Source organism: Nicotiana tabacum, chromosome 12, assembly GCF_000715075.1.
Source record: "Nicotiana tabacum cultivar K326 chromosome 12, ASM71507v2, whole genome shotgun sequence".
Lineage (NCBI taxonomy): Eukaryota > Viridiplantae > Streptophyta > Magnoliopsida > Solanales > Solanaceae > Nicotiana > Nicotiana tabacum.
The window spans coordinates 109,886,530-109,958,618 of NC_134091.1; the positions used below are offsets into that span (position 1 = coordinate 109,886,530).

Below are 72,089 nucleotides of genomic sequence, written 5' to 3' on the forward strand. Positions count from 1 at the left end.
TTGAAACTGAATTGCAGCTTGCACAACTATTTGATAAATTGGAATTTTTATTGAAATTGAATGATTTAATTAATAGATTGAAAATTGTTGCATTTGAAGGATTTTATTATTTCTGCTAAATAAATAAAATTATTGTTAATTCTGTGAATCATGCTGATTTGAATAATTATAATTTATTTCATTTATTATTGTTGACCCATAGTGAGTGTCAAAGTCGATCATCTCGTTTCTACCACTTCGGTATTAAGCTTGATACTTACTGGGTACACGTTGTTTACGTACTTATGCTACACTTGCTGCACTTTTTGTGCAGTATCTGAGACAGATACTAGTGGAGGACCTATCATAGCACATCCTCATTATCCGGGGGCGTAGTGGTGAGCTGCCTTTCTAAGCCGTCCTGTAGATACCAGTGCCTCTTCTTGTATTTTTTATTCTGTCTATTTTCATTATAGACAGTATTTGGATTTATGTATAATCTACTAGATGCTCATACACTTGTGACACCAGGTCTTGGCACACACATTGGTAGAATTTGGTGTCTTATTATTTTTTTTGGATTTAAATATTATTGATATATGTTTAATTTATTAGTTGGCTTGCCTAGCTATAGTGTTGGGCGCCATCATGACCTATAGGTGAAATTGGGTCTTGACAACATGGTATCAAAGCACTAGGTTCACGTAGGTTTCACAAGTTATGAGCAGACCTAATAGGGTCCTGCGGATCGGTACGGAGACGTCTGTACTTATCTTCGAGAGGCTATGGGGTGTTAGGAAACTACCTTTCTTCATATTCCATCATGCAATTAATGTAGTACTAAATATCCTTCTCTTATTCTCTCACATATGGTGAGAACGCGCTCTAATGAGATTCTAGACTAGGGAAGAGCTACTCCCCAGTTGCTAGAGGCCGAGGTAGAGGCCGAGGGAGGGCTCCAGCTCGTGGTAGAGGGCGAGGACATTCCAGGATTGTTCCAGTTATGCCGCTAGTAGGTCCAGCAGAGAATCCCATTATTGATGAGCAGGTTGAGGTGCTTGTGGCAAAGCCAACTCCGGTGGATTTCACATCTGCATCGGGATTTCAGGATGTCATGGGTCGTATGCTGCAGTTCATGGATAATATGACTCAGGCCGGTTTATTCCCGACAGACCCAACCATATCTCAGGCGGGCGGGGAGCACAGACCCCTACCACGCCCGCTCACGAACAGGTAGCTGTTGTATATCAGACCTTGAGCCCAGCCAGTGGCAACAGCTACACTTGAGCCCAGGCCAACTGTAGCCACCGATCCTCAGAAACTATTGCACAGATGGACTAGACTACATCCTTCTATCTTTGGGGGTGAGCGACATGAGGATCCCCAGGATTTCATTGATCGGTGCAAGGATAGACTGTACAACATGAGGATATTGGAGTCTCATGGGGTATACTTTTCTACGTTTTAGCTAGAGGGCAGAGCCCGTAGATAGTGGCAGTCTTATGTTTTGGCAGACCAGCAGATTCTCCTCCCATAACTTGGGACAAGTTCACCTGTATCTTCCTAGACAGGTATATTCCACCCTCCCAGCTGGAAGAGTTGAGGTTTTAGTTTGAGCAGCTCCAGCAGGGTAGAATGTTAGTGACCGATTATGAGGCGAGGTTTTCTGAGTTATCTCGCCATGCACTTATGATACTCCCTACTGAGGCAGAGAGAGTGCGGAGGTTTGTTGCGGGTTTACATACTGGCATTCAGGCTACTATGGCTCGAGAGGTTGAGATGGGTACTTCTTATGAGCTAGTCGTGGAGATAGCCCGGATGATTGAGGGTGTACGCTAGCGTAGCCGAAGTGAATGTTACGAGAGATAAGCGGTTCGGGTATTCTGGAGAGTTCAGAGGTTCTCCGTATATGGACAGAGGTCAGTTCGTGAGAGGGCAGTCCAGCAGGCCCCCATATCCAGCACCACCGCCTCCTCTAGGTGCTATAGTGCGACCCTATCTCAGCGTTATACCAGAGAGTTCTTATCGCCCACCAGCTATTCAGGATTCTTTTAGTGGGTATTCAGGTCACCAGGGCCAGACTTCTAGTCAGCATCTTATCGCACCGAAAGGTTGTTACGAGTGCGGGGATCCCAGTCACATGCGAAGATTCTACCCTAGTCTGTGGGGTAGACCAGTGCAGCAGGGTTAGCAGCCTATGATTACCGCACCAGTTTCTCCACCAGTAGTTCGACCACCAAGAGGTGGAGGACAGGTAGGTAGGAGTCGTCCTAGAGGTGGAGATCAGCCAGTTGGTGCTCTAGCTCGGTTCTATGCTTTTCCGGCCAGACCAGATGCAAAGGCCTCAGATGTCGTGATTACAGGTATTATTTCTATTTGCGGCAAAGATGCCTCAGTATTATTTGATCCAGGATCTACGTATTCATATGTGTCAACTATATTCGCTCTATTCCTGGGTGTTTCTCGTGAGTCCTTGAATATTCCTGTTTATGTGTCCACTCCTATAGGTGATTCTATTATTGTGAACCAGATCTACCAGTCCTATATTATTATATTCTGTGGTTATGAAAGTAGAGGAGATTTCCTATTGCTTGAGATGACCGATTTTGAAATTATTCTAGGCATGGACAGGTTATCTCCATATCATGATATTCTAGATTGTCATGCCAAGATTGGTATCTTGGCTATTCCATCATTGCCTAAGCTGGAGTGGAAGGGTTCGCCTGTTAGTTCATTTAATCGAGTTATTTCTTTTATAAAGGCTGAACACATGGTTGAGAAGGGTTGTTTGGCTAATCTAGCCTAATTTATTCCATTTATTATTGTTGACCCATAGTGAGTGTTAAAGTCGGTCATCTCGTCTCTACCACTTCGAGATTAAACTTTATACTTACTAGGTACACGTTGTTTACGTACTCATGCTATACTTGCTACACGTTTTGTGCAGGATCTAAGACAGATACTAGTGGAGGACCTATCATAGCACATCCTCGTTATCCAAAGGCGTAGTGGTGAGCTGCCTTTCTGAGCCGTCCTGCAACTACCAGTGCCTCTTCTTATATTATTAATTCTATCTATTTTCATTATAGACAGTATTTAAATTTTTGTATAATCTACTAAATGCTCATACACTTGTGACACCAGGTCTTGGCACACACATTGGTTGAATTTGGTGTCTTATTATTTTTTTTGGATTTAAATTTTATCGATATATGTTTAATTTATTAGTTAGCTTGCCTAGCTATAGTGTTGGGCGCCATCATGACCTATAGGTGAAATTGGGTCTTGACAGAGATACTCCGTATGAAACATCTATGGAGAACTTTGTTACGTATGTCTGGGATTTTGTTTCAAAGCCACAAATTATGTATCGCAGTGATGGTTACTATGTGATTCGATTCCTTACAATTGAGGATAGAGATCTAGTTATGCAAGCAGGCCCATATACGTACCACAATAAGATGTTTACCTTACAGAACTGGGAAAGAGACTTCCACTTTTATCCTAAATGCATCATAACCATCCCTCTTTGGGTGAATTTCCTAGACTTGCCTATTGGTTATTGGACTGCAGATGCACTTAGCAAAGTGGTAAGTGCTATTGGATCTCCTATGTACACCGATAAATATACAGCTAATCTCAACAAAATTTCCTATGCTCAAGTTCTAGTAAAGGTTTATATCACAAAAATCACTACTAGAGAGTTTAGACATTGACAAGGCCGACTCCATAGTAATGAGGGGTAAGGAGTGTGCCTTAGGCCCCCAAAATTTGGGGGCCCCATTTTTTAAAAATAATAAGTTTATAAGTATTTAAAAAAATAATATTTAGTATTTTTAATACAAAAATATAGTTTTTAATATAAAAGAAAGAAAACTTACTTAAAAATGGGTAGATGAATACTTTTCCCAATGTTTCAGTTTTCCACTTTTTACTCCGTCATTAGAATTTTTTCTTTCTCTTCCTTAATTTGTCCAAGTCAATCTTTATTTTTTCTAATCTCTTCATATCTCAGAAAATCGTATATATTTTTTTGTCTTTTTCTTTGATATTCTTACTCACTTTCTTTCTCCAAAATTTCATTAGTCGCCTTTTTTCTCAAAGATTTCATTATTTCAAGTGTTCAACAATATTTTTAAGTTTTCAATAGTTCTATACTTCTATTGCTTTGTAAAAGCTTATCTAGGATCAACAATATATCAAGAAAGATTAAATGAGTTAGTTATATTGTCAAATGAACATGAACTATTAGAGAAAATCAATTATAAAAAGAATTATTAACAATTTTGTATCTCAGAAAATTAGAAGAATAAACTTCAAATAAAAATATATCTTATAACTTTCTTAAAAAGATATAGGCCCCATATTAAACTATGGCTTTAGGCCCCGTATGTTCTTGAGCTGCCCCTGGACATTGACACGCCTTCAAAAACTATTCAGCAACAAATTGGTTATGACTGGAAGTCAAAGTTCTGCATAGATTGCAATCACTTTGGCCATGATAAGTTTGAATGCTGGAGGAATACCCAAAAGAACACCGACGAGGCAGAGTTTGAGGCACCATAAAGAAGGAAAATGGCAAGGAATAATGCAGGAATGGAAACCAAAAGAACCTTGCATGAAAATGAAGTTGATGCAACAAAGGTTGGAGCTCCACAGGAAGAAGCTGGAAATGGTAAACAAAAATCAGTTGTTGCAGACTATCCTAGACAAATACTCAGGAGGGATGGTGAGTATAGAATTGACCAAATACAACCTACTGAATTAGGACAGCAGCCTCAATAAAATGAAGGAGTCATCAGTGCAAATCGATTTATGATCCTAGTAGAATGTATGCCAAGCACTTCTAGACTAGAACAGGCTGGAAAGGATCCTGCATTCAAACCCCCATGATAGTGTGTACTTGGAATATTAGAGGGGTGAACAAGCCCTATAAACAGAAGGAGCTGAGGCTTTTTCTGAAAAATAATAAAATAGATATCATTGGATGTCTAAAAACTAGAGTAAAGGAAAGGAAGGCAAAAAAGATCTTGAACATATTAGCCAAAGACTGGGATATTGCTGTAAGTATGTCTAGAAAGTAAATTATAGGATATGGTTATCTTGGAGATCCCACCTAATAGTTAAGGTCCTCAAAACCCATGAGCAATTTATACACTGCTCTGTGGAGGATTCAACAACAAATTTTCAGACACTTTTGAAAGTAGTTTATGCGAGGAATAAACCTCATAAAAGAGATTTCTTATGGCATGACCTACAATTGCAAGGCACTCAGATACAAACTCCGTGGATTATTAGTGGTGACTTCAATAATGTCTTGTGCACTGATGATAGAATAGGACAACCAGTCACACAAGGTGAAGTACAAAATTCCAAGCAATGCATTGACTCTTTAAAGTTAACACCTCTTAGAACAAAGGGATGCTTCTTTACCTGGTGTAATAAACAACCAACAAGCAGTACATTATACAATAAAATTGACTAGGCTTTGGGGAATTTTAGTTGGACTCAGGTATATGGGCATGTAGAAGCTGATTACCTCGCTTCTGGGGTATCTGATCACTCACCAGTCCCGATCCAGTTATGGAAAGGTATATTCACTCATCCCAAGCCTTTCAAGCTCTACATGGTGACAATGGAACATCAAGATTTCTCACCCCTTGTGAATAGAGTATGTCCAATACAGGTGAGAGGGGATCCAATGATAAAAATTTGGCAAAAGCTTAAAAGACGAAAAGATGAAATAAAGGGACTGAACAATTCCCTGGCAGCCTATGCACAGAAGTTAAATCATGCCAGACAAATCTTAAAATGTATACAAGCAACACTTTCCATTACCCCCTTGGATCAAATACTGATTGAACAGGAGAAGCAAAGTATTTGTGAACTGGAAAAGTGGAGCACAATAGAAGAGAAAATACTGAGGCAGAAATTTAGAGCAAGCTGGATTACACATGGGATTCCAATTCAAAGTACTTCTATGCACAGATGAAGATCAGGGCTAGCAAAAATGCCATCACATCTATCTATAATGATGTGGGAATAAAGATCAGTGACCCAAAGGCTGTGGAAAAAGAATTCCTTACATTCTTTACAAAGTTTATGGGTGAAGCAAATGGATTGATGCCCTGTCCAAACTCAAGCATCATCAAAAGTGGAAAATGCCTCACCTTAAGTCACAAGTAGGAACTAATACAAGACATATCACTGCAGGAGGTCGATGCAGCCATCAAAGACATGCCAAATAATAAAGCTCCTGGATTGGATGGGTTCCCTATAAAATATTTCACTAAGCATTGGGAGACTGTGAAGTAGGATGTCTATGTAGCAGTGAAGCATTTCTTTCACATAGGGAAACTGATGAAAGCTTGGAACTTTCTACTATTACTTTATACCTAAGGTCCCAGCACCAACTCAGATGAAAGATTACAGACCAATAGCATGCTGCATTACAATGTACAAGATCATTGTTAAGATACTGACCAACAGACTCAAGAAAGTGATAGAGGTGAATATTGGGAGATCACAATCAGCCTTCATAGAAGGGAGAAGTATTATTGACAACATCCTATTTAGCCATGAATTATTTAAAGGCTATAATAAGAAACGTATATCTCCTAGATGTGTATTGAAAGTGGATATTAGAAAGGCATATGACTCGTTGGATTGGCATTTCCTCAGTTGCATGTTAGCAGACCTTGGATTTCCTCAAAAGTTCAATTGGGTCATGGAATGTGTAACCACAATCTCTTATTCTTTGGTATTTAGTGGTGGTTTTACTAAACCATTCTAGGCTAAGAGAGGAATCAGACAAGGGAACCCAATGTCACGACCTAAAATCACACCTCAGGCGTCGTGATGGCACCTAGTCTCTAAGACTAGGTAAGCCGATTTCAATTACAGTTCAAGCCGATTATTTAAATAGGTAATCAAAACTAACAGCGGAAACAAGTATGAATACAACAACCACCCAAGACTGGTAATACGGAGTCACGAACTCTAACTGAATATATGGAATGATCACGAGGACCGAATATACAATACTGTTTGTTTAAAAATTAACATTACAATGAAATGAAAAGACTCCAAGAACTGAGACGACCAAGAAGCTCTACCTTGAATCCTTACGATCCCGCTTTAACTCTATCCAAGTCTGATATCTCCAATACCTGGCTTTGCACAAAAATATGCAGAAGTGTAGTATGAGTACACCACGGTCGATACCCAGTAAGTATCAAGACTAACCTCAGTGGAGTAGAGACGAGGTACAGTCAAGACACTCACTAGTCTAAAAACTTGTGCAATATGATATACAAAATAATAGGAAACAAATAACAATAAGGACAACACAAATCAACCAGTGAAATGCACAGCAGGACAACAAGAACACCATTAGTATTGCTCAACAAATAATAATTACAAGTACACCCAATTGAATTAAGTCCTTCAAATATAAATATTTTGAATATAATTCTTTCAATTAAAAACTCACCATGTGACATCTCATTTCATAATCATATAAATACGGGTCTCAGCCCATTTTCATATTTTTTGTAAACACGGGTCTCGGCCCACTTTCATATTTTTGCGGCACTTCGTGCCCATAATTAAATCATCCCATTTTTCCCGGCACCTCGTGCTCACTTTTCATATCACACCCGCACGGACAGTTTACATGCCAATATCATCATTATTTACTCACGGCACCTTGTGCCCACATTTCATTTCATAATCCGCCTGGATATAGCCACATGCTCCCATTTTCAGTATAGATCAGACCATTATTGAGTTTACCGAAACAGCAAGACAAATTCACAAGAAATAAGAAGAAACACAAGAAAGATCACAACATCACATAGAAATTACCAACGCAATAACTCTACATCATCATATATCCCCCCTGACAATAGCCACCCTTATCTCTCTTATAGCCGCCCTTATCACTCCTATAATAGCCTCACTTATCCCTCCGCCCTGACAATGTCAATAGCCACCCTTATCGCTCTTATTGCCACCCTTATCTCTCCTATAGCCATCCTTATCGCACCGCCCAGACAATATTCCAACAAACACAACAACAATGAAATGCCACCCTTATACCCATACAATATCAACAATGGAATGCTACCCTTATATCCTCAAAATAACAACTCACACAACACAACAATTTACATGGAAAATTATCACGACAACATAACAAAATCAATTCATATCACAATTTGCCCAATGGCCACAATCAATTCCAAGGATATAATAAAATCAATTAATTTCACAACAAATAGCCCAAGGCTCCACACAATGTATATAAAACCTCAAAATGAATCAACAGATATAGAAAACAATCAACATAGGGCAACACCTTCATTAATCCAAATTTAGATAATTATACTAACACTTCTTCTTAAGCTTACTTAATTAATTATTTGCATAGGGAAAATACATAATCAAATTAATTCCAAGAAATATCAAACCATCGAACTCACAGGATTCACATAAATATACAAGTAATAATTACATCGAATTGTCGTATAAAAACAAGTTCAATAAATGCGAATTGAGGCATGGCAAACAGATGATTAAATAAATGCCAATAAATATCTAATTTACTACACAATATGCCTAAGACTTTAACCTAATATATTTTGCACATATAAACCCGAGTACGTACTCGTCGCCTCGCATACACAGATTTTTCATATTTCACAAACGGCACATAAGACTCGATGTATAAGGGGTAATTCCCCACTCGAGGTTAGGCAAGACACTTACTTTTTTGAAGTTATGCCGATATTCTAAAAATCGCCTTCTTCCTTGAATTGACCTCCAGACAGCTCAAATCTATCCAAATTAATTGTACAACTTCGTTAAATTTCATCGTAAATAATTTCGGATAATAAAACGTCGACTTAAAACTTTATTCCAAAAAGTCAACAAAAGTCAATGCGGGGCTCGCCTCTCAGAACCCAACATAATTTTCACGAAAACCGAATACCCTTTCCGATACGAGTTCAACCATACCAATTGTATCGAATTCCAATATCAACTCGGCCTCTAAATCTTAAATTTAAGTTTTTTGGAAGATTCTACAAAAATATTGATTTCTTCCATTTAAATACGAATCAAATGATAAATATAATCATAGATTCATAAAATATAATCACTTTAGGATATAAAACACTTACCCAAACCAAGTTTGTGGAAAATCCCTCCAGAATCGCCCAAATACGAACTCCAAAAATCCAAAACGAAAATGGCGAAATGACCATTTTTGGTCCTTAACATTCTACCCAGTTTCGCACCTGCGGACAATTTTAGCGCATATGCAAGCTCGCTTTTGCGAGAAAATTCTTGCTTCTGCAACTTCCACTGGCATTGCCCTCGCACCTGCGACCTCTGATCTTTTCACTCCAGGCCGCATCTGTGACCATTTTGTAGCTTTTGCGGTCGCGCACCTGCGACCATTTCCATCGCAGGTGAGACTGCACCAGATCTGGAAAAAATCCAGAATTCTTCAAGCGCAATTTTGGTCCGTTTAACCATCTGAAACTCACCCGAGGCTCCCGGGACTTCAATCAATTATACCAACATGCACCAAAATATAATACGAGCTTAGTCGAGGCTTCAAACCACATCAAACAACGTCGAAATTATGAATCGCGCATCGAATCGAATTATAAGTTCTCAAATCTTTCAACTTCTATATTTTGCGCCGAAACCTATCAAATCAATCCGGAATGATTTCAAATTTTGCACACAGGTCATAATTGACGTAATGGAGTTATTCCCATTTCTGGAATCGAAATCCGACCACGTTATTAAAAATTCACCCTTCGGTCGGACTTTTAGAAATCTTTTATTTTTAAACTTTCGCCAAAATGCGTCGAATTGTCCTACAGACTTCCAAATCCAAATCTGAACATACGCCTAAATCCGAAATCATCATACGAAGCTATTTCCATCATTGAAATTCCATTCTGGGATCGTTTGCTCAGAAGTCAACTCTCCGGTCAACTCTTTCAATTTAAGTTTCTAAATAAGAATTATTCTTTTAATTTAATTCCGAATCTTCCAAAAATCAAACTCGACCACACACGTAGGTCATAATACTTATTACGAAGTTTCTCAAGACCTTAAGTCAATGAACGAGGCGTTAATTCTTAAAATAACAAGTCGGGTCATTACATTCTCCACCTCTTAAACATACGTTCGTCCTCGAATGTGCTAAGGAGTGTGCCAGAGTTATCCAAAATCATTGTTTAACACCTCGTGCACCTACCCGTGCTACCACACCCAATTGATCATATTAACGCAAGCTAATCTAAAAATTCTCCCCTTTATTTAGGAAAATAAACCTTAGAGCCCAATTTTAACATCCAGAATTCTCCACCATGCCTGTTTCCAACCTATGAATGTCGTATCAATGACTACACGATGCACCAATACAAGATTGCATACCTTTGTTGAATTTAGACCATGCACCGCATCATTCACATGACTATAATAACATCCTCCGATAACAATAGCCAAAATTCCACGAATCTGATGTTCACAACACACCTCATGATACATATAAGTCCTGTTCCAACTCTTGAAATGCTTCCACGATGGAAGAAATGTGTAGAAATTCATAATCAACTGCCGAGTCAACAATTATTGAGTTTCTCCTTATGACAAGAACCATTGCCTCATTATAACCAAATAATGGTATTTGTTCTTTATTACACTCCATATAATAGGATCGCACTGATCACAAATCCAATAATCTTGTCTCACCAAGTATAAGCTGCTCAGGCAATAAACCACCTCAGACATGATCAAAAAGCCTCATATGACACCACAATTAGCTAATAAGCTACGGACTCGATTGCGATACATAAGGAAAACGAACTCTGGAAAGGATTACTCAACCCACGTGACTAATTAGACAACTGAAAAGGTGTAATGAACCTTCCTTAGAAAACGGGACACAAAACACACAAAATACAATATAGGTGACTGTACTCGACATCACACTGTTACGGCGTGCAACCCGATCTACACATGATACCGTTGCGGCGTGCAACCCGATCCACACATGATACCCGTGGCGGCGTGCCACCCGATCCGCACAAAAATAATCTATAAGAAAATACTTACCGAGCTAAAATGCTCATTACTACAAAATATCCGAATATCCGACACAAGCACGCTTAGTGCATAATATCATCCCTAGAAGGACCGACAGCGTCATACGCTACAAAACTCAAGCACAACTAAGGTGCAATATATGATCTGAATCTCGAGAGCCATCATGCTCACATAACACCATCGCTATGCGGAACCTCAACACATAAGAAAATTATCAAGCCATTTCGCAACTCACACGGCACAATATAGTATTACATGAAATAACCGACGACAAAATGACATCCAACGTCTGAATACTCCTCCATAGGGAGCGGTTATGCTGAAATGAACACATCCGGCATGATATAGAACCCATATTCATATTCAAATCCATCCACAGACTTCAATCCGATTCTGATCGCATCGTACTAGGCTAATAACCTTTCAAGTATCCATAATAACCATTTTCCCCATAACATACAAGAATAGCCATCATAACCGGAACAATACTTCCACAGTCGACAAATAAACTAAGCGCCCTCCAGGCATAAATTCTCGAATCAGCGATATTACCACAATCTTCATACTTGGTTTCAATATTCATTCAATAAAGTGACTACATGTCACTCTTACATAATCTTTCCGTGAGACACGCTCCCACGATCTTCTGCACCAGGCAACAAGTCTGCACATCCATGCTACCGGTTACACAAATATTGTAAAGCATATCAAGAATCCACAAATAAATACACAAGGTCTCTTACACCTGACATCGACCTTAGATGATGCCAAAAATAATACCACTTTACTTTAAACATCTAAATCCCTTTCCTGCTCATCCGAGCTCATAACATCCTTGTCAACACCGAACCGAGATCTTAAATCCTAAACTTTCGAATCCCATGCTACTTAGTGCACTTAACCATGCCAATGCGCAGGAGTACAAGAATTCCATCATAACTCCCGAACCACTAATAGGGTAAACACTTCATCATATAGAAACCTTCTTCTTAACTCATTTCAAGAGAACCATTGCAACACGTGACTGAATTCCTATATCCGTAGAAAATACCGGCCTCAGATAGTGATCTAAACCACCATAACTCTTCTGGGATCCCTCTACACATAACATGTCATAATACTTGAATTTCTCCAAAATAAAATCAATTACGGCGGTCGTCTAGCCTCGCACGTACTGCCACAAATCAGATGCATAATTCAATGCGATGAAGGAATTGATCATTGCCACCATCGTGTTGATTCAACAATTATTAGCCGATCCATTTTTTTTTCTCAATTTACTCTCAACTTGCCTTAGAAATAATAATAGCTCCATTCATTACATCATGAACTCAAATCCGCACTCATCCCAAGTGACCTTATTTCACGAGACCACGCTATTTCAAAACCCACTTATTATCTCATATCCCTTCTTGTGCGCACTTTTTACATCTTCAACTAGTACACCCATTCTGATACTTCTTTTATGAATCCGAAGTTATTTTCTTCCGTTTTTCCAATGCTACACCACAACCTAAAGATAACGTAGAGTACTCCAAGCCCCGTTTAATAATTTGCTGCAAAAGCTCGATACTCAACCATACTATAGACTCGAGATCTTTAGACACCACACTTTAATTATTATTATTTTTTGAATCCTCTAGGACCGTTATTGAGAGTCACTTGCTCTGACTTGTTCCCATACATGATCAACTCCAAGGCCCTGCTAGCACATGGACACTTTCTCAAGGAATCACCCGACTGTCTCACTCTCCATGTGCATTATATCTACATGAAGCATAAACTCTGAGTCTTCCCACAAACCTGAATATGAATTGATAAGGCCAAATATGGCACACATTCCTCAAATCCTTTGCGCAAATTACCACCCATGTTTTCTTTCCTTAGTCGTAATGACCCACCAATACACCGATAACCAGAAACCGCACAAGTTGACACTACATAATCCAATCATAGACAGTGGGGCTCTTCCACTTAGCTTGAAGCTACAAATCACAAAATTCTAGAATCCACCGAGATTCTTTCTTCATCGTCGGCATGATCCTGCACATGAAACTTGCCAAATTTCTCGAAATTCTTCTATTAACCTTTAATAAACACTCCGAACCATTAGCCATATTTACATATTAAATCTTTTACCGGGTAGCCAGTAAAATTCTTCGCAAAAGCTTCGTCAACACCACGCGACCGCTAACCTTCTCACATGAGATAACCCACATATGGAAATTACATGCCGACATATTCTAATGCTGCTGCATTGGGTGCAATTACTTCGAAATTAGTAGATCACCCTGAGTCCGAGCTCATTCACCAGTCCGTCCACTCCTCATGGACGTCAACTAGAGGTACAACAATACATTACAATCCAAAGTCATGTTGTATCATTCTTCATATCAAGCAATTCCCTCCTGTTGTATCCAATCTTCCTCAATATAGCAGCTAATATCACAACTTAAGTCCGTAGACCTAGTCACTATCCATTTTACATCCCAAATCACTCCAAACGTTCCTCAAGACATGTAATCATCCTACCACGTAACCCATGTGCTACCTTGCCACTCTCCCACTTTGGTCAACCATCTCCTTTAAGCAACTACTCTACTTTTGTTTGCTTACACTTGGCATTTTCGGAACCTAACCACCGCAAGGCACCTTCCACATGTCCTTTCTCATCCTTCACTGCCCAGTTGTTGCCTTAACTCAAAATCCATCTCTGTAACACTTGAACCAATTGCCCATTACCAGCTTTAATCATTTTTGATGATCATCCTTCTCGAGACATCAATACTAGAAACGTTGCTTCGATTCTGAATTACTGCACACCGCGATCTCTAACGACTGCTTCCCCTATACCAATTCCTAATACCTCGGGAAGAAGGGCAAGTTGAAGAAAACAATAACACTGGCGAACCTTAATGCATTTTATAAGGCGATGACACCACATCAAAATTGAGAACTCTACCACAATCGAAAATATCAAGCTTTGTTAGTCCATCAACCCCAAACCTGAACATTCATAGTCTGATTGCCTTTTCACCGCTGGAATTAAAACATGGAACCTCTGAATCATGTACTATGAAAACCTTCTTTCAAGTCGTTTACTGCCCTAACACATAGACGGGCATTTTTTTTTCATTTCATAAACACTGTGCGATAACAACGCACAAATCATCGTAACAATCAATGCCAAATCTCAAAACCTTAGGTAGTACTGATATTTAATTTGAAATGACAGAGCGGCCTTTCTCAAGGCGATGACAATAGCCCAATTAATTATACAAGGAGAAGTATCTTGTACTACATCTGTAGTACCGTTAAAATTTTCCTCGATCCTCAATGTATAACAAGCGCTTCACGTCGCATAAGATTGAATATGAAGGAAATGTAGGCATAAGCCTCAAAGGAATCGAATCGGACGATGAGGAATCAAAAAGGGAAGTGTTCCTAACAGCCCTATAGCCTCTCGAAGATAAGCACAAACGTCTCTGTACCGATCCGCAAGACTCTACTAGACTTGCTCATGACTCGTTAGACCTACGTGAACCTAGTGATCTGATACCATGTTGTCACGGCCCAAAATCCAAAAAAAAGTCGTGATGGCGCCGGACACCACTGTCAGGCAAACCAACCATAATCAATTAACTTAATTACCCATTTTAGTAATTTTGAAATATAAAACATTCTTTAATAAAATTGTAAAGATAAAACTCATAGAGTAAGTGATAAATATTTTTGCAGCTAAATATCTAAACAATTCACAACCATTCCCAAAACCCGGTGTCACAAGTGCGAGAGCATTTACTAGGGAATTAAAATAAAATACAGCATCTGTCCAGAATACAAATCAGACAGGAAAATATAATAACTCTGAAGGAGACTCTGTTAGCTGCGGATCGTAATATAGAATGCAGCTCACCTATGTCCCCACAATTATTAACCACATCTCTGCGCCCACAAGGCCGTTATATATATATGTACCTGCACAATAAAATGTGCAGCAAGTGCAGTATCAGTACGAAAACAACATGTACCCAGTAAGTATCAAGCCTAATCTCGAAGAGGTAGAGACGAGATGGCCGACTTTGACACTCACTATGGGTCAATAATATTAAATAATCATGAAAATAAAAATATTTATATCAACATGATTCACAAAGTTTCCAATAAATTTCTGATTTATCAATTAGTCTCATTTTCAGAAACAACAATAATTCATTAACAAACAGGAATAATAATTCTTTAAATTCCAAAGATTTCCAATTTATCAATTAGTTTCGCAAGCTGAAATAAACTATTAAGGTATCGTGTAATTATTATTATTAAACACGATTTCTGCCGAGGACGTACGGCCCGATCCAGTGTGTCGTGTACACTACCGAGGGACGTGCAGCGTGATCCATATATGCATCTATCCTGCCGAGGTGTTCGGCCCGCTCCACAAGAAAGGAGGACATTTTCTTATGTGCCTCCAGAAGGAGAGTATATTTATTATAAGATAAATTCGGGAGGAAGAACAATTTCTTTTAACAAGTAATTAATTTAAACAGAAAATCAAGAATATAAGGTTTCTATCTTTTAATATCTTTATCTGAAAATTCACAATATATATATATATATATATATATATCAATTAATATTAACTAAACAAAGAATACAATTTACACAAGTAATTCATGCTTTGAGTCCTAAACTACCCGGACTTTAGCACTAACAGTAGCTACGCACGGACTCTCGTCACCTCGTGCGTACGTAGCCCCCACAATTAGCAACAATTATTTAATTTTAATCACCTATGAGGTAATTTCTCCCTCACAAGATTAGACAAGAGACTTACCTCGTCCTGCTCCAATTTAATCCACTATAAGGCCTTTTCCACGATAATCTAACTTTGTCTGGCTCAAATCTAGCAAAATAATTTGATACAATTACTAAAAATTATAGGAATCAATTCTAGAAGAAAACACTACATTTTTAATAAAAATCCCAAAATTAATTAAAATTCGTCTGTGGGGCCCACATCTCGAAATCCGGCGAAAGTTATAAAATCCGACAACCCATTCAATTATGAGTCCAACGATACCAGTTTCACTCAAATCCGACTCCGAATCGATACCGAAATCTCAAAAATTCATTTCTATGAGATTTCTAAACTTTTTCAAATCTCAATCTCAAAACACTAATTAAATGGTGAAAACAATGATATATTTATGTTTATAGACCAAATCTAAGTTAGAATCACTTACCCCAATGTCTTTTACTTGAAAATCTATCAAAAATCGCATCTCCTCAAGCTCCAATTTGTTAAAAATGGCGAATGGGACGAATGCCCTATTTTATAATTCTGCCCAGGCAGCCCTCGATTCACAACCTCGATTCACATCCTCGTTTCACATCCTCGATTCACAGCCTCGATCCACAGCCTCGATTCATAGCCTCGATCCACAACCTTGATTCACAACCTTGATTCACAGCCTCGATTCACAGCCTTGATTCACAGCCTCGATCCACAGCCTCGATTCCCAACCTCGATTCATAGCCTCGATCCCCAACCTCGATCTTGGGAGCTCAATTTTGGGCCTCGATTTTGGGCAGAAAGGAAAAAATTGCAGCAGCAGTTTTGGATCCAATATTTGATCTGTTAACCATCTGAAGCTCATCTGAGGCCCTCAGGACCTCAACCAAATATACCAACAAATCCTAAAACATCATACGAACTTATTTGAAACCTCAAATCACATAAAACGATGCTAAAACCACGAATTATGCTCCCATTCAAGCTCAATGAAACTTAAAATTTTCAACTCCTACATTCGATGTCGAAACCTATCAAATCAACTCCGGTTGACCTCAAATTTTACACACAATTCATAAATGACATAACGGAGCTAAGAAAAGTTTCTGAACTTGATTCCGACTCCGGTATCAAAAAGTCAACTCCTCGGTCAAACTTCCAAACTTAAATTCTTGTTTTTAGCCATTTCAGGCCTAATTTAACTACGGACTTCCAAATATAATTCCGAGCACGCTCCTAAGTGGAAAATCACCATACGGAGCTGTTGGAATCATCAAAATTCTTTTCCGGCATCGTTTTCACATAATTAGACATCCGGTCACTATTTGAACTTAAACATTTTAATTTTTCATCAAAATTCCATATCTCGGGTTAGGGACCTTGGAATTTGATTCCGGGTATACGCCCAAGTCCCAAATAACGATACGGACCTACCGAAACTGTCAAAACACTGATCTGAAGTTCGGGTTTCTTTTACGTCTTCCTCACTTCCGAAGTTAACAACTTTTGTCTCTTCCAAGTTAGGATTTTTCTAGCTTTCCAGCTGTTAGATCTCTTGTGGGAGATTATCTAGCATCATACTCTCGACGTATTCCTCGTAATGTGGATCTCTTTGCTCGAGGGTTTTGTTACATGTCATAATCGTGGAACGTAGGATTTTATCATTTTGTTTACTGAAAAAGAAAAACTAGGTATAAATGAAGCGATAAATAAAGGTGCAATAACTTTAAGAAAGCAATTCTTTTTATTTCATCAAAAAGAGGAACGTCTAAGCGTTCAAAGAGGCAAATGACTAAAAGGTACAGAGACGGTTCAGGCCTCCATTGACCGTGCACTTTGTTTCCAAAATTTTTACAATTCCATACCACCAAGACTCCCGGCGAATCAACGACAGGCTAGAGGTCCAATTCCATAGGTCCTCTCCTGGTTTGGCATTCCGAATGGTCGGTGTCTTGATATCAATTCCTTCATAGTATTCCTCAATCATGGTTATTAACACCCTTCCCATTCCATCGATGATGTTGTCCTCTGGTGCTTAGCTCTGGCCCGTACTCGAAATATGCTCTAGCACAAAGGCCTTATTCCCGAAGCTACCGTACAAATCTTCCCAATCGTAGGCTGTTACCCGATGCTGGATCTTCCTTTCTACCCATTTTTCTTAATCAGCTCTGTTATCCCATCTTATCAGGATCCCAGCCCGGTTTTGGGTCTGTATCCGTATTTCATCATTTCTTCATGGCCATCTTTGATCCAAATGGCAACTGCATTCCCATGTTTTGCTCAGTCTCTTCTATTTCAGTGGTCTGCATGATCTCTGTTTGCTCAAAATATTGACCAAAGTCAAACTTGGCCTTTTAAAGCCAACTTAAGGAACCAAGTGTTCCGATTTCAACCCAAACACTTCCAAATCCCGAACCAACCATCCCCACAAGTCATAAATCATTTAAAGCACATACGGGAAGTTTAATTTAGGAGAACGGGGTTCTAAAAATCAAAACGACTGGTTGGGTCGTTACATTCTCTCCCACTTAATATACGTTCATCCTCGAACGTGCTAAGGAGTGTGTCGGAGTTATCCAAAATCATTGTTTAACACCTCGTGCACCTACCCATGCTACCACAACCAATTGAGCACATTAACGCGAGCTAGTCTAAAACTTCTCCCTTTTATTTAGGCAAATAAGCCTTAGAGCCCAATTCTAACATCCAGAATTCTCCACCATTCATGTTTTCGACCTATGAATGTCGTATCAATCACTACACGATGCACCAACACAAGATTGCATACCTTTGTTGAATTTAGACCATGCACCGCATCATTCACATGACTATAATAACATCCTCCGATAACAATAGCCAAAATTCCACGAATCTGATGTTCACAGCACACCTCATGATACATATAAGTCCTGTTCCAACTCTTGAAATGCTTCCACGATGGAAGAAATGTGTAGAAATTCATAATAAACTGCCGAGTCAACAATTATTGAGTTTCTCATTCTGAAAAGAACCATTGCCTCATTATAACCAAATAATGGTATTTGATCTTTATTACACTCCATATAATCTGATCGCACTGATCCCAAATCCAATAATCTCGTCTCACCAAGTATAAGCTGCTCAGGCAATAAACCACCTCAGACATGATCAAAAAGCCTCATATGACGCCACAATTAACTAATAAGCTACGGACTCGATTACGATACATAAGAAAAACGAACTATGGAAAGGATTACTCAACCCACATAACTAATCAGACAATTGAAAAGGTGTAATGAACCTTCCTCAGAAAATAGGACACAAAACACACAAAATAGAATATAGGTGACTGTACTCGACATCACACTGTTACAGCGTGCAACCCGATCTACACATAATACCGTTGCGGCGTGCAACCCGATCCACACATGATACCCGTGGCGGCGTGCCACTCGATCCGCACAAAAAGAATCTATAAGAAAATACTTACCGAGCTAAAATGCTCATTACTACAAAATATCTGAATATCGGACACAAGCACGCTCAGTGCATAATATCATCCCTGTAAGGACCGACAGCGTCATACGCTATAAAACTCAAGCACAACTAAGGTGCAATATATGATATGAAATTCCATTTCTCGGGTTAGGGACCTCGGAATTTGATTCCGGGTATACGCCCAAGTCCCAAATCATGATACGGACCTACCGAAACTTTCAAAACACTGATCCAAATCTGTTTGCTCAAAATGTTGACCAAAGTCAAACTTGGCATTTTAAAGCCAACTTAAGGAACCAAGTGTTCCGATTTCAACCCAAATACTTCCAAATCCCGAACCAACCATCCCCACAAGTCATAAATCATTTAAAGCACATACAAAAAGTTTTATTTAGGAGAACGAGGTTCTAAAAATTAAAATGACCGATTGGGTCGTTACAGATGTCGTGCCATATTGGTTAGTGTTAATGCACGAAGGGTGATGCCGGGCCATGATATGAGAATAAAAGCATGAAGGGTGATGCCGTGCCGTTTCTATTAAATTTATGGTGAGATTGAGAGTAAATGCACGAAGAGTGATGTCGTGCATTACTTCTTACTGTATTCACTATTCCTATTAATTCATGGTATATTGACTGCTCTGATGATCATTCTGTTGTAGTTCTTTATCTTTTACTCCCCTCAGTATGTTTCTCCTCCCGATATTTCCTGTTTAGTTCTTCATTCCGGTTATTTGCGTATACACTGTTAAATTATACAAGTTGATTTGTAGGTGCCTTGACTTAACCTCGTCACTACTTCGTTGAGGTTAGGCTCGACACTTACCAGTACATGGGGTCGGTTGTACTGATGCTGCACTCTGCACTTTCTGTGCAGATTTTGATACCGGCTTTGGTTGATCGAGATTTGCCACTGGTTCGCTGTTCGGAGACTCAAGGTGGATATGTCGACTTTCACAGACCTTGAAGTCCCCGTCTATCTTTTATGTCCTACTGTTTTCTTTTATTCAGACAATTGTATTTCTTTCAGACTATTACTTGTAGTAAATTCTAGAATGCTCGTGAATTGTGACTCAAGATCCGGGTGGTAGTAATTAATACAGTTTTTATGATATTCCACACTTATTATATTTCATTTTAGTTAATTATTGTTATTTACTGAATGGAAATAAGGGATTGGTTTAATGATTCTCTAACGTTGGCTTGCCTGGCAAGTGAAATGTTAGGCGTCATCACGGTCCCGTCGGTGGAAAATTTCGGGTCGTGACAGTTGGTATCAGAGCACTAGGTTGCCTAGGTCTCACGATTCACGAGCAAGCTTAGTAGAGTTTGAAGGATCGGTACGGAGACGTCTGTGCTTATTTTCCAGAGGTTATGAAGTTTAGGAACAAGTTTCACTTCTATTCTTCCTTATCGTGCGATTTTGCTTTCTCAATACTGATTGAACTCTTCTACTCTTATTCTCTCGCAGATGGCGAGAACACGTACCGCTTCCTCAGTTGAGCAACAGCCAGAGCCTCCAGTGACAGCTTCTACACGGGGTAGAGGTCAAGGCCGAGGCAGGGGCAGGGCTCAGCCTAGGGCCCGAGCAGAAGCCCCAGCAGTGGAGCCTCAGATAGAGATTGACGAGGAGGTTCCAGCCCAGACTGTTCCTGTCAGACTAGCTCAGGTTCCAGAGAGGTTCATTGCTACCCCAGTACTTCAAGATGCTTTGGTACGTTTGGTAGGACTTATGGAGAGTGTGGCCCAGACTGGCACATTTCCCATGGCACTAGTAGTCTCTCAGGCTGGAGGAGGAGCCTAGACTCCTACCACTCCCGCTCCGGAGCAGATAGCTCCCCAGCATCAGGCTCCAGCAGCTCAGCCAATCTGATTAGTTCCGCCAGTTATTGCGGCACAGGTCGGAGATGGGCCAACTATGTCTTCTGAGACTTTATGGAGATTGGACAGGTTTACCAAGCTCTTTCTTGTTCACTTCAGTGGTGCTCCTTCAAAGGACCCCTAGGAGTATCTTGATAGTTGTCACGATGTTCTACGGAACATGGGTATAGTGGAGACCAATGGGGTCGATTTTGCTGCATTTTAGATGACTAGCTCTGTCAAGAAATGGTGGAGAGATTACTTGTTGACCAGACCAGCTGGGTCGCCTGCTCTTACTTGGGACCAGTTCTCTCAGCTCTTCATAGAGAAGTTTCTGCTTATCACATTGAGAGAGGAGCGTCGCCGTCAATTTGAGCGTCTCCAGCAGGGCAGTACGACTGTTACTTAGTATGAGACCCGTTTTGTGGATTTGGCCAGTCATGCCATTCTTCTGCTTCCCACGAGAAGGTTTATTGATGGACTTGCTCAGCCTATCAGATTGCAGATGGCTAAGGAGACTGGGAATGAGATTTCTTTTCAGGCGGCTGCTAATGTCGCCAGACAAGTCGAGATGGTTCTTACTCGGGGAGGTCAGGGGTCTGATAAGAGGCCCCGTTATTCCGATGTGTTCAGCGGTGCCTCATCTTGAGGCATGAGTACTTTTGGTAGAGCTAATCCTCCCAGGTCATTTCATTCAGCGCTCCAAGTATCCCACGGTGCCTCAGGTGGTCGTGGCCCTCAGATGTATTATTCCGACCAGCTAGCCTATAGTGCACCACCAGCTCCTATTAGTGCACCTCCCCTCCAGAGTTATCAGGGTGGTTATTCAGGCCGACAGGGTTAGTTTCAGGGTCAGCAGTCACAACAGCCGAGGTTATGTTATACTTGTGGTGATCCGAGGCACATTGCCAGATTTTGCCCTCGACGGGCAGCTCACAGCATCAGCATTCTCGTGACATGGTTCTGGCACCAGTTGCTGCACCACCTGCTCAGCCAGCAAGAGGTAGGGGTCAGGTAGCCAGAGGTAGGGGCCAGACAATTAGAGGTGGTGTCACGACCCAATTTCACCTATAAGTCGTGATGGCTCCCAACACTACAGCTAGGCAAGCCAACTAATAAATTAAGCATATATTGTTAAAATTTAAACCAGGAAAATATAATAAAACCCAAACTCTACCAATATGTGTGCCAAGACCTAGTGTCACAAGTGTATGAGCATCTAGTAGATTATACAAAACCTCAAATACTGTCTGAAATAAAAATAGACAGAATGAAAAATACAAAGAGAGACACTAGTAGCTGCAGAATGGATTAGAGAAATAATTCACCACTATGTCCCTGGATAACGTGGGTGCAATACGATAGGTCCCCACTAGTACTTGCCTCAGTTCCTGCACAAAAAAAGTGCAGCAAGTGTAGTATGAGTACGTAAACAACGTGTACCTAGTAAGTATCAAGCCTAATCACGAAGTGGTAGAGACGAGATGGCCGACTTTGATACTCACTATGGGTCAATAATAATAATTGAAATACAACTAGGATATTTAAATTAGCATGATTTACAGAGTTTAAAAATCATTTTATTTAATCAGCGGAAATAATTAAATTTCTTCATATGCAACACTTCTCAATATATTAATTAAATTCCTTCAATTCAAATAATTTCCAATTTATCAACTAAATATCATTTATAGGAATAACAATTAATTCTTTAACAAGCAAGAATAATAATTCATTAAATTCCAAGGATTTTTCAATTTATCAATTAGCTTCGCAAGCTGAAATAAATTATTAAATTATCGTGTAATTATTATTATTAAACAAAATTTCTGCCGAGGACGTACGACTCGATCCAAAGTGTCATGAATACTGCCGAGGGACGTGCGGCACGATCCAATAGATGCATCTATCCTGCCGAGGCGTTCGGCCCGCTCCACAAGAAAGGAGGACATTTTCTTATGTACCTCCGGAAGGAGAGTATATTTATTATAAGATAAATTCGGGAGGAAGAACAATTTCTTTTAACAATTAATTAATTTAAACAGAAAATCAAACATATAAATTTTTCATCCTTTAATATTTTTATCTAACAATTCACAACATATATATAAATATATCTAATAATATTATATATATATATAAATAAGAAATACAATTTACATAATTAATTTATGCTTTGAGTCCTAAACTACACGGACTTAAGCATTAATAGTAGCTACGCACGGACTCTCGTCACCTCGTGCGTACGTAGCCCCCGCAATTATCAATAATTATTTAATTTAATCTCTATGGGGTAATTTTTCCCTCACAAGATTAGACAAGAGACTTACCTCGTCTCAAAGTCCACTCTCCGATTATCGCATCGCGTAAAATTCTCGATTCAATGCCGAAAAATTCGAAACTATTCAAAAGTTATATAAAATAATTAATATATGTCCAATATTTCGAAATCCATCTATTAAATAAATTACCTTATCCAAAATGATAAAATTCATAAAATTCACCTTGGGCCCACCTTCCCGGATTCTAGATATTTTCGGATGGAAACGTTACCCATAATCTCAAGAACTCAAATATATAATTTCTACCCAATTCCATAACTATTTTCGTGGTTAAAATCTTATTATTAAAAAATCTAGATTTTTTTACCTAAATCCTTGATTTCTAAGATTTACTAGTTATAATCTACCCATAATCTATGTATTTAACTCAAAGGGTGTAGAATTAACTTACCTTCAAGTTGTTAGTTGAAAACTCCTCACAAAGAGCTCCAAAATCGCCCAAGTATGGAAGAAAATGGGCAAAAATGGTGAATTCCCGTTCTTTAAAGCTTTCTGCCAAACAGGTCTTTCGCACCTGCGGAAGTTGTAATGCATCTGCGGCTCCGCACCTGCGGAAAATTCCTCGCAGGTGCGAGTTTCACTTGCCTAGCCATTTCTCGCATTTGCGCACAAGGCTTCGCACCTGCGCGTTCGCAGGTGCGGAAATCGTCCACATCTACGGTGGATTGCCCCTTCCCTTTTCCGCTTCTACGCTCAAAATCTCGCATATGCGAGGGCCGCGCTTGCGAGCTTCTAACGCATCTGCGAATGTCGCACCTGCGGCTGGCCAAGCGCAGGTGCGATTCTGACAGTAGCTAGGAGCTTCAGTTTTGGCTCCCAACTTCCAACTTGGTCCGAGCCCCGTCCGATTGATACTCGGGGACCCCGCCCGAACATACCAACAGGCTTGAAATCATAAAACAGACTTTCTCGAACTCACGGAACGCGTAAAACAATATCAAATCTAAGAATCACACCTCAAACCAAATTAATTCAAACTTAAGAATTTCAAGTTCTTCAATTTACTTCCAATGCGCCGAAATATACTCAAACTATTCGAATGACACGAAATTTTGCGTGCAAGTCTTAAATCATTATACGGAACTATTCCCAAACTCGAAATTCCAAAAGGACTTCAATTTCTCAAAACCCTACTCCAAATCAAATTTAAAGAACTTTAAACCTTCAAATAGTTGATTTTTACTATTAAGCGCCAAAACGCTCGCGGGTTATCCAAAACCTGATTCGAACATACGCCCAAGTCCGAAATCATCATACGAACCTAATGGAACCGTCAAATCCTGATTCCGGGGTCATTTTCTCAAAATATTGACTGAAGTCAAACTTGGCCTTTTAAGGCTAACTTAAGGAACCAAGTGTTCTGATCTCAACCCACACACTTCCAAATCCTGAACCAACTATTCCCTCAAGTCATAAATTAATAAAAGCATGTTCGGGGAGTTTTATTTTAGGGAACGAGGTTCTAAAGGTTAAAATGACCGATTGGGTCATTACATTCTCCACCTCTTAAACAAACGTTCGTCCTCGAACGGGTTTAGAATAATACCTAGAGTGCTAAATAAGTGTGGAAATTTGCTACACATGTCCTCCTCGGCTTCCCAAGTCGCTTTCTCGACTGGTTGGCCCCTCCACTGGACCTTTACTGCAGAAATCTTCTTGGACCTCAACTGGCGAACTTGTTTATCAACAATGGCAAATGGCTCTTCTTCATAATCCAAACTCTAATCTAGCTGAACTGTGCTGAAATCCAACACATGTGATAGGTCAGCATTATACTTCCGGAGCATAGATATATGGAAAATCGGATGAACTCCCGATAGACTGGGAGGCAATGCAAGCTCATAAGCAACCTCCCCAACTCGTCTCAACACCACAAATGGGCCTATAAACCTTGGGCTCAGCTTGCCCTTCTTCCCGAATCTCATAATCCCCTTCATCGGCGAAAACTATAAGAGAACGTTTTCACCTACCATAAAGGATAAATCACGCGCTTTTTGATCCGCGTAACTCTTCTATCTAGACTATGCTGTACGAAGTCGCTCCTGAATCAACTTTACCTTTTCCAAGGCATCCTTTACCAAATCAGTACCATATAACTTAGCCTCACCGGGCTCAAACCATCTGATAGGTGAACGGCATCGACGACCATATAAAGCCTCAAATGGAGCCATCTCGATGTTGGATTGTTAACTGTTATTATAAGCAAACTAGGCCAAAGGCAGGAAACGATCCCACTGACCTCCAAAGTCAATCACACAAGCCCTAAGCATATCTTCCAAAATCTGAATTGTCCGCTCTGACTGCCACTCGGTCTACGGATGAAAGGCTGTGCTGAGCTCTACACGGGTCCCTAATTCATTCTGTACTACTCTCCAGAAATGTGAAGTAAACTGAGGGCCTCTATCTGATATGATGGAAATTGGCACGCCATGCAACCGAACTATCTCTTGAATATAAATCTGGGCCAACCTCTCTGAAGTATACGTAGTCACAACAGGAATAAAATGTGCCGACTTGGTTAACCTGTCAACAATCACCAAAACTGCATCAAACTTCCTCAAGGTCCGCGGCAACCAAACTACAAAGTCCATAGTAATTCGTTCCCATTTCCACTCTGGTATAGTCATTTGCTGAAGTAGGCAATCTGGCCTCTGGTGCTCATATTTAACTTGCTGGCAATATACACACCTAGATACATACTCAACTATTTCCTTATTCATTCGTCGCCACCAATAATGCTGCCTCAAGTCACGATACATCTTAGTAGCACCTGGATGAATAGAATACCGAGAACTATGTGCCTCCTCCAGGATCTTTTTCCTCAGTTCATCCATATTAGGAACAGATAGACGATCCTGGAGTCGCAGAACACCATTCACTTCAATAGCAACTTCCTTGGCACCACCTCGTAGTACCGTTTCTCAAAGAACCATTAAGTGTGGGTCATCATACTGGCGAGGCTTGATCTGCTCAAATAGTGAAGACTGAGCTACGACACATGCAAGAACTCGGCTGGGCTCTGAAATATCTAGCCGCACAAGTCTGTTAGCCAAGGACTGAATATCCGAGGCTAATGGCCTTTCCTCTGCTGAAATGAAGGCCAAACTACCCATACTCTCCGCCTTTTGGCTCAAAGCATGTGCAACCACATTTGCTTTTCCTGGATGATATAAGATAGTAATATCATAATCTTTTAGTAATTCCAGCCATCTGCACTGCCTCAAATTTAGGTCCCTCTGCTTGAGCAAATACTGCAAACTGCGATGATCAGTATAAACTTCACAGGTTACCCCATAAAGATAATGCCTCCAAATCTTAAGGGCGTGAATAATTGCAGCTAACTCTAAATCATGTACCGAATATTGCTCGTGGGGCTTCAATTGACATGAAGCATATGCAATAACTCTCCCATCATGCATTAATACACAACCCAAACCAACGCGTGAAGCATCGCAATACACTGTATACATTCCTAAACCGGAAGGTAACACTAACACTAGTGTTGTAGTCAATGCTGTCTTGAGCTTCTGAAAGCTTCCCTCACAATCATCAAACCCTCGGAACGGAACACCCTTCTGGGTTAATTTGGTCAAAGGTGCTGCAATAGATGAAAAGCCCGTCACGAACCGACGATAATAACCTGCTAAACCCAGGAAACTCCTGATCTCAGTCGCTGAAGTGGGACGATGCCAATTATGAACTGCCTCAATCTTTTTGGGATCAACTTTAATATAGCTCATATTTAGAGAACTTAGTATATAGCTTTTGTTCCCGCAATGTGTGAAGCACTACTCTCATATGCTGCTTATGTTCCTCCTTGCTCCGCGAGTAGACCAAAATGTCATCAATGAAAACAATGACAAACGAATCAATATATGGCCTGAATACCCTGTTCATCATATCTATAAACAATGTCGGTGCATTAGTTAAACCGAAAGACATTACCAGGAACTCATAATGCCCATATCTAGTACAGAAAGCAGTTTTCGGAACATCCGAGTCTCGAATCTTCAACTGATGATACCCCGATCTCAAGTCGATCTTAGAGAACACACTAGCACCCTGCAACTAGTTAAATAGGTCATCAATACGCGACAATGGGTACTTGTTCTTAATAGTGGCTTTGTTCAATTGGCGATAATCAATACACATCCGCATTGTTCCATCCTTCTTTTTCACAAATAATACTAGTGCACCCCAAGGCGATACACTCGGTCTGACCAACCCTTTGGCTAGTAACTCTTCAAGTTGTTCTTTAAATTCTTTCAATTCTTTCAGAGCCATGCGATATGGTGGGATAGATATAGGCTGGGTATCTGGAGCCAAGTCAATACAAAAATCAATATCACGATCAGGTGGCATACCTGGAAGATCTGAAGGAAATATATCGGAGAACTCCCGAACTACTATCATTGAATCAATAGCCGGAGTCTCTACAGTAATATCCCGAACATAGGCTAAATAAGCCAAACAACCCTTCTCAACCATGTGTTGAGTCTTTATAAAAGAAATAACCCGATTAAATGAACTAACCGACGAACCCTTCCACTCCAGCCTAGGCAAAGATGGAATAGCCAAGGTAACAGTTTTTGCATGACAATCTAGAATAGCATGATATGAAGATAACCAGTCCATACCCAGAATAATTTCAAAATCGATCATCTCGAGCAATAAGAGATCTGTTCTAGTTTTATAACCACAGAATGTAATGATACAGGACCGGTAGATCCGGTTCACAATAACAGAATCGCCTACAGGAGTGGACACATAAACATGAGTACTCAAGGACTCAGAAGAAACACCCAGGAATGGAGCAAATAGAGATGACACATATGAATATGTGGATCCTGGATCAAATAATAGTGAGGCATTTTTGCCGCAAATAGAAATAATACCTGTAATCACAGCATCTGAGGCCTTTGCATCTGGTCTAACCGGAAAAGCATAGAACTGAGCTGGAGCGCCAACTAGTTGGCCTCCGCCTGGCTGACCTCCACTTATAGGACGGCCCCTACCCACCTGTCCTCCTCCTCTTGGTGGTCAGACTACTGGTGGAGCAAATGGTCCTGTAAGCATAGGCTGCTGACCCTGCTGTACTGATCTACCCCGGAGCCTGGGCAAAACCTCTGCATGTGACTGGGATCCCCGCACTCGTAACAACTCTTCGGTGCGATGGGCTGCTAACTAATTGTTTGGCCATGGGGAACTGAATACCCACTGGGAGGACCCTGAATAGGTTGTGGGCTGTAGGAACTCTCTGGTATAGCAATGAGAAAAGGTCGCACTGAAGCACCTCGAGGAGGTGGTGGTGCTGGAAATGGGGGTCTGCTGGACTACCCCCTCACGAACAGACCTCTGCCCCCAGACGGAGCACCTCTGAACTCCCCTGAGTACCTGAACCGCTTATCTCTCATAATCTGCTCTCAGCTCTGCTGACACACACCCTCAATCCTCCGGGCTATCTCTACAACTCGCTCATAAGAAGTACCCATATCAACCTCTCGAGCCATAGTGGCCTGAATACCAGTGTGTAAACCTGCTACAAACCTCCGCACTTTCTCCGCCTCAGTAGGGAGTATCATAAGTCCATGACGAGATAATTCAGAAAACCTCGCCTCATAATCAGTCACTGACATCTGACCCTGCTGGAGCTACTCAAATTGAAACCGCAACTCTTCCCTCTGGGAGGGTGGAATATACCTGTCCAGGAAGATACGGGTGAACCTGTCCCAAATCATGGGAGGAGAATCTGCTGGCCTGCCAAGAGCATAAAACTGCCACCATCTACGGGCTCTGCCCTCTAGCTGAAAAGTAGCAAAGTCTACCCCATGAGACTCTAATATCCTCATGTTGTACAGTCTATCCTTGCACCGATCAATGAAATCATGTGGATCCTCATGTCACTCACCCCCGAAGACAGGAGGATGTAGTCTAGTCCATCTGTCCAATAGTTTCTGAGGATCGGCGGCTACAGCTGGCCTGGGCTCAGGTGTAGCTGCTACCACTGGATGGGCTCCACCCACGGGTAGTGCACCCTAGGTCTGAAATACAGTAGCTGCCTGTCCATGAGCCTACGCGGTAGGGGTTTGTGCTCCCCCGCTCGCCTGAGATGTGGCTGGGTCTGCCGGAAATAAACTGTCCTGAGTCATATTGTCCATGAACCGCAGCATGCGACCCATGACATCCTGAAATCCCAGTACAGATGTGAAATCCACCGGAGCTGGCTCTGGCTCTGCCACAGGCACCTCATCCTCAATAATGGGATTCTCTGCTGGACCTACTGGCGGCATAACTGGAACAGTCCTGGGACGTCCTCAGCCTCTAGCAACTGGGGGAGTAGCTCTTCCCTGGTCTGGAACTTCATTCGAGCGCGTTCTCGCCATCTTTGAGAGAATAAGAGAATGATATTTAGTACTACATTAATTGCGCGATGGAATATGAAGAAAGGTAATTTTCTAACACCCTATAGCCTCTTGAAAATAAGTACAGATGTCTCTGTATCGATCCGCATGACTCTATTAGGCCGGCTCATAACTTGTGAGACCTAAGTGAACCTAGTGCTTTGATACCATGTTGTCACGACCCAATTTCACCTATAAGTCGTGATGGCACCCAACACTACAGCTAGGCAAGCCAACTAATAAATTAAGTATATATTGTTAAAATTTAAACCAGGAAAATTTAATAAAACCCAAACTCAACCAATGTGTGTGCCAAGACCTGGTGTCACAAGTGTATGAGCATCTAGTAGATTATGCAAAACCTCAAATACTGTCTGAAATAAAAATAGACAGAATGAAAAATACAAAGAGAGACACTAGTAGCTGCAGAACGGATCAGAGAACCAGCTTACCACTATGCCCTGGATAACGTGGGTGCAAGACGATAGGTCCCCCACTAGTACTTGCCTCAGTTCCTGCACAAAAAAGTGCAGCAAATGTAGTATGAGTACGTAAACAATGTGTACCCAGTAAGTATCAAGCCTAATCTCGAAGTGGTAGAGACGAGATGGCCGACTTTGACACTCACTATGGGTCAATAATAATAATAATAATTAAAATACAACTAGGATATTTAAATCAGCATGAGTTACAGAGTTTAAAAATTATTTTATTTAATCAACGGAAATAATCAAATTTCTTCACATGCAACAATTCTCAATATATTAATTAAATTCCTTCAATTCAAATAATTTCCAATTTATCAATTAAATATCATTTACAGGAATAACAATTAATTCTTTAACAAGCAAGAATAATAATTCATTAAATTCTAAGGATTTTTCAATTTATCAATTAGCTTCGCAAGATGAAATAAATTATTAAAGTATCGTGTAATTTTTATTATTAAGCAGAATTTTTGCCGAGGACGTACGGCCCGATCCAGAGTGTCGTGTACACTGCCGAGGGACGTGCGGCGCGATCCATAGATGCATTTATCCTACCGAGGCATTCGGCCCGCTCCACAAGAAAGGAGGACATTTTCTTATGATTTTAAACAGAAAATCAAGCATTAATTAATTTAAACAGAAAATCAAGTATATGAGATTTTCATCCTTTAATATTTTTATCTAACAATTCACAATATAAGTATATATCAAATAATATTAATTAAACAAAGAATACAATTTACACAAGAAATTCATGCTTTGAGTCCTAAACTACCCGGACTTTAGCATTAATAGTAGCTACGCACGGACTCTCGTCACCTCGTGCGTATGTAGCCCCCACAATTAGGAATAATTATTCAATTTAATCCCTATGGGGTAATTTTCCTCTCACAAGATTAGACAAGAGACTTACCTCGTCTCAAAGTCCACTCTCCGATTATCGCACCGCGTAAAATTCTCGATTCAATGCCGAAAAATTTGAAACTATTCAAAAGTTATGTAAAATAATTAATATATATTCAATATTTTGAAATTCATCTATTAAATAAATTACCTTATCCAAAATGGTAAAATTTCTAAAATTCACTCCTGGCCCACGTGCCCGAATTTTGGAAATTTTTGGATGGAAACGTTACCCATAATCTCAAGAACTCAAATATATAATTTCTACCCAATTCCATAAATATTTTCGTCGTTAAAATCTTATTATTATAAAATCTAGGTTTTTCACCTAAACCCTTTATTTCTATGATTTACTAGTTATAATTTACCCATAATCTATGTATTTAACTCAAAGGGTGTAGAATTAACTTAACTTCAAGTTGTTAGTTGAAAACTCCTCTCAAAGAGCTCCAAAATCGCCCAAGTATGGACGAAAATGGGCAAAACTGGTGAATTCACGTTATTTAAAGCTTTTTGCCAAACATGTCTTTCGCACATGTGGAAGTTAGAACGCATCTGCGGCTCCGCACCTGCGGAAAATTCTTCGCAGGTGCGAGTTTCACTTGCCTGGCCATTTCTCGCATTTGCACACAACGCTTCGCACCTGCGCGTTCGCAGGTGCGGAAATCGTGTGCATCTACGGTGGATTGCCCATTCCCTTTTCTACTTATGTGTTCAAAATATCGCATATGCGAGGGCCGTGCCCGCGAGCTTATTGCCCATTCCCTTTTCTACTTATGCGTTCAAAATATCGCATATGCGAGGGCCGCGTTCGCAGGTGCGGAAATCGTGTGCATCTACGAATGTCGCACCTGCGACTGGCCAAGCGCAGGTGCGATTCTGACAGTAGCTGGGAGCTTCAGTTTTGGCTCCTAACTTCCAACTTATCCGAACCTCGTCCGATTGATACTCGGGGTCCCCGGGTCCCCATCCGAATATACCAACAGGTTTGAAATCATAAAACGGACTTGCTCGAACTCACGGAACGCGTAAAACAACATCAAATCTAAGAATCACACCTCAAACCAAATTGATTCAAACTTAAGAATTTCAAGTTCTTCAATTTACTTCCAATGCGCCGAAATATACTTCAACTACTCGGAATGACACGAAAATTTGCGTGAGAATCTTAAATCATTATACGAAACTATTCTCAAACTCGGAATTCCAAACGGACTTCAATTTCTCAAAATCCTACTCCAAACCAAATTTAACGAACTTTAAACCTTCAAATAGTTGATTCTACTATTAAGTGCCAAAACACTCCCGTGTTATCCAAAACTCGATTCGAACATATGCCCAAGTCCGAAATCATCATATGAACCTATTGGAACCGTCAAATCCCGATTACGGGGCTGTTTTCTCAAAATGTTGACCGAAGTCAAACTTGGCCTTTTAAGGCTAACTTTAGGAACCAAGTGTTCTGATCTCAACCCACACACTTTCAAATCCCGAACCAACTATTCCCGCAAGTCATAAAATAATAAAAGCATGTTTAGGGAGTTTTATTTTAGGGAACGAGTTCTAAAAGTTAAAATAATCGGTTGGGTCATTACAGGTGCAGGTCAGGTCATTAGAGGTGGAGACCAGCCAGCTAGAGGTCATCCCAGGGACGTAGTTTAGGGTGGTGGCGCCCAACCCCGGTGTTATGCTTTCCCAGCCAGGCCCGAGGCCGAGTCATCTGACGCTTTTATCACATGTACTATTTCAGTTTGCAGTAGAGATGCTTCAGTTCTATTTGATCCGGGATCTACTTACTCCTATGTGTCTTCCTATTTTGCTTCCTATTTGGTTGTGCCCCGTGAGTCTTTGAGTGATCCTGTGCATGTGTCCACACCAGTGGGAGATGCTATTGTTGTAGATCGTGTTTATCGTTCATGTGTGGTTACCATTGGGAGTCTTGAGACTCATGTAGATCTTCTACTTCTCGACATGGTTGAGTTTGATGTCATACTGGATATGGATTGGCTGTTACCTTATCATGTTATATTAGATTGTCATGCCAAGATGGTGACCTTAGCCTTGTAAGGATTGCCTCGATTAGAGTGGAGAGGGAATCTTGGCCATTCTTCCAGCAGGGTTATCTCTTATGTGAAGGCTCGGCATATGGTAGAGAAGGGGTGTCTAGCTTATTTGGCTTATGTCCGCGATTCTAGTGCGGAGGTTCCTTTCATAGATTCGATGTCGGTTGTTCGTGAATTTCCAGAGGTGTTTCCTGCAGACCTATCGGGGATGCCACCCGATAGGGATATTGATTTCTGCATTGATTTGGCCCTGGGCACTCAGTCTATTTCCATTCCGCCATATCGCATGGCCCCGCCAGATTTGAAAGAATCGAAGGAGCAGTTGCAAGATTTGCTTGATAAGGGCTTTATTAGACCTAGTGTCTCGCCGTGAGGGTGAACCTGTGTTGTTTGTGAAGAAGAAAGATGGGTCGATGAGGATGTGTATAGATTATCGGCAATTGAACAAAGTCACCACCAAGAACAAATATCCATTGCCGAGGATTGATGATTTATTTGATCAGTTTCAGGATGCCAAGGTGTTTTCAAAGATTGATTTGAGATCTGGCTACCATTAGTTGAGGATTAGGGCTCTGTATGGGCATTATGAATTTCTAGTGATGTCATTTGGGCTGACAAATGCCCCAGCAACATTCACGGATTTGATGAACCGGGTGTTAAAACCCTATTTGGATTCCTTTGTGGTTGTGTTCATTGATGATATCTTGATCTACTCCCACAGTCGAGAGGAGCATGAGCAGCACCTTCAGATCGTTCTTCAGACACTGAAAGACAGCCAGTTATATGCTAAGTTCTCAAAATGCGAGTTTTGGTTGAGTTCAGTTGCTTTATTGGGTCACGATGTATCAGCAAAGGGTATTCAGGTGGATCCCAGGAAGATTGAGGCAGTCCAGAATTGGCCTAGACCCACATCAGCTACAGAGATCTATAGTTTCCTGGGTTTGGCGGGCTATTACCGTCGATTTGTGGAGGGGTTTTCATCCTTAGTAGCCCCGTTGACTAGATTGACCCAGAAGGGTGCCCCGTTCAGGTGGTCAAACGAGTGTGAAGCGAGCTTTCAGAAGCTCAAACAGCTTTGACTACGGCACCGGTATTGGTGTTACCCATAAGTTCAGGATCTTATACAGTATATTTTGATGTATCTCGTATTAGTTTGGGTACGGTATTGATGCATGGTGGCAAGGTTATTGCATATGCGTCACGGCAGCTAAAGGTTCACGAGAAGAATTACCTTGTTCATGATCTAGAGCTGGCAGCCATTGTTCACACGCTGAAGATTTGGAGGCACTATCTTTACGGCGTGCCATGTGAGGTATTCACTGATCATCGGAGCTTACAGTATTTGTTCAAGCAGAAGGAACTCAATTTGAGGCAGAGGAGGTGGATGGAGCTATTGAAAGACTATGATATCACCATATTGTATCATCCCGGGAAGGCCAATATGGTGGCCGATGCTTTGAGTAGATTAGTCAGTCAGTATGGGTAGCCTTCCATATATTCCAGTTGGTGAGAGACCGCTTGCATTGGATGTTCAGGCCTTGGCTAACCAGTTCATGAGGGTAGCTGTTTCTGAGCCCAACCGTGTTCTACCTTGTACAGTCACTCGGTCTTCCTTGTTTGAGCGCATCAGAGATCGGCAGGATGACGATCCTCATTTACTTGTCCTTAGAGACACAGTGCATTACGGTGGTGCCAAGCAGGTTACTGTTGGAGATGACAGAGTTTTGAGGATGCAGGGTCGTATTTGTGTGCCTAATGTGGATGGACTTCGTGAGTTGATCATTGAGGAGTCCCACAGTTCCCGGTATTCTATTCATCCGGGCGCCGCCAAGATATATCAAGACTTAAGGAAACATTATTGGTGGAGGCGAATGAAGAAGGACATAGTTGCCTATGTAGCTCGGTGCCTAAATTGCCAGTAGGTAAAGTGTGAGCATCAGAGATCTAGTGGTTTACTTCAGAGGTTAGATATTCCTGAGTGGAAGTGGATATCACTATGGACTTTGTTGTTGGACTCCCACAGACTCAGAGTAAGTTCGATGCAGTTTGGGTCATTGTGGACAGGGTGACTAAGTCAGTGCATTTCATTCCTGTGGCAGTTACTTATTCCTCTGAGCGGTTGGCAGAGGTTTATATTCGTGAGATCGTCCATCTTCACGGTGTGCCCGTGTCTATCATTTTTGATCGAGGTACGCAATTTACCTCGCACTTTTGGAGGGTAGTTCAGCGTGAGTTAGGTACGCGGGTTGAGTTGAGCACAACATTTCATCCTCAGACGGACGGGCAGTCCGAGCGTACTATTCAGATCTTGGAGGATATGCTCCGCGCCTGTGTTATTGACTTTGGAGGTTCTTGGGATCAGTTTTTGCCGTTAGCGGAGTTTGCCTACAAAAACAACTACCCGTCGAGCATTCATATGGATCCCTTTGAGGCATTATATAGTAGACAGTATAGGTCGCCGGTTGGGTGGTTCGAGCCAGGGGAGGCTCGGTTATTGGGTATAGATTTAGTTCAGGAGGCCTTGGACAAGGTCAAGATTATACAGGATCGACTTCGTACAGCTCAGTCCAGGCAAAAGAGTTATGCCGACCGTAAAGTTTGTGATATTGCATTCATGGTTGGAGAAAGAATATTACTTCGGGTATCACCCATGAAGGGTGTTATGAGATTTGGGAAGAAGGGAAAGTTGAGCCCTAGGTATATCGGGCCATTTGAGATCCTCGAGAGAGTGTGGAAGGTAGCTTATAGACTTGCGTTGCCTCTAGGGTTATCCTCAGTTCATCCGGTATTCCATGTGTCTATGCTCCGAAAATATCATGGTGACCCATCCCACGTGTTAGATTTCAGCTCTGTCCAGTTGGACAAGGATTTGACTTACGAGGAGGAGCCGGTGGCCATTCTAGACCGGCAGGTTCGCCAGTTGAGGTCAAAGAGTTACCCTTCAGTTCGAGTGCAGTGGAGAGGTCAGCCTATTGAGGTAGCTACTTGGGAGTCCGAGTCAGATATGCGGAGTAGATATCCCCATCTTTTCACCAGCCTAGGTATTTTTCTATGTTCGTTCGAGGACGAACGATTGTTTTAGAGGTGGAGAATGTGATGACCCAAAAGGTTATCTTGTATTTTAGAACTCGAATATGCGCTCTTAAGCCTTAAAATCTCATTTGTACCCTTCTCAATTTGCGTGCGCAGTCCAGACAGGTTTCTGGAAAGATTTTATGTTGAAAACTAATGAAAATAAGAATTTTTGCCTTAAAAGTTTATTTTAGTTGACTTTGGTCAACATTTATGGTAAACGGGCCCGGATCCGTGTTTTTACGGTCCCGGTAGGTCCGTATCGAATTATGGGACCTGGGCGTATGCCCAGAATCGAAATTGGAGGTCCCTAGCTTGAGTTATGCATTTTTGATGAAAATTAAAAGTTTGAAAATTATTTGTTTTTAAAAATTGATTGATATTTGATATTGTTAGTATCGGGTCCGTATTTTGGTTCCGTAGCCTGGTACAGGTTCATTATGATATTTAAGACATGTCTGTGAAATTTGGTGAGAAATGGAGTTGATTTGACGTGATTCAGACGTTCAGTTGAGAAATTAGAAGTTTTATAGTGTTCTTGAGAATTTTATTTGAATTGGTGCTAAATTTAGAGTTCTAGGTGTTATTTTGGCAATTTAATCGCGCGAGCAAGTTCGTATGAAGTTTCTAGACTTGTGTGCATGTTTGGTTTGCAGCCCCGAGGGCTCAGGTGAGTTTCGGATAGGCCACAGGATGTTTTGGACTTTGGATATCTGGTTTTTCTGCAGAATCTGTGTTCTGGCATGTCCTTCTTCGCGTTCGCGAAGGTACTCTCGCAAACGCGAAGAGTAAACTGGGTAGCTGAGGATTTATTCTTCACGAACGCGAAGGTTTGGTCGCGAACGCGAAGCGATGGGGGCGTTACCTTTTGTGAACGCGACAATCCCATCGGGAACGCGTAGCGTTAGGCACTGGGGAGGGGGAGTCAGCCTTTTCTTCATCGCGAACGCGAGCAACGTCTAGCGAACGTGAAGACCAGGGAAGGGTAGCCTACGCGAACGCAAGCACCGCCTCGCGAACGCGAAGGCTTTGCAGACCATACACTTAGCGAACGTGGCAGTACTCTCGCGAACGCGATGAACACTGTCGCCCAGCACTTAACACAGAACCCAAAACGGGACTTTTGTCAAAAAACTCATTTTTCTCAAACACCAAACAGTGAGGGGCGATTTTTCAAGAGTCATTCCTTCCTCAAATTGTTGGTAAGTGATTATAAACCATTTTCTTTCAATTACCCATTACATTCCTTGAATTTTCAACCTAAAATCTAGAGTTTTCATGGTAGAATTAAGGGTTAGGGTAGAAAATAGGAATTTCGGGAATTTGGGGTTTTAGACCTCAATTTCAGGTCGGATTCCAAAACTAATTACATATTCGGGCTCGGAGGTGAATGGTTAAAAGGATTTTGGTTCGAACCTTGGGTTTTGACCAAGCGGGCCCGGGGTCAATTTTTCGACTTTTTGGAGGAAAAATTGGAAAATTTAATTTATGCAATATAATTGCTTCCTTTAGCAATAATTGATATTATTGAGTCATTTTTAAATAGATACAAGTGGTTTGGAGATGAATTCCAAAGGAAAAGTTGTGATTGAGAATTAAGTGGCCTTCGAAGCGAGGTAAGTGATGAGTCTAACCCTGACTTGAGGAAATTAGGAACATTAGATTATTTGCTAAGTGAAATTCATGTGAGCGGCGTATATGTGAGGTGATGAGTACCTATGCGCCGCCAAATTTACCTGTTTTTTTCATGTTTCTCTGTTTTTCTTATATTGTCTTTTCCTATGTCAAATCGCTACGTGTTATGCTGGTATTGTTCAATTTATCGTTCTTATCATGTTTACGGATTTTCTAGTAATAATTGAGTTTTTATTTCAAAGTTGAGATTGATATTATGGAATCAAATATTTAAGCAAGGTTTGTACTTGTTATTCTGTCTCCCTGTTGTTATTTATGCACTGCATTATGGTAAGGGATAGTGTTAATGCACGAAGGGTGATGTCGTGCCATATTGTGAGTGTTAATGCACGAAGGGTGATGTCGTGCCATATTGTGAGTGTTGATGCACGAAGGGTGATGTCGTTCCATATTGTGAGTGTTAATGCACGAAGGGTGATGTCGTGCCATATTGTGAGTGTTAATGCACGAAGGGTGATGTCGTGCCATGATATGAGAGTAAAAGCACGAAGGGTGATGCCGTGCCGTTTCTATTAAATTTATGGCGAGATTGAGAGTAAAAGCACGAAGGGTGATGTCGTGCATTTTTTCTTACTGTATTCACTATTCCTGTTGATTCATGGTATATTGACTGCTCCGATGATTATTCTGTTGTAGTTCTTTATCTTGTACTCCCCTCAGTATGTTTCTCCTCCCGATATTTTCTGTTTCGTTCTTCATTCCTGTTATTTGCGTATACACTGTTAAATTATACAGGTTGATTTGTAGGTGCCTTGCCTTAGCCTCGTCACTACTGCGTCGAGGTTAGGCTCGACACTTACCAGTACATGGGGTCGGTTGTACTGATGTTGTACTCTGCACTTTCTGTACAAATTTTGATACCGGCTCAGGTTGATCGAGATTTGCCACTGGTCCGCCGTCCGGAGACTCAAGGTAGATCTACCGGCGTTCATAGACCTTGAAATCCTCGTCTATCTTTTATGTCCTACTATTTTCTTTCATTCAAACAGTTGTATTTCTATCAGACTATTACTTGTAGTAAATTCTAGAATGCTCGTGAATTGTGACTCCAGATCTGGGTGGTAGTAATTAATATAGTTTTTATGATATTTCGCACTTATTATATTTTATTTTAGTTAATTATTGTTATTTACTGAATGGAAATAAGGGATTGGTTTAATGATTCTCTAACGCTGGCTTGCCTAACAAGTGAAATGTTAGGCACCATCACGATCCCGTCGGTGAAAAATTTAGGGTCGTGACACTTACATGGTATCTTTAAGTATTGCTCTCAAGAGAATATTGTCAAAATGAGCTAATTTAAGCTTTCAAGGATGGTAGAATCACCAAAAATATTCTAATACTACTAAAGTAGGAATTATGTGGAGTTGGTTAAGAGGGTGCATAGGCTATCAAGGTTGCTTAGAAAACCAAAGACCACCTTATCACTCTCCTTTGTCTTTTTTTGTTTGTATACCTTTAAACACCATAAAATCTCTCGTGTCAAACGTTCCAATTCTTTCCCTTTCCTATTTTAAAATGACCATTTCATATTATAGAAGAAAAATTTAATAGTGCACGAAATTATATTTTTAAAATGTCAATTTTGTTTCAATTCAAAAAATCATTTTGGCATAAGCAGACACCTTAATATAATCCTAAAAAAATAAAAAAAAGATGAGGCCTCAAACCATTTGATTGAAAAAATCTATGTCGCGATCTCTGAAATTCACAACTGGTATATCTAATCTTTATTAGAGTACAAAGATATACTTACTAAGCAAAAAACTATTTTCTCATCAAACTTTAGACCAAAAGCACCTTCTGCTTAGTTCTTACTACAAATTTATTCCAAAGATAAAGAAAAAATCTTAATGCTCCTCTTAAGTACGACGAAATTTCAGATTTGGCATCAAGCAAACGTTTCCTTCAAGAAGAAGTTTTTACGGCTAATAGTAATTCCCTCCGAGTTGTGCAAATACTTGGTTATACATTGTGTAAAGTTTATCATTATCAATCAAGCACTAATACCTTCATAGGAAAAATAAACCAGGTACAATTACCTTTTCCTTACTCATATTCTCTCTAGATATTATATCCTTATTCACCCGTGATATTTATTTGCATTATACGTTGTATAGTTAGATTTAAACGCTTATCAAGTAATGTAATATTTTCATTGACAAAGTACTCAATATTGTGGCACGAAGAGTAAAGCTCAAAAGTATACTTTAATTGTATCAAGTTCTAGCAAGGACGCTACTTGTTTGGCCGAAGCAAATAACGAAGTTGCAACTGTTAAACACGTACCTCCAATGGATCCGACTGTTCGTCTATACCTTTTTTAACTTGCTCGTTTTGAACGGCATAGTCTCCACTCTGTTATGTGTGACCATCATTTGTTTAGTTCAACATCCTATTAGAAGAAGAATACGTCATCAGATGGCCAAGACAATCACTTGGGTTAAAAAGGGAAATGAATTCCTAATAAGGAAAACAGTCTGATGCGTCAATATTATATTTGAGTGTTTTGAAAATACGATTCAACATCAAAAGAAAAGTTGGTACGCAAGAATAATACATCACAATATTTCAGGTCTGCAACATAGAGTTTAATAGAAATTATATTTTAATGTTGATATTTCTGTGACATGTGTGATTGTTTCATAATCTCTTTCAAGGCGTAACTTGTTTGAAGCATTCATGAAAGCTTATCTTTCTCCATCTTAGAAAATAGTTAAAATATTAAAATTTAAATTTAATAAAAGAAAATAATGTCAAACGTCCTGTCATGCTTTACCTACTTTTAATGGATTTTAACATCCTATATAATTTTATTGACAAAACAAATGTTAAATGTGAAATAACTCAATTAAATTAGTATATGTTAATTGTTTATGATTGTAATGAATGTTAACAGTTATAGGGAAGGTCAAAAGAAAGGTCCTTTTAACAATTTTAATGAATTTAATATTTTGAGCATCCAAACCTACTACAACCTTGTCCAAGTAAATTTGAGACCACCTATGGCAAACCGAAAACGGCCAACACTTAAGAAAAAAACAAAATAGCAAGAAAGAGCATAAATAAAAGGAAAAAGAAAGCTATGAGAAGTCCAGATATAACAATAAATCAGTCTAACCACGGAAAAACGTCTCCTTTGAAATAAGATGATTGAATTTTCAACTAAGCCTCAAAAGATTGACCAACACTTCAATCAACCCTTGCCTATTTGTATATATCTCACAAGTTCTAATTTCAATATCTAGAGAATTCGTGATATCCTCTAATTGTTCCAAAAGTAAATAGCAACAAAATTGAGTAAAAAGAGTTAAGATAATTTAAAAATAGAAGAGAAGGAACCTGCAAAGTCGCAAACTGTTCCGTGTATTTTCTCCGGAGCAGAAAGTCTCATGTCCACCACCAGTGGCTCCGATTGGCCGATGTCTTATATTTTGGGGATAGCACAATTATGAAAGATGCCACAAAATCTTGTCTCACTAACATTTTGTTTCCGGCAGGGCACAAAGAAAAAAGACTAAACTTGCTATGGTGTATTATGAGAAAGAAGAGGAACCGAGAAGGCGTAATTAAGATAAATAGTAGATGAAGGTTTAATGAGAAGGTTTAATGAGAAGGGTTAATGAAGGAGCGCGACTTTTAAGTCTTAACCGAAGGGTAAAAATTATTTTAAACAAAGAGAAGAAACAAAACAATAGAGAAAATATTAAAAAACTGTGAAGAAAGATAAGTCAAAATACTTGATTAATTAATAGAGTGTCACGTCACCGGGCATATGTCCCTCAATTTTATATATATATATATATATATATATATATATATATATATATATATATATATATATATATATATATATATTGATCCACTATCACTCTTAAGAGGAATTTTCAAACCATTCAAAGTAATACCCTAAATCTTCAAATTGTTATTCTGCTACTTAGCTATAGCATATTTTGCAAAATATTTTTGTATTTTATCGATAAACAATTCTTTATCCCCGAGCTCGAGGAGAGTTCATGAGTGAAATTTATTTGTTGAATGGAGGTGAGTTCAAGGCTTCTTTGATCGGAAAATGCATGCACTTTAAAAATTATTATTATCACCGACTCAAAATAATGCACCAATAAGCGGGCAAGCAAGATTTTGTAAAGATGGATGTCCATCCAATTGGACCGAGTAGTGATTGGCATTGATGAAAAGCCAATAAAAAATATTATCACAACATACTGCGAAAACAAAAGTTGCACCAAAATTACTTAACATCATCAAATTTATATTTTTGTCCAAATTTAAGCAAGTTCTCTTGTAATAAAAAAAAATAAATGGAATATAAAATTTAGACTCAATCCAACTACAATATAAAGGTATTTATATCCTTTTCAGATGTTATTCGCGATTAAGTCATGACCATATCGTCTGATCTCCCTCTCGGAGTCTTGCAATGTGAAAACATCACCATCTATGACCGGGCCCTTTAACATTTTCATGATAAACAGTGGTGGTGAATGAAATATTGCTTTATAATTGCATATGAAAGGCATGAATATCTCTGCATAAAGCAAATATATATATGTACATAAAGGCAAGAGTAGCAAGTCAAGACCAACAGAACGGTGCATTATTTATTTGTTACCTTTATCTTGTTAAAACGTAACGAAGAATGACGTCAATTCTACAATCCTGAGTTAATCCACAGGATATTATCCAACACCATATTTAAATATCAGGATTAATATTACGGCTTTTCTAGAGTCTCATCCCGCATCACCGGCCAAAGTCCTTGTCATTTGAGATAAAATCAATATTCACATTGAAAAAGGAAAAATATTATAGAAGCACGGGTAGATATATTTATCTACTTGGGTGCTAAAAGTTTTACATATGATTGAACTAACAGTTCTAGGTCCTAATTAAAGCATTTTTAGATAGAAGTATGTCTATTTCTCAAAATATTAACGCTAAAACACAACATTTATAAGACAACAATTGCATAAAAAATTATTAATTGAAATTTCAGGTTTAAGAAAATAAAAAAGAAAAGACAAAATACAAAAATTGTGAAAATATGGGAAGAAGTAACCATGCGATAATTAAATCTTTACTTGAGGAAACTTTCTACGGTATCGAGTACACAATCAAATAGCATAATACTCAGGAAAGAAATTGCAAAACATTGTGTCAAATGAAAAAGAATCATGTTAGAAAGAAATGCCGCCTGCCTCATTTGTATTGATGCAATTCCTAGTAGAGTTCTATCGAATTGTCAATAAAAGCATCACGTCAATTGTTATTCCCCCGGAAAGAAAAATCATCTCATAAGCTGTTGAAACAATATTTCAGCTCTTTACTTTCATGTGAGAGATCAAACTCTTAAACATCAATTAAACAATATGATTTATATGATAAATGAGAAGTAAGAAGCAAAATTGACCCAAAAAAAGAGCTTAAAACAACTTGCACGAAGAAATACCTCATGTGTGCTCTCTAAACCAAATTCAAATAGTAGATAGTATTGTCATTAGAAGAAAAGTAAAAGATGATGCATATATTTGAGGAGTAGAAGAAACATGTATCATTGGGAAATGCAAGAGACAACAGTCTCTTTAGAAGACTAATAATGAATACATATATAGTTGTCTTTTCATTTGTTTTCAGATTTAGATTAATTGAACTTAATGTAAAAATGCACGATATTTAAAAGAGTACAATAACAATTGTAATTGAAGAAAGATATATACGTGGATTATATATTTTGTACAAACATGTTATATCATAAAAAGAATGAAATCATTTAGTGAAAAGTTATTTTTCAAGGACTAAGTGTTCACTGAAACTAGAAAACGCGCCACAAAAGGGTATTCTTGGCAACGCTGTGGCGACCCCGTGGTTGTTGACTATACTAAGTGACAGATACTTATTAGCGGCGACCATTTAATGTCTCCACAAAAAGATATATATTAGTGGCGATCTTCACAGCCACCAAAATGACCCACGAAAGTTCTTCAAAAATGGGTTGCCACTGACGATGTACGTTTAGTGGCGACCAACTCGCCACCAAAGACCTACAGTAGCGATAGCAAGTCGTCACAGAAAGTGTTTAATTTTTCTTAGGTTGCCACTGAAACCTATTTTCTGTGGCAACTTGGGTCGCCACTGAAGTGTCTTTTTTATTAAAAAAAATTAATTGGAAGCTACATTTTACTGCTTTACCCAACAACATATGATATTATAAGAAACACCACCAAATGCAATTGAACAAAATGACATAGGAACTTTTCATTACCGTCTATTCTACAAAGTATACACCACTTCATAATACAATCAATTGTGCATAACACATGGAAAATAAAATCAATTGTCTATGGATTCCTCCTTGGCCAACATCATTTTCCTTTTCGACGAACCTTTGTCCTCGTAATTTAAAGAGCAAAAATGTCAATGATCATTTTGATAACTCTCATAACAGAAAGCAACTTTTTCTTTATAATATGTGAAGTACTTATCAAATCCAACTAAGGTTCATATCAACTTGTATACAAGATAGACTTATGAAATGAACAACTTCAGTAACTACTACTGCTGACACCAGTAAACCTTCATCTCTACCCTAAGCACTATTCTTTTATGGCATCCTAATTAATCCAGAACTGATCGACATTAAGGTCTTGAATACTGTATAATCTTTTTCTCAAATTTGTGACTTCTAATGAAATTGAAAACATCTCTCAGCAAACTAGCAGAACCTCCAAATAAATCATGGCATTATATATTGTTGAAAGTTCATAGAAAAATTCAAAGCATTGAGCATAATTTATCGTACAATATGTAAAGCAAAGAATAATATTAAAATGGCAAAAGGATATACCTGGACAAGCAGTTTAGATAACCTGGGACGAGCAGTGCTAGGCTGAATTTAGGAGTGACTCCTTTTGGCCGTCCCTGAAATTTCAATCAGCAAGATAAACAAAGACTTGGCATATCCTCGTTAATTTAGCAAAATGTGGAAGAAGAGTGTAAACATCAAGAAAGTTACAATGCCTTCTATAAGGCTATAACTAGAATTTTACTAATTTCTTGATAACTAACTATCCATATACACACGATTTTCTATGATAGTGGCAGGAGATAAATAGGTAGAATTATAATTCCAAGTTGCTATTGCAATTATATATATATTTTTAAAAGATATAAGTTTCTTAAGAGTAATTTTGCATATCACCTAAAAATGAATCTTATGTTGCAATCTTCTAAGAGTAGGAAATAAATAATGAGATTATCAAATTAACAGATTAATTATCAATCGTGCAATAAATATAATGCCCCACTCACATGTGCAAACTGTATTAGCAACACATTAAATGAGATTCTCAAACTTGTATTTGACCATAAAGAGCCTTGCCAGATATTGCAGCTTTATGCAGTACTAATGGTGTGCCCATCTGCACTTGAGTCAAACCTTCTTTAGATATTAACTAGTACATACTTAAATATAAAGTGTGAAGCTAATTAGTAAACACAATGATTATTAATTTGCAGCTTCTAGTAATTGATTACCTTGCCATAAAGGAGAAACTAGTTTCTGTATCTTGTCAGATAGCTTCTGGCTTCTCCTCACAGACACCTACAACATAAGCAAAAATTCACCCCTTTTTAGAGCTAGTGGTGCCAAGATCAGTTAACAATGCAAGTTCTTGCAAATTTCAATTAGAGAACTTTGCTATATGCCCAGAAATTAAAACATGAAATGCCTTAATTTACAGGATAAAGAGCCTCAAGAAATTGTATGGAGATAAAAATTAGAGTCGCTCAAACACTGAAGCAATGAGGGCAACAAAAAATCCAAAAAGCAAGTCAAGTTGAAATAACCAATACACATCGAAAAAGTACAATCACATCCACAAGGAAATAGAACTTCTCTAAATTGCATAAATTTAAGAAATTAAATTTAAAAAAATATAATTACGACTGACTATATAGCAGTCGAGCCAACGAATCTTATCCTCTATCCGCCTTATTTCTGGCTAAATCCCAGCCTTGTCATTGTAATTAAGGGGGTGGTAGTGGCATCGTGAAAGGGGTCAAGAAGACAGAAAAGATTAAAAGGAGTCGTGGGATTTGGATTAGTGATTTCTGGTCGAAGAGACAAAATCGCCGGTGAAAGTTGCTCAACTAGATGAATTTGGGGAAGGGGAATATAGGATTTTACGGGGAGGTTTGGGGGAAATGAGATTCTAGGGTTCGTTGGGGGCTAGCATGGGGTGGGGTATGGGCTTGGGAAACGTTTATGGACAGGAAATTTGGGTTTGAGTCTGACCACTTTGAGTTTCTTTTTTATTTGGTTACTTTTACTTTTTTCTTTTTTAATTATTAAAAGTAAGAAAAACATGGGTTGAGTATGATTTCATTTGTATATTTATTTTTATGACTATTTCAACTTCACCTCCTACAAATTGAAGAATGTAATAAGTTCGAACAATCACTCAACTCGACTACTAAACCTATGGGCTACCTTATTTCAAGCTTGAGTAAATGCCCCCTTGGTTATAAAGGCTACGAAGTCCAAATTCGATCAAATTGCCTAAATCCTTATGAAAACATTCATAAGGCATGAATAAAATCTTCACAAGGTAGGAAACAAAACATGAGTAAGTCGGTAAAATAAAAAGATATTTTATATACAAGATTGTTTACACGATTGATTACAACATAGAAATCAAGGGCTACGTTTCTTGGCTATCTTCGGGAGCGGTCTCTTCTCCACTCCCTCTCCCATTCTCGGACCCACTCTTACTATCATCATCATCATCATCATCATCATCATTATCATCATCATCGTCATCGGAAACAAAGGCTTCAATATCAGCTTCGAGTTCTTTGGCCCTTTTTATCTCTTCAACGAGGTCGAAACCTCGAGCATAGATCTCCTCGAGGGTCTCCCTCCGAGATCGGCACTTAGCAAGTTCAGCGACCCAATATGCTCGAGTATCGGCGGTCTCATCTGCCTCTCTTGCTTGGACCTGGGCAGCTTCAACATCTGCCCGATATACGGCCACGAGTGCATCCGCATCGGCCTTTGCCTTTTTAGCGTCAGATTCGGCCTTAGCAAGTTCGGAGGCCAATCGAGCCTCGAGCTCCTTTATTCTTCTTGCTTGAACCAAGCCTTTCTCATTCATACTCTGGAGTTGGTTTTCAGCCACTGATAATTGAGTTTGAGCAGCTTCTTTCTTTGCAGCAAAGCGGTCCATACCTTCTTTCCACTTCAAGGACTCCGCTTTTATCACGTCGACCTCCTCACGGAGTTTCCCGATCATCTCAATTTTCTGCTGCAGCCGTGAGATCGAAAAATTAGCCATCGTTCCAGTATCGAGTCCATAGGATTTTAAAAGTATCATTACCTGCTCGGATAGATCGATCTGATCTTGGTGAGCCTTGGCCAACTCAACTCGTAGATCTTTTATTTCCTATGTCCTTTGTCCTAAGAGGAGTTTAAGGGAGTTCCTCTCCTCAGTAACCCGTTGAAGATCGGCCTCATATAGACATAGCTCGGCTCAGGACCGAGAACATGCTTCTCGATAAGCTGCCACGGCCTGCAAAAAAACAAGAAGAAGAAACGAAGTTAGAAAAGAAAAGCAAACATTAAAGTAATACCAACAAAATAATTTAAGGCTTACCTGATTCAAAGCCTACTGAACCCCGTGAAAAATATCTGATACATCACTAGCACCGGCAACGTCCTCGACACCGGTAAACAGGTCATGAAAAGGATCCTCTCCATCATGAGGCCTATCTAGTTCGAGGCCCGCCAAAGCTTGGGCTTCCCGAATCACCGCTGCGGAAAAAGTAGGGAAGATGGGTGAGTCCTCGATTGCTACTGCCCCAAGTGAATCACTTGGAGTATTCTCTTCGGTTCGAAGAGATTCGAGGAGACCCCTTTCAGACATATCTCCCATCCGTTGGCTTCGATGGAAATCATCTTCGATCTCAAACAACTCGAGGACTCTGCCTGAATCCTTCTCTGATATATGCTCAGTTCGAGGCGGAGCCTTATGAACCACCATCGATCCAGCTGCCTGTGGAACGTCGGTGGTCTTCTTCGTTCGGGCCGCCAGCGCGGACCCATAGTTTTATTCTTCTTCTTCTTCGTCTTCATCCATTAGACACATAACTGATTCTTCGGTCAAAGGCATGGTATTCTTGCTCGGCTTACGAGTCGTCCTCTTCTTCGGTTTTGGATTTTCGGGAACGAAGGCTCTTTTCCTCTTATTGTCTTTCACCGGCTTTGTGACAGAGGCCGAAGCCTCTTCCTCGATGGACGAGGGACTCAAAACCGCATCTTTTCCCACACCTACATATGAACATTTTTATTAAAGTATATGGAAAGTGTCAACTACCAAAAGGTACGAGAAATGGGCTTTCCGTGATTCGTTGCCTCCCATCGGCCCTTTAACAAATCACGCCATGAGCGCTCGGAGTACGTGGATGTCGAAGCCAAAGCTCGTACCCAGTTCTTGAGGTCGGAAACTCCTTCGGGCATCCAGGGAACTGCTGCATCACATAAAGAGGAATATCGGTGAGAATAGAAATGAAAGGGTGAAATGCAAGTAACAACAAGATCACACTTACGTTTCATATTCCACTCCTCGGGAAAAGGCATCTTTTCAGTCGGAATCAAGTCTGAAGTCCTTACTCGAATGAACCTACCCATCCAGCCTCGATCTCTATCCTCGTCAATGCTCGAGAACAGAGCCTTGATAGCCCAACGCTGAAGTTTTATTAACCCTCCTCGAAAAAGACAAGGACGGTATAATCGGATGAGGTGGTCGAGGGTGAACTGCATCCCCTCGATTTTTTTCACAAAATACCGAATCAAAATAATGATCTGCCAAAAAGAAGGATGGATCTGACCTAGGGTTATTTGGTATTGACGGCAGAAGTCAATAATAATAGAATCGAGGGGACCTAACGTGAAAGGGTAAGTATACATACTTAAAACTTCTTTCACGTAAGTGGTGATATCTTCGTTAGAAGAAGGGATTATTATTTCTTTACCCTCCCAATTGAAATCGTTTTCTAGCTGTTTGAGGTGCCTCTCGGTTATCAAACACATGTACATCGATACTGGCTCACATCAACTGGGAACCGACGAGCCTTTATCGACCTTAAAATCTGAGGTAAGAACACACGCCCCAGGAACGCACTCCTCATGCCGTGGCTCTACTGGTGTTTCGTCGGCGACAGACTGTGAAGATAAAGCTTTATCTTTCTGAGGAATGGTTTGTGATGTTTCGCTATTTCTGAATTTAAAGGTCAGGAATAGAAGAAAGTGACAAAGATTTGGTAATTTTGAAGAAGGGCTTTTGCAAAGAGGAATCACAGATTTGCGAATAAACTCAGAGGGTATGAAAAAGAACTTGGGGAATTTGGAAGATTGAAGATGTAAAAGTGGTAAATGATAAAAGGAAGGGATATTTATAGATTAAAGCAGCAGCGGTTCAATATCAGCGGTGGCCAACCACCGTCTGATATACATTAAATGCCTTGAAAAAACTAAATTGATGGGACAACTATCATGTGCGTCATGATCGAGCCCAATATGAACGTCAGCTTATAATCCAGTCGAGCCATGGAGGAATCATATCGTTTCTCACCACATCCTTCTCGAAAAACGAGGGGACTATCTATATACGGTCGAAATAAATTTCGGCCTTCGTACGATTGATCAAGATCGAAATATAATGGATCGAAGAAAGACTTCGTAATATCGAGATGGGTCCCGAAGATGGTACAAACAAGCTTCGGATTCCAGGTATAGGTCAAACACTCAGTTCGAAGTCATCATCGAGCTCGGGTCCGGATCGAACTATGGTGAAATGACATCGAGCTTAAAGGGAAGAGGCCAACCGGGACCGAGTCCGAATCATCACCTGATCCCTAGTCCGTATCGATATCTAGAAGCACTACCGACCGGCACCGAGGCCGATCAAGCTCGAGCCCACAGACAAGAGCCATTGCACAAGAGCTATTGCAAACACACTAATGGAGAGAATCTCGATGGGAATAAGGGAAAAGATGATTTATCATAGAGTCTCCACTATGTATTTTTAATTATATCTAAAGTAGGATCCTCAACTATAAAGAAGATGCTACCTTTTTGTACAAGATAGTTTTTGCGTACATTGTAATTCAAGCACCATATTCTCTTATATTCAAGAATTATTCTTTTAAGCTTCATTAATTGATTCATTGTGCCGAGTACTAAAAATCATCTTCTTCCCTACCTTGTTTATCTCGCATTCTTTACAATCCATATTCGATATTTATATTTATCCCTACGGTTTGTATCAAATTACATCATATATTGTTAGAACTACGTACAAATTCAACCCTATCCGTTTTTCGGGTAAACAAGATTATTAGGAGGATCTTATCAGCAGGAACTTGATTATGGTTAGAAAAAGGAGATTCAACGGTGAGGTAAAAGCATGTACAATGCATGATCTACTGTGTGAATTCTGTTTGATAGAAGCTGAAATGATAAAGTGCATGCATGTTGAGAGATTTGAGCTAGACGTCCCTACTCTTCCAACACAAAAGCATAATGTTCATCGCTTTAGTTTTCATCGGTATATTTATAAAGATATAACTTTACCAACAAAGATATGGGTGATGAAGAACTTGAGGCATATACATCTTGGGGGAGCTAGTTATTTAACCAGTCTTAGAGAAGGAAGTATTTCAAATAATCATCTTGTGATAGGGATGCCAAATCTAGAGCAAATTTCTCCTCTGTTACAACAGTTGTACAAATGAAGTCTTTTCTCGCATTCCCAATCTAAAGAAATTGATCATGTCTGTACGTTATAACCAAGAAGACTATTTGGCCAATCGCCTCATTGATATGTCCAACTTGACAAATCTTGAAGCATTGAAGTGTTTCTATTCTTGTGGTTCGCAGCTCAACTCCATCAAAAGTTTTGTTTTCCCAATATCACTTAAAAAGTTGACTTTGAGTTGGTTTCATTTTCCTTGGGAAGACATATCTACTCTTGTCATGTTGCCAAATCCTGAAGAGCTCAAAATTGTATTTGATGCAATAGGAAATCACGAATGGAGATTGAGTGATAAATACAAGTCCAAATGCCTAAAGTTATTGTCAATTATAGGTCTAAATCTTGAGAGTTGGGAAGCTAGCAATGATAGTTTCCCAACTCTAACACGCCTTATTCTGATGTATTGCAACGACCTTGTTTACCCTAAAATTCGAGTAACAATTAAACTTATTTAGTGGTTTTAAGGATACGTGATTTAATCCAATACCAATTAATAAACAAGGAATTGAATAGATAATCTGGAAAACAAATCAAATCAGTATTCTAGTAGAGTTTTCAACCTAGATTTGAGATGGTCTCGAGGTTGGATAAGGAGAACAGTAAAGAACAGAAAAATAAACAATGATGAACAATAATAGATAGTAAGTGAAATAGAGAGCAGCGTTTTTTGTATATGTTTCGCAGTGAATCCCCACTTACAAATAAATGAGGTCCTTCTTTATATAGTAGAGGAATCTTAAATAAGGTATAATTCTTATAACGAAAACAAATCCTATGATTGGCGTCAATAACCGCTTGATTCGATCTGTTCCGGGATTTACGCCGAGATCTTTGGTTGGTTGCTAATATTTCGCCATTCCGTTACTACACCTTATTCGAAGTCGGTCATGCTCGGTCTCGATCTTCAGCGAGCACTTTAATCTTCATGCTCCATACTCTGCCATTGAGCTCGAGCCTGATCTATTACGAGCTTACTCTCGAGGCAGCTTCTCGTGCCTATGAAATCTGACATGCCCGATTTCGACCGTATACAGATAATCCCCACGTTTCTTAGAATAAAATGATAAGAATTGGTTTGAGCCTTGATTTTTCAAAACCTCGATCATGACGTCGTCCTTATGACGTAAGTGACGGATGTGATCGAAACGTCTCGTCAGTTCAGTTCCCCAAATCATTAATGCTTGTCAGTTAGCGGTCGGCCACTAACGCCATCGAACCGTCGTCGTGAACCTATAAATACTTGCTCCTTCATTGAATCAAACTTCACTTTTGCTCTAATCAAACCTCTAAGTATTCTCACTCTTTTCGTCTCCTCCTTTTTTCCATCTCTAGAGCCACCGTCGTTAGCAACGAAACCACTAGTTTTTCATCTTTCTTTGCTCTTCTTTAGTTATACAAATAGCGAAAACCACAAAGACTGCACCGCTAAAGGAGAAAGCTTCTTTCTCCTCTTCCCGGCCGTCCGGCGGCAAGGCGCCGGTAGAGCCACTTCCCCATGAATATGTTCCCGGCCCGTGTACTCTAAAATCCGACTTCAAGGTCGAAAACCCTTCATCGATCCCGGGACGATGTGAGCATGTGTCGATGTACATGTGCTCAATATCGAAGAGCCACCTCAAGGCCGTGAAGAGGGACTGCAACTAGGGTCCCGAGGTCGTAGTGCAAATTCCTGCTCCCGAAGAGAGCATCACCGCTTATGTGGAGGGCTTCTTAAGTGTTTACACTTACCCCTTCACATCGGGTCACCTCGACCCAATGATTATTGATCTATGTAAAAGATATCACGTCACCCTCGGCCAAATCCACCCCTCTCTATGGCGCATAGTAATCATGTTGCGCTTCTTCTCTAGCAAGGTCGAGGGGCTAGAGTTTACTCTAAATCACCTCATGCGGTTGTATTGGTCTCAAATCTACCGAGGACTAATCAGGCTCCAATGCCGGGCAACGAACGCCTTGATCTAGAGCATCGACGAGGACAAAGATCGGGGTTGGATGAGCCGTTTTATACGGGTGAGGACCTGGGACATTATCCCGGAAGAGAAGATGTCGTTCCCTGAGGAGTGGAACTTCGACCGTAAGTGATCTTTTAAACTTTGTTCTTCGTACTTTCTTCGACTTAGCCTGATATCCATTTTCCATATGCAGCTATTCCTTGGATGCCTCAAGCGGTACCTGACCTCGAAGAGTGGGTTCGGATGTTAGCCTCAACTTCCACATATGCCGAACATGCATGGCGTGATTTCGAAAAGGGCATATGGGAGGTCAAAAACCACGGTAAGGATCTCCTTTTTCATGTTCTGAAACACTTTTTATACTCCATTCATGACTAATTTTCTTTCATGCAAGCCTGACCAATGATGCCATTTTGAGGCCTTCAAGTGGCGAGGAAGAAACCAAGTCCCCGGTTCCTAAGCCGGGGGAAGACAAGAAGAGGAAAACGGCCTCACAGTCCGAGGACCCCAAGCCCAAACCTCTAAGGGTAAGGAGGAAAATAATCGCTCTGACGATGGACTCAGTCCAAAAACTGAGAGATGAAGAAGAGGAAGAAGAGGAAAATGCCTCGGCATTGATGGTCCGACCTAGGAAAGCCGTCAAGGTCACCAAACCTTCCGAGCCAATAGCGGCTGCTACAATCAAGCCTCGTGTCGATGAGGCTTCCAAAATTAAATCGGGTGAGGATCCCAACTTACCAGAGGTCGAGATTGTTTCTCGGCCATCTGCAACTACACCGGACAGGGCCGGTTCTGAGACCTCGATAATCGATTAGAGCGTCTCGAGTGACTTGCTCGGGACCATGACAGCATGTCACTTGCCTTTTCTTCTGACCTTTTCTGAGGAGGCACTAAGGGAAGCTCGAGAGTTGAAGACCCCTGATATAGGCGGAGGCTCTAGTGTAGGGGATCCCTTTCGGGATTGCTTTACTGGAGTCGATGATGCCTCTGATATCGGTGGCACTTCTATTCTTTTAGAAGAGGCCCAACGTCTCTTATCTCGGGTAAGAATCAGTTTACCGCACTTCTTTTCTTTACTTTTTTTGTTTTCTCTAAATCTGACTTGGGTTTTCCTTTTTTGTATTGGCCTTTGCCAAGTTTCGAGATGACCTCAGCCAGTGTGAAACCGATCTCCAAAAGATCTCGGAGGAGAGGAACGCTATGAAGCTTCTTTGCGGCCAAAAAGACGAAACTATAAAGGATCTCCAAGCGGATTTGACCAAGGCTCATAAGGAAGAGGCCGAGCTAGATAAGCAGGTGAGCATCCTTTTGATAAAGTACAAGCTCGACCCAATTGTAGAGGCTAATACTTCATTATCTCAGTAGCAGCAAAAAGTGGAAAGGATCGAGCTGTTTCGGGGAGAAGTCGATCAGGTAAAGGATGATACGGAAAAAGACACTACCTTGGCCAAACTGTAATCGGCCGAGGTTCAACTTTGGGGCGTCAAAGAGAAAAGTTCGGCCGAAGCCAAAATGATCAAGGAACTTGAAACCGGGCTTGCTAAGGCCAAGGCGGAGATCGAGAAGACAAAGGTCATGGCGAACAAGTCCATTGCCGTGTACTGGGCCGATGCTGAGGCTGCTCAAATGCAGCTAAATGAGGCTTATGACCGAGAGTAATGGATCATTGACTCGGCAAAGAGTCAATCCCGAAGGGAAACCCTCGAGGAAATCCATACTCGAGGTTTTGACCTCTCCGAGGAGATAGCCCGAGCCAAGGTGCTTGAAGCTGAAGCCAACTACCTTGCCTCCTTCGATGACGAAGATGATGATGAAGAAGGCAGTCGAGGCGCATCCGATGAGGGGCCTGAAGGGGAAGTTGCTCTCAGAGAAGAGGTCGAAACCGGCCGTAGTTAGGGCTTAATTTCTCTTTTTGTAAGACCTTGATCGGTCTTTTGTACATAACCTTTTTTATCAATATATAATAGAAAAACTTCTCTTGAATATCTTCTCAGTTTTATGTTCAAACTTCTTTTGTGCTTTTGCCTTGTGAATATTTTGTTGTTGCAGCTTCTGTAATCGAGCGAACACTAATTCAAACTTTAGAATAAACCCTTAGGTTTTCTAGAAACGCAAGGGCGAGTCCCCGAGCTCAATAATATGTTCGAGATTTCGGATGGCTTGATCGATGCCATGACTGCATTGTTTTTATAACTAAGTTCGAGTACGTTTTGAACTTAGCATATAGTAAACCCTTAGGTTTTTTATCTAATAATGGGTAATTTTCAAACTCATAGTAACATACCCCTTAAGGTTTTATGTCGGATCCTTGAGCTAAGTTCAAGTCAACTTTATTTGAACTCGGAATAGTGGAACCCTTAGGTCCGAGTTGAGTGAGAATAAAGTCTCGAACTCTTACTGTATTGGCCCTTAGGCTCTTTTAGGTTGGGCCCATATGGCCTCTAAAAGACGACTATTATTTGCCCCATTTCGGCTTAAAAGACTTAATGAAAATATTTTTATGCCTTAGCATGTATTTTACCCATTGGGGGTTTTAGAGTCCGATGTCAGTTGAAACCCTTTTTCTTTTTGTGCCTTAGCACATTTGTGTTAAAAAATAGTTTGATACCTCTTAAGATTTTTCGAGGGCTGATTTTATCGAAGCCCTTTTGATTATTTGCCGAGGGTAGCCATTTTTAACCAGTTTTTTCAGATAATTTGAAGGCCTTGCGGAATTCGGACATCTCTGAGCCACGTTATTTAGGCCGTAGCCTTTAGTTTGGCCGTAACCTTCGGGTATGTATTTTGGCCGTAGCCTTTGGGTCTATTTTGAAATGTCAGTCCCCGAGAATGGTGGTCTTGGCCTATAGATCGAGGGGTGCCTCTTTGAGGTCTTATGATTTTGAGTTTAGATAACTCGAATATTCCTATCATCGATGGTAGTTCCCGGGTGTATATTTGCACTGTCTCTTGAGCCATTTCTTACAATATCATAAGAATGAGGTTTGCATAGTAGAGGATTATTTTTGAGACACAAAATGTTTAAATGAAGAGAGAATTCTTCTTTGAATAGTTTATACATGTGCACATGTTTTTCCATCGGGGCTCGACTTATTTATATGGACACGACTCTCTTAACCGTTTGGCCCATTACAAAGTTTCCCTATCGAGGCCCTTTGACATGAAGTACTATTCTCGAGAATAATACATACGAGGGTGATGCCCTCCAGTATTCGAGGTTGATTGCAAAGAAGCCTTGGATACTGTTGAATTGTCTTCAGGTAGCACATAATTGTTGCCTCGTTAAAAACCTACCCGGAAAAACCCATTTGGGATAAAAACCGATCTAAGGGAAAAATAGTGCAACGCATACTTTAAAACCTGAGGTCTCGATGTCTTTGATCGAACTCATGCAATGAGTTAGCGTCAAATATACATAAATTAAAGAAGGGAGAAAGTCATACCTTAACAATAATATCGTTTGAGAAGTGATATGTTCCAGTTGCTTGACAGGGGTTTGTCGTCCATCGTTACGAGTTTATAAGACCATTTTCTGACTATATCGAGGACTTGATAGGGTCCTTCCCAATTCGGGCCAAGCTTCCCTTCATTAGGATCTCGAGTGTTGATGGTGACCTTCCTTAGGACTAAGTCCCCGACCCTAAAGTGGCGAAGGTTGGTTCTTCTATTATAATACCTTTCAATTTGTTGCTTTTGTGCAGCCATTCGAACGAGTGTCGCTTCTCATTTTTCATCTAATAATTCGAGGCTAGTATTCATAGCCTCATGGTTCGATTCCTCTGTTGCATGTCGAAACCTGGCGCTAGGTTCCCCAACTTCGAATGGAATCAAAGATTCGGAGCCATATACTAAGAAAAATGGAGTTTCCCCTGTACTAGACTTCGATGTTGTTCGATATGCCCAAAAGACCTCGGGTATAATTTCTCTCCACTTCCCTTTAGCTTCGTTCAACCTTTTATTCAGGTTTTGGACGATAGTCTTGTTCGTCGATTCGACCTGTCTGTTCCCACTAGGGTGATACAAAGTTGACAATATCCTTTTTATTTTACGGTCTTCGAGAAATTTTGTCACTTTACTGCCGATAAATTATTTGCCACTGTCTCATACTATTTCTGCGGGTATCCCAAATCGACACACGATTTGATCCCTGATGAAGTCTATAACCTCGTTTTCTCTCACTTTATCGAATGCATGTACTTCAACCCATTTAGAGAAATAGTCAGTCATAAATATAATGAACTTAGCTTTATCTGGGGTCGATGGAAGAGGGCCGACGATATCCATCCCCCATTTCATGAATGGCCATGAGGATAGAACTGAACGAAGTTGTTCTCCGGGCTGACGGATCATTGGTGCAAACCTTTGACTTTTATCACATTTTCGAACAAACTCCTTAGTATATTTTTCCATGATATCCCAGTAGTATCCTGCTCTAATGATTTTGTGAATCAGTGATTCGGCACCGGAGTAGTTCCCACAAATGCCTTCATAGACCTCTCGTAAAATATAACTGGTGCCTCCTGGTCCTAAGCACACTGCCAATGGTCCATCAAATGTTCTTCTGTATAATGTTCCATCTTCAGCCAATGTGAATCGAGCATCTTTGGTTCGTAGGGTTCTCGATTCCTTAGGGTCCGATGGGAGCTTTTCGTTCTTCAAGTATTCAATATATTTATTCCTCCAATCCCAGGTTAAGCTTGTAGAGTTTATCTCAGCATGACCTTCCTCGATCACAGATCTCGAGAGTTAAACGACAGTCCACGAATTACCAACGCCTAGTAAATCGGAGGTTCGAGGAACAAATAGGAAAATCAATGAAGATTTATATTGACGATATGTTAATTAAGTCCCTGTGAGCAGAGGACCATTTAAAACATTTGCAGGAAACCTTCGGCATATTGAAGAAATACAATATGAAGTTGAACCCAGAGAAATATGCGTTTGGAGTTGGGTCAGGTAAATTCCTCGGATTCATGGTATCCAACCGGGGAATCGAGATCAACCCCGACAAGATCAAAGCCATCAAAGATATCAAGGTTGTGGACAACGTGAAGGCCTTGTAAAGATTAACCGGGCGCATAGCAGCCCTGGGGCGATTTATCTCGAGGTCCGTCGACAAGAGCCACCAGTTTTTCACACTATTGAAGAAGAAGAATAACTTCTCATAGACCCCGTAGTGCCAATGAGCCTTGGAGGAACTCAAGCGGTATCTATCGAGCCCACCGTTGCTCCACACGCTAAAAACAGATGAACAACTATACTTGTACTTGGCAAAATCAGAGATATCGGTAAGTGAAGTCCTGGTCCAGGAAGAGCAAGGTACACAATTTCCAATTTACTATGTTAGCAGGACCCTAGGTGAGGCCAAAACTAGGTATCCTCACCTAGAAAAGATGGCGCTCGCTTTGCTAAGCGCCTCTAGAAAGCTAAAACCATACTTTCAGTATCACCCCATAGGTGTCCTGACTACTTACACATTGAGGAATGTTATGTAGAATCCCGAGCTCACGGGCCAATTGGCCAAATGGGCCGTGGAAATCAGTGGGTAAGATATTGAATATCAACCCTAGACCGCCATTAAGTCTCAATTTTGGCACACTTTGTGGCCGACGTTTTGCCGGCCCTAATACCCGAGGTCGAAAGAGAGTTATTAATCAACTCAGGAACCTCCTCGGGGATCTGGACCCTCTTTACAGATGGCGCCTTGAACGCAAAAGGGTCCGGACTTGGTATCGTATACAAGCCACCAACAGGCAATGTAGTTAAACAATCTATTAGGACTGTGAAATTGACTAACAATGAGGCCGAATATGAGGCCATGATTGCAGGTCTCAAACTAGCCAAATGCTTGGGGGGAGAGGTAATTGAATCCAAGTGTGACTCCCTCATTATGGTGAACCAAGTTAATGGGACGTTTGAGGTGAGAGAAGAATGAATTCAAAGGTACCTGGATAAATTGCAGGTAACATTTCATTGATTCAAAGAATGGACTTTGCACGTACCTCGGGATCAAAACAGTGAGGCGAATGCCCTCGCTAACCTAGGGTCATCGGTCGTGGACGACGAGTTCAACTCGGGGGCAGTCGTACAACTTATGAGATCGGTAGTGGAAGAAGGTCATGCTAAGATTAACTCAACGAACCTAACTTGGAACTGGAGAAATAAATATATAGAATACCTGAAGACTGGAAACCTATCATCGGATCCAAAGGAATCGAGGGCCCTATGTACAAAGGCAGCCCAGTTTAGCCTATCCGAAAATGGAACCTTGTTCAAAAGAACATTCGATGGCCCACTCGCGATACGTATAAGACCACGGGATATCGAATACGATTTGAGGGAAATCCGCGAAGGCACCTGTGGAATTCATTCAGGCACCGAATCATTGGTTCGAAAAGTGATCAGAGTCGGCTACTACTGAATCAATATGGAAAAGGACTCGATGGAGTTCGTACGAAAATGTGGTGAATGTCAAAGACACGCTCCGATGATTCATCAGCCCGGGGAGCTGTTGCATTCAGTTTTGTCACCATGGCTATTCATGAAGTAGGGAATGGATATCGTTGGGCCCCTTCTGTGGGCACCCGGTAAGGCTCAATTTATATTGTTTATGACTGACTATTCTTCTAAGTAGGTGGAAGCCCAAACATACGAAAAGGTCAGGGAGAAAGAAGTCATCGATTTCATTTGGGACCATATCATATGCCGGTTCGGAATGTCGGTCGAGATCGTGTGCAACAACGGGAAATAATTCATCGGCAGCAAAGCTAGCAAGTTTCTCGAAGATCATAAGATCAAAAGGATCCTATAAACACCCTACCACCCTAGTGGGAACAGATAAGCGGAATCGGCTAACAAAACCATACTCCAAAACCTCAAGAAAAGGCTAACCGATGCCAAAGGCAAATGGAAGGAAATCCTGTCCGAAATCTTATGGGCATACCGTACAACATCGAAGTACAGTACCGGGGCCACCCTGTTCTCATTGTTTTACGGCGTCAAAGCTCTAATACCAGTCGGAGAACCACGTCTCAGGTTCCAATATGCAACCAAGGAATCGAATGGTGAGGCTATAAACACAAGCCTAAATCTATTAGATGAAAGGCGCGAAGCAGCCCTTGTCTGGATGGCTACCCAAAAATAGCGGATCGAGAGATATTACAATCGAAGGGCCAACCTTCGACACTTCAATGTCGGGGACTTAGTGTTAAGGAAGGTCACACTAAACACCTGGAACCCAAACAAAGGAAAGTTGGGGCTGAACTGGGAAGGACCTTATCAAATTATCGAGATCACCAGTAAAGGATCGTACAAGATCAGAACAATGAACAGTAAGCAACTACCGAACAACTGGAACATAACTCACTTGAAGCGATACTATTGTTAAGTTACGATCCCATTCATTTCCTTTTATTTATTTATATTACGAACTAACACTTGAAGGCAATCATCAAAGAACGATACAATCTTTAGGCCTGAAAGTACGCGTTGCACTCTTTTTCCCTTGAACAGGTTTTGTCCCAAATAAGTTTTTCGGTAAGGTTTTTAACGAGGCAACAGTAAATCATGCTAACTTAGAATTGAAAGTCGGTTACAAACCGGTATCAAAGATCACGACAACAGCATTCCAGGCCTCTCTATGCTCGGCCCCGAACACTGAGAGGCGTCACCCTCGGATAACAACTTTAGCAAGGAAGAAAACTTTATGATTGAATGGTCTCGGCTCGATCGATAGGATTTACAGTAAGGGCCAAATGGTCAAATGAACTGTGCCCACATAGACTACTCGAGCCCTGGTATAAAACTTGTACACATGTGTAATTATTACGCACAAAAATAAAAAGAAGTTTCTACCTTGCGGATAAATATCTTGTCTCTTAAGAATTTCATTTTTTTCTTTTCCTCTTTAGGAATTTCTAACATTCAATCCCCTAAAGGTATCGAGCCCCAGGGTGGCCTTCATACGGGTTCAAACGATCATCGAGCCCAAGGGTCGCCTTTATACGAGTTCAAACGATCACTCCCAATCAGGGGCTGCCATCCAAAAACAAACTCAGACGGGTCGGGCTATAGGAGCCCGGGGGCACGAGACCTATTAGGCAGCGCCCAAATCTTAAAGGCTACGGCCATCCCCTCTCTGGAACTGTTATATTAGGTAAGCCTGGATAACTCGGGGTAACAAGCCCACTGGGCAACACCCGAACTAAAGGCTACGGCCATAATGAAATGGTTTCGAGATGTCCGAGACTCGTGACAAAAAACAAGGCCTTCAAAATTTTATAACTAGTTATAAAGGCTACCTTCGGCAAATTATAATCTAAAAAATCATAAGTACTTTGGGAAAAAGGTTTCTAGTCATACCTAACCCCCACGATGCCTTAAAAAAAATAATGTAGAAGGCAAGGCATGTTTGAACCTCCTTGCATGACTTAACTATTTTATGCTAAGGCATTTCGATATTTGCAAACATAAAGAATAAAGCAAAGGAAAACAAGATTCTTAAAAACTGCCGAAGGGAAAAACGAGCCTTGTATATAATATACAGTCTTTATAAAGGCCAAATGGCCTTAACAAAAAATACAAAAGTACACAAGTATGGAAAAAACAGAAAAGCAAAAATCGTTCTACAAAGGAGTCTAAATAGCATGGTCTTCTCCACCCACGGGTCCATCGAAAACCTCGGAGTCTTCTTCTTCTTCCTCCTCTTCTTCTTCGGGGTAGGCTAACATCTTGGCCTTGGCCTCGAGCCTCTTAGAGGTTTCGATCTCGGCTGATATATTGAAACCTCGAGCATGAATCTCCTCGAGGGCCTCTCTTCGTGACTGTCGCTTCTCATAATTAACAATGTTCTTCAAGCGGTCCTGAGCCATCTCATCTCGTCGGCGTCGGATTTAGCTACCGCGGCCACTGACTTGGCCATTTCAAGTTCCTTGGTCATAATTTTTCGATCAGAGACAGCCGAACTTAGCCAAGACTAGAGCTCTTCAACCTTATTGGCCTGCACCTTGGCCTTTTCCTTTGTTGCTCGAAGTTGGACCTCAACCGAAGTCATTTGCGCCCAAGTAGCCTATTTTTCCGAGGCCAGATGATCCATCATGCCCCTCCATTCGTCGGTCTTGGCCTTAACAGCATCCATCTCAACTCGTAGTTCACCGATCTGATCAATTTTTTGTTGGACCTGTGGATTCCGATCGTTAGTCATCGAGCCTAGCTCTTTATCACTAACCTCAAATATTTTTACCTGCTCGACCAAGTCGGCATGCTCCTTTCAAGTCACCTCCAGCTCAGCTCGGAGGCTCCTAGCCTCCCCCTCGCATTGCTCACTGAGAAGTTTGTACATATCTCTCTTCTCAATAAGCTCTTTGGCTTCGTCCTCGAGGAGACTCAGCTCTTCTCTATTTTGGAGGAAGGTCTCGTGGTGAAGCACCGAGGCCTGCAAATACAAGGAAAAATATGAAGATAATTAAGTAACCAAAGCTGGAAAATGACAAGGTTTGGTAATACCTTACCCGATTCAATGCATGTTGTGCTTCATTGAACAAGCATGGATTCCACCTCATTCATATCTGACTAGTCTTCTTCTATCACTAGGCACCAGAGGTAACTAGCTACCCAAACAAGAGCGGAAAGGACCCGGGCATCCTCCGAAACAGAGATAATGATCGATAGCTTCCGACCGGGATCGGCACTCGGGGTAGGGAATCGATTGACCAATCTCGGGCTCAAGCAAGACCCACTAGTCCCCGATGGGAGAGCTTGATTAGTACCCTTTGATAGAGTCGGGGACTGTATAAATGCATAAGGTGATCGATCGTGAAAGAGAACCCTTCGATCTGGCTTACGAAGAAACGGAGGAGAGCTTTTTGACTTTAAAATCAGCATTGATTGGGCACCTCCTAGGATGAACATTTTTATAGGAGGTTCCGCGGCTAGTTCCTTGATAGCAATGCATGAAGCAGTCTCTTCGGTGGTCGTCCGCGAGGTAGAAGGAGTTATTTTTAGGGGAACGGTTTTGGAAGTTTTCGCCATTTCTTTATGGAGGGGAAATAAGTAAGAAGAGGAAGTTAAAAGAGTACACTTAATGGTTTGGGATGAAGACGGAATACAAGTTCTTATAAAAAGACCTCAACTATAAGTGCCTGAAAATATTGAGGTTGCTAGGGTACAAGGGAAGAAGCTTTGAATGTAAAGTTTGAATGAGCAAATGAGGGGTTATTTATAGTTTTTCAACGAAGGTTTGCATCCAAGAGTGGCCGACCAGCTACTGACAAACATTTAATGCCATTAAGACTTGACTGACAAGACGTTTCGACTGTTTTGTCGTTTCTGTCGTGTGGTGTCGAAGAAAGAATCGAAAGGTCATATTGTTTCTCGTCATCTACTCTCCGAAAATTGAGGGGACTATCTTTATACGGTCGGAATCGAGCTCGCCTACGACATGGCAAGTTAGGCTCGGAATATGACAACCAAAGACTGAAGATCGACCCCGAGTCCCACCGAGCTAGAACCCGGGGTTAGAGTGCCTACCTTCGAAAATATTGAGTCCGTTATCCCGTAGTTGATCTTAGCCCCGGTCGAGCTCGAATAAATATTGTTAGCATAACCAATAGAAGTCTGGAATATCCGTGACCGGTCGGGTATTACAGCGGGAATTTCGGCGCATATCAGTAAGAAACCGGTAATCAGCATACTCAAGGGATTTTTTACCTTTAATAGAATTATACTTAAAGTAGGACTCCTCTACTATATAAAGGGGAGTGTGATAATTCATTCGAGACATTGTAACACGCACCCCAAAGAAGTACATTGTTATTCTTTCTCTTTAAGCTCTTGTCCTTCTGTATCCTTACACCGATCAAAGCGTACTTGGATAGAGAGTGGCTAACCTTCCAAGGCTCATACTTTTCAATTTGTGTGGTTTGCATTAACTTTGTCATTATTTATTTCAATTGTGATCTAATTTATCATTTTGTATCTAGTTAGTCCACGTATCCTTAAAACCACTTACAAATTGAAATGTTATCCGATTTTGAGGGTAACAACATATGTTGTTACTTTTTTATATCATACTACAAATCACTTATTTATTGTAATTTTAGCTCACAATAACCTTGTCATGACCCCAATTTCCCTTCGTAGGATGTCGTGACGGGACCTAGTCCCTAAGACTAGGTAAGCCTAACACTTATCGAATTAATAGAAGAATTCAACCATCAGCTGATAAATATGAAATAGAAATCTTTATACACAACTAACAATCCCAAAACCGGTAGTATAAGTCATAAGATCTACTGAGTTTTCTAGAAAGTCCCTAAATACAACTGTTCGGAATAGAATTAAACTGTACAAGTACAATAATAGAAGGTGGCTCTTAGGCCTACGAACACGATGGCAGGTTTACCTTGAGTCTCCACAACAATGCTTGACCAGTCAGCTTATAATCCACAATAACCGAGGCACCTGGATCTGCACAAAAATATGCAGAAATGTAGTATGAGTACACCACAGCAGTAGCTAGTAAGCATCAAGACTAACCTCGGTGGAGTAGTAACGAGGGACAGTCAAGATACCTACCGGACTAAACAACCTGAACAAGTGTGAAGGTGAACTAACAGAGAGACAATATTAATATAAAGCTAAGCAAGATAAGGAATACAAAACAATACTTGCTATAATACACTAGTAGCAACAATGTCCAACAGGAAGTACTCAGGTAATAATTTTGTAGAGTAAGCTGATCGCAGTCTAAGTCAAGTGAAACTAAATAAATGACAACAACAACTCAATAAGAACAACCACTTTCACACCAGATTTGTTCAGGCATTTCCACGAGGTACCGAACCTCATAATCACAGCTCAAAGGTCTCACTTTATGAACCCTAATCACTTGGGATCTTGTGCCCACATTATAACTCATAACCGTACAGACGACTCACGTGCCAATAAAACAATCCCCACACAGAAGGCAAGTAGATAAGAGTATGTATAATGGTCAATAACGTCAGGATTCATCTTCTAAAATTGATATGGGTGATTTAATTACGTGTATTCTTGTGCAAGTGTTCTACCACAATTAAAGTCAACAAATAAGAGTAGAGACAATGAATGGCACATAAGCAACGATCACCACAAAATGTATAGTGTAATAAAGGCAACAATGAAGTTGAAGAAACGACTAGCACAGCAAGATTAGCTACACAGAACTAAGCAAATAGTGCAACATGGAGGAAGACAATTAATAGTATGCTAAGAAGACAACAATAAAAGACAAGTACAAAACAATGTGGAAATAACAACAAGAGCCTTGCCTAGGTACCGCCTCGTAGTCTCAAATCATAAAATGAATCACAAACTTTTCTTATATCACTGCAGGAGCCTTTATATTTAGTTTTTGAAAATCTTTTTTTCCCGAAATAGCATCCTGCATTTTAGCCCACCTTATCACACTGCATGGCTTCTAGTAGTCCCCCTACTAGTCACATATTTCAAGCCCACCTTATATCACCGCATGTATTTCAATACCCAGACCTTATACCACTGCATGCGTATCAATAATAACAACAGCAAGACAAAACCCTCGTGCAACACAATAACAACTGTACGGTAGAAACCTCATGCAAACACAATAACAATGGCACGACAGAAACCTCGTGCAAACAACATAGCAATTATCTCAACAATAACACATATGCCAAAATGTAACAACTCAAATAAATGACTTTCACAATATGTACGCACATGTCACAATATTTCCTCAAAACAGTTTCAATATCATAATCATGCATAGCCCTTGGTTCAACAACACTGAATACAATATCAACAACAACAATAACACGAGAATACGGCAAGTAAATCAACTCAGGAACTTTAAAACACAAAGAAACGGAAAAATGAGTTCACAATGAAAAACAGAACAGGGAATAATGGTTTTAACAAGAATGGCTCAACAAGGAAGATATAATGTGTAGCAAGAATTTCACAAAAGTATAATTCAACGATAAGAGGGATAACATGGATCAATTATTCCAAATAAGGATAAGTCAACAATGATAAGGGATAACAAAACTTCATTTAGGGTTGAGCAATTACGGAAGAGATACAACACATTCAATTAAGGATAGCCAGATTTTGGAAAAGATAATAACACCTTCAGTCAAGGATAAATAATTACGAAAAGGATAGAATGGCAATAAAAGAGGCAACAACTTCAGTTAAGCCACATAAGATTTTAATCGGCAATAAGCGTAAAACATGAAGCAATTAATTCCAAATAAGACATGTAAGGGTAAATTTAGTAAATGGGGAATCTAACGTGATAAAACAACTTAATATTTAATGAAAACAAGAACATAAGAGCCCTAAACGGTCAAATTTTCACAAATAAGCCTGAGCACGTACTCTTCACCTCGCGTACACGGCCTCCACATCCTAAGGGGTAGTTTCTCCAACACAAAGTTAGCCAAGATACTTACCTCAAGGAAGATAGGTTATTACTCTAAAATGACCTTTTCAAGTGAAACAACATCCGGACGAAACAAACCCCAAACAACCACGTGAAGAACCCCTCAAAAATCGCTCAAATTCGAGGTCTCTAGCTTAAAAGATAAAAAATGAACAAAACCCACGATTTTGGAAAATATATTATAATGACCCGGGCGATCGTATTGAGTATTACAATCTCGTTCCTCCATTTACTGCTCATTTTGTGCTTTACTATTATTAAGTGACTTGTCGGGGTAGTTGCCTCGGGTCCGGTGAGATTTCAGAATGAATTGAGACACTTAGTCTCAAGGATGAAAACTTAAGTTGAAAAAGTTTGATCGGATGTTGGCTTATGTGTAAATGACTCCTGAATAGAGTTTGATGATTCCAATAGCTCCGTATGATGATTTTGGACTTAGGAGTAAACGGAAAATTATTTGGAAGCCCGTAGTTAAATTAGACTTGAAATGGCGAAAATAGAAAATTTAAGGTTGGAAGTTTGACCGGGGAGTTGACTTTTTGATATCGGGGTCAGAATCTAGTTCTGAAAATTTTTATAGGTCCGTTATATTATTTATAACTTGTGTGTAAGATTTATGGTCAATCAGACTTTATTTGATAGGTTTCGGCATCGAATGTAGAAGTTGGAATTTGTTAGTATTTATTTGGCTTGAATTGGGGTGCGATTCGTGTTTTTAGCGATGTTCGATATGATTTGAGGCTTATTCTAAGTTTTATGATATTTTAGGACTTGTTGGTCTATTTGGTTGAGGTCTCGGGGTCCTCGGGTGAGTTTCGGATGGTTAACAGATCAAAATTTGGACTTAGAACAAAGCTGGGAATTTCTGCCTACTAATGCAACCGCACCTGCGGAAATTATCACGCAGGTGCGAGCTCGCAGAAGCGAGCCTCGGTATGAAAAAGCAACATTGGCTTGGCAAAGGCTAGGATTTCAGATGCGCGTGACTGACCTTAGAAGCGGTTGCACATCTGCGAAGGTGTGACCGTAGAAGAGGATAATGAAAGGGGTAAGCTACTTCGCAGAAGCAGACAACTTATTCACAAAAGCGAGTCCGCAAAACTAGACTCTTGTCTACAGGAGCGAAGGCAGTCGTAGAAGTGGATGTATGACCGCAAAAGCGGTTAAAATTTCTGCAGGTGCGGAACCTCTAGATAGTGTATAAAAACTGAGGGACCGAGATTTTCTCATTTTTGGATATTTCAAACACAGGTTGAGGCGATGTTTCAGAGAAAAATCATGGGAAAACATGAGGTAAGTCACTTCTGGTCATTGTTAGTCAATAATATTGAATTATCATTGAGTATTTCAACTAGATTACGTACTTTTAGGGTGAAGTTCGAGGATTTGGGCTTATGAATTTGAAAATACGATTTGAGGATTTGAAGATCGAGTTGTTGTCGGAATTTGGTAAATTTGGTATGGTTGGACTCGTGGTTGAATGGGCGTTCATATTTTGTAACTTCGGTCAGGTTCTGAGATGTGGTCCCCACTGACGATGTTTGAGTTGAATTTTGGATTTTGTTGGAAAATTAGTATTTTCTTGTGGAATTAATTCCTATAATTTTTATTGACTAAATTAAATTAATTGTGACTAGATTCGAGGCGTTCGGAGGCTGATTCACGAGGCAATGGCATATTGGAATATAGAATTACACAATTTGAGGTAAGTAGCACCTCTAAACTTGGTTCTGAGGGTATGAATCCCTGAATTACGTGTTATGTGAATTACTTGGAGGTGACGCGCACGCTAGGTGACGGGCGTGTGGGCGTGCACCATAGAAATTATGACTTAATTGATTCCATGGAGTTGCATAGTCAAATAATCATGTCGTTGTTCACACATCCTCCACGTGTTAGAGGAAATTGAGTTGAGACTTATGTTAAAGATCATGTTTAGGCTACATGCCGATATTTATGAGACCCACAGAGGTTTTATTGCTATTGAATTACTTGTTTAACTTTACAATTTGGTACTCAGTCATATCTATCATTTGCATATCATATGTCAGTCTCTGTTGTCATTCTTTGATACATCATATCATCATGTCGGGTTGATTTTCATGTCATTGAGAACCCGAGGACTGGATATTTTGAGTGATAGTTATGGGACCGGGTTGCACGGCGCATCATATTTTATTATTTATGCCTGGATCTGACTATTATAGCGCTTGGACTAAAGGAGCCCCTCCGGAGTCTGCGCCCCCACAGTGAGCGCGGTTGATTTTATATTTAGGGATGGATCTTCCCTGGGCATGGATTTTTCCCGAAGAATTTATATTGAGGGATGGATCTTCCCTGGACATGGATTTTGTCCGAATCTTTTATATTTGGGGATGGATCTTCCCCTGGCTGGATTTGCCTTATACAGTACTGAGTGACTGACTATCAGTTGATGTGTGTGTTTGTGTGTATATATATATATATATATATATATATATATATATATATATATATATATATGGGATGGATCTTCCCTGGGCTGGATTGGCTATATACAGTACTGAGTGATTGAGTATTTTGAGATTTTAAACAAACAAGGTTTCCACTGAGGTGCATCACATACAGCATGTACATTGGCATATAGATATAGAGATGTCATACTCCTCATATCATTCAGAGTTGATCTATTTTACTTGCACTGAGCTTATCTGTTGAACTTGAAAGCATGCCTACATTTCTTGGACAGATGCTAGTGGAAGCTTCATATAACGGGTATTCTGGAGACCAGTGGGGTCTCATTTACTACTTTTAGCTGACCAGGGCAGTCTTCAGATAGTGGGAGACTCATGAAAGGAGCAGACCAGTTGGTGTAGCACCACTTTCATGGCATGAGTTCTTCGTATTATTCCTGGAAACATTTGTGCCATAGACCCGCAGAGAAGAATTGCGTAGGCTGTTTGAGTATTTACGTCAGGAGGACATGTCCGTGACTCGGTATGAGATGCGGTTTTCATAATTGGCTCGTCATACAGTTTGGTTGGTTCCCACTGAGAGGCAGAAGATCAGGATGTTCATTAATATCCTCAACCATCAGTTTCGTTTTGTTATGACTCTAGGAAATATAGCAGGTGCTAAATTCGACGAGGTAGTTGACAGTGCTCTACGGCTAGAAATGGTCTGTACTCAGGAGCGTGAGGAGAGAGAGGCCATGTTGTCTCGTGGTCCGGGTAATTCCAGTGGTGTTCCTTCTGGGAGACAGTCCTATCACAGCAGGGTCGACCTTATAGGCCCGCTTAGATGGCCCGTCCAGCTCATCATGGCGCATCAGCTATCCATGGTTCATACAGTGCTCGACCGAGTCAGTCTTCTCTTAGTGCGCTTCTAACTTAGAGTTTATCTCGTGCACCATTAGTTCAGGGTTCATCTGTACCAGGTTCTTCTGGTAGTTATTTTGTTTCTTGAGGTCCACCTATGTACTTACCGACATTTTTAGAGAAGGGTTGTTTTGAGTATGGAGATTTGGGTCATATAAAGAGATGCTTCCACTGGATTACGGGAGATTCAGCTCAGTAGAGGAGTCAGACTTCGACTTTAGCACCAGTTGCTTCACCACCCACCCAGCCAACTCGGGGTGGGGCTCAGTCAGCTAGGGATCACCCAAGAGGGGGAGGCCGATCAGGTGGCGGTTAGGCCCAATTATATGTTATTCCTGCCAGGCCAGATGTTGTTGTTTCAGATGCAGTACTCACATGTATTATCTCAGTGTTTCACAGGGAAGCTTCTATATTATTTGACACTGGTTCCACATATTCGTATGTATCATCATTTTTGCTCATTATCTGGATATGCCCCGTGAGTCCTTAGTTTCACATATTCGTGTATATACGATGGTGGGTGATATTATTATTGTGGACCATATGTATCGGTCGTGTGTGGTAACTACTGGGGGACTGGAGACTAGAGTTGATCTCGTATTGCTTAGTATGGTTGATTTCGATGTAATCTTGGGTATGGATTAGTTGTCTCCATGTCATACTATTTTGGACTGTCATGCAAAAATAGTGACGTTGGCAATGGCGGGGTTGCCGAAGTTCGAGTGGAGAGGTTCTCTAGATTATGTTCCCAGCAGGGTAATTTCTTACTTGAAGGCCCAACGGATGGTTGGGAAGGGTGTTTGTCATATTTGGCCTTTGTGAGAGATGTGGATACAGACACTCCTACTATTGATTCTGTACTGGTAGTGTAAGACTTTTCGGATGTATTTCCTGCAGACCTGTCGAGTATGTCACCCGATAGGGATATTGATTTTGGTATTGACTTGGTGCCGGGCACTTAGCCCATTTCTATTCCCCAGTATCATAGGGTACCAGCTGAATTGAAAGAAGTGAAAGAGCAACTTTAGGAACTTCTTGATAAGGGGTTTATTAGGCCTAGTATGTCATCTTGGGGTGCACCAGTTCTATTTGTGAAATAGAAAGATGGTACTATGCGGAGGTGCATCGACTACTGGCAGTTGAACAAAGTTAAAATCAAGAACAAGTATCCTTTGCCACGTATTAATGATTTATTTGACCAGCTTCAAGGAGCGAGGGTGTTCTCTAAGATTGATTTGAGGTTTGGGTATCATCAGTTGAAGATTCGGGATTCAGATATTCTAAAGACGGCATTCAGGACCCGTTATGGTCACTATGAATTTCTCATGATGTCTTTTGGGCTGACCAATGCCCCAGAAGTATTTATGCATTTGATGAATAGTGTATTCCAGTCGTATCTTGATTTGTTTGTTGTAGTATTTATTGATGATATCCTGGTGTACTCACGTAGCCAGGAGGAACATGCATATCGCTTGAGTATTGTATTAAGAGGCTGAGGGAGGAGAAACTTTATGCCATCTAAGTGTGAGTTATGGCTTAGTTCGGTGGCATTCTTAGGACGCATAGTGTCCGATGAGGGAATTAAGGTGGATCCAAAGAAGATAGAGGCAGTTTAGAGTTGACCCAGGCCATCTTCAGCTACTGAGATTCGGAGTTTTCTCGGCTTGGTCGGTTATTATCGTCTCTTTGTGGAGATCTTCTCGTCTATTGCATCACACTTGACCAAATTGACCCAGAAAGGAGCTCCATTCAGGTGGTCGGTGTGAGGAGAGCTTTTAGAAGCTCAAGATTGCCTTAACCACAACTCCAGTTCTAGTTTTGCCTTTAGCTATAGGCTCTTATACAGTGTATTATGATACTTCTCGGATTGGTATTGGGTGTGTCTTAATGCAGAAAAGTAGAGTGATTGCTTATACTTTGTGCTAGTTTAAGCAATATAAAAAGAACTACTATGTTCATGATGTAGGGTTGGCAGCTATTGTTCATGCATTAAAGATTTGGAGGCACTATCTCTACGGTGTGTCTTGTGAAGTATTTACGGATCATCGGAGTCTTCAGCACTTATTCAAATAGAAGGATCTAAATTTGAGGTAGTGGAGATGGTTGGAGTTGCTAAAGAACTATGATATTACTATTCTGTATCATCCCGAGAAGGCCAATGTGGTAGCTGATGCCTTGAGCAGAAAGGTGGTGAGTATGGGTAGCATTGCATTCATTCATGTTAGTGAGAGGCCTCTTGCAGTTGATGTTCAGGCCTTGGCCAACCAGTTTATGAGATTAGATGTTTCGGA

The 72,089-nt window shown here is 40.4% G+C and overlaps 1 long non-coding RNA gene across 1 annotated transcript; it reads right to left on the bottom strand.

Moving 5' to 3' along the window:
• Nucleotides 1-22,386: 22,386 nt before the first annotated feature.
• LOC142167440 (uncharacterized) lies at nucleotides 22,387-41,801 on the bottom strand. Its single transcript, XR_012697580.1, has 4 exons — nucleotides 41,541-41,801; nucleotides 40,488-40,593; nucleotides 30,430-30,492; nucleotides 22,387-22,625 (listed from the first exon to the last, which is right to left on the bottom strand). It is a non-coding gene; the product is annotated as an uncharacterized LOC142167440 (long non-coding RNA).
• Between the last annotated feature and the right edge of the window lie 30,288 nt (nucleotides 41,802-72,089).